The 67305-nt window shown below is 33.2% G+C and overlaps 3 protein-coding genes, 2 long non-coding RNA genes and 1 other non-coding gene across 6 annotated transcripts in view; all 6 read right to left on the reverse strand.

Annotated features, from left to right (window-relative positions):
* Positions 1 to 3234: 3234 nt before the first annotated feature.
* LOC104884387 (PRA1 family protein F3) lies at positions 3235 to 5174 on the reverse strand. The gene is made up of 2 exons (XM_010669028.3): positions 4393 to 5174; positions 3235 to 3394 (listed from the first exon to the last, which is right to left on the reverse strand). Exon 1 carries the CDS (start codon positions 5061 to 5063, stop codon positions 4434 to 4436), a length of 630 nt encoding a protein of 209 aa, XP_010667330.1. The 5' UTR covers positions 5064 to 5174; the 3' UTR covers positions 3235 to 3394; positions 4393 to 4433.
* A 17820-nt stretch (positions 5175 to 22994) lies between these two features.
* Positions 22995 to 25705, reverse strand: LOC104884386 (uncharacterized). The gene is made up of 2 exons (XM_010669027.4): positions 25025 to 25705; positions 22995 to 24193 (listed from the first exon to the last, which is right to left on the reverse strand). Exons 1-2 carry the CDS (start codon positions 25524 to 25526, stop codon positions 23244 to 23246), a joined length of 1452 nt encoding a protein of 483 aa, XP_010667329.1. The 5' UTR covers positions 25527 to 25705; the 3' UTR covers positions 22995 to 23243.
* A 6060-nt stretch (positions 25706 to 31765) lies between these two features.
* On the reverse strand, positions 31766 to 31837 carry TRNAD-GUC (transfer RNA aspartic acid (anticodon GUC)). Its single transcript has one exon. It is a non-coding gene; the product is annotated as a tRNA-Asp (tRNA).
* Positions 31838 to 35111: 3274 nt separating this feature from the next.
* Positions 35112 to 36047, reverse strand: LOC104884385 (uncharacterized). The gene is made up of 2 exons (XR_788718.4): positions 35702 to 36047; positions 35112 to 35597 (listed from the first exon to the last, which is right to left on the reverse strand). It is a non-coding gene; the product is annotated as an uncharacterized LOC104884385 (long non-coding RNA).
* A 6682-nt stretch (positions 36048 to 42729) lies between these two features.
* LOC104884384 (cytochrome P450 CYP72A219) lies at positions 42730 to 52310 on the reverse strand. The gene is made up of 5 exons (XM_010669026.4): positions 52006 to 52310; positions 47575 to 47783; positions 44862 to 45112; positions 43655 to 44036; positions 42730 to 43289 (listed from the first exon to the last, which is right to left on the reverse strand). Exons 1-5 carry the CDS (start codon positions 52277 to 52279, stop codon positions 42864 to 42866), a joined length of 1542 nt encoding a protein of 513 aa, XP_010667328.1. The 5' UTR covers positions 52280 to 52310; the 3' UTR covers positions 42730 to 42863.
* An 11802-nt stretch (positions 52311 to 64112) lies between these two features.
* Positions 64113 to 67305, reverse strand: part of LOC109133781 (uncharacterized) — a 4089-nt gene continuing 896 nt past the window's right edge. The window contains exon 2 of the long non-coding RNA XR_002038967.3: positions 64113 to 65023. This is a non-coding gene — a long non-coding RNA (uncharacterized LOC109133781). The remainder of the gene's footprint in view (positions 65024 to 67305) is intronic.

The following is a 67305-nucleotide window of genomic DNA, read 5'->3' on the forward strand; positions in this document are numbered from 1 at the left end:
AGATCAAAAACTTCTTGAAATACAATCTCTTCTAGCTATTCATCCTTTGGATGAAACCCTTCAAAAAAGCAAGATATTTTCTTAAATAAAAGGTCTAATGATGCATGTGAGAAATGACTCGTTTCCTACAAATTTTAATTCTGTTAGGATTTGCTTATTTTCTAGTTCTAGTAGCATTAGTTTTCCTAATTCTATTAGGATTAGAACTCCTAGTTTTGTTAGGAGTCTTTTTAATGTTTTAGTTTGTCTAAAATTCTAGGTGAGTTAGAAGTCCAAGTGAGTTAGAAGTCCAAGTCCTAGTTGGATTAGGATTCTAATTGGAGTAGAGTTATAATAGTATTAGAAGTCTAGTTAGTAGTAACCAAGTTGAGTTTGTTCTACTTGGATTAGGAGTGTGTTTATTTCTTTCTTATCTTGTTCTTAGTTTCCTAACCTTAGTAGGAATAGGGTTTGCTTGTTTGCCTTTGTTTTCACGCCTATATAAGGCATGCATGTTAATGAATAAAATCAGTTTCTTGAGTTTAAGAAAAGTGTTAAGGTTGTCGTGCTTGCATAGAACTGAGAGTTCATATACACAAATTGCGACTTTGTGTGATCTTGGAGCTGAGACTCACAAGAGAACCTCTAAAACTGCGATTTAAGAGCCTATCCCTTTTATTTTTATTGTTGTTCATCCATAATAAAAACACAAAAAGAGTTCGAACCGCCAATAAAAATCACATCAATGGAACATAATATTGCTTACAGGAAGCAAAAAAAGTAAAACCAATTATATGCTCCTTGGTGATACAAATTTGAAATACTTTCGCACCCATGCAACTATTAGAAGAAATCGAAACCAAATTAAAGAGTTTATTACGGTTGATTTTCAAGTTATTACCCAACCCTCTTTAATAACACGTGAAATTACTAAAGTATTCAAGGAAAGATTTGTCTCTATTTGATCCTAATGAGGATTTCCATCTCCTCTCTCCCATTATTTCGGAGGAAGATAATCAATTTCTCATCTCAAATGTATTAAGGGATGAAATTAAGGAAGCATTTTTTTTATCTTGCTCCTGATAAGTCTCCTGACCCTGATGGCTACCTCCTTTCTTTTTTCAAAAATACTGCGCGTTAGCTGGAAATTTGGTCTGTCGTGCCCCAAATTTGCAGTTTACTATATATTAATATTTTCTCTTTCTTGGCAGATAAGTTCCAATGGCCTTTGCTTCCCTATTGGATGTCGTCTATGGAGCTTTCTTCCTTTCGGTCCACCTTAGAACTGTGTCATTCTAACCTTCCCTTAACAAATCTGACCCCGTACATTTTTGTTTGGTGCCATGTTTGGTACTTTAGAAACAAAGTCATTTTTAGTAATGAAAGCATTTCTTTCACCCAAGGCCCAAATTAGATTTATTATTAACTCTTTTGTTAATAATTAGGAGAAGGCTTTTTGCTCCTAGAATGATGATCGGTCTGCCCGTCTTTATTCTCCCACCACTAACAAGCTATCTCTTCGCTCTAGCCCAAATCTCATTTGGGCTCCTCCTACTGATAGATTTTGTAAGCTCAATTTTGATGGATCCAAACTTGCTAATGGTCAAGCTTCTTACGGGTTTGTTATCAAGAACAACCTTGGTGATGTTTTGATTGCCTTTGCAAAGGCTCTTGGTGATTGTCATTCTATTCTTATGGCGCAGGCCATGGGGATGTATGAAGGCATTAAATGAGCTCTTTCCCTTCGTATTAGTAACTTAATAATAGAAGGCGATAAAGGTTATCAATACTCTTAAGCATTGTTCTAAGTCTCCTTGAATTATTGCTAATATCATTTGTGATGCAAGTGCTCTTTTGGATCATTTCGAAGTTGTGCTTGTTCAACATTATTTTAGAGAAGCTAATCATGATGCGGATTTCATGACGCATAAGGCTCATTCCTTCTCGAATGTGCTATTTTGGTCTCCACCCTATTGTATTAATTTTTTCTTTCTTATCCGAAAGAATGTTTCAGGTTAGCCTCCTCATTGAGGAGGTTAGCTTAAGGGGTTTTTTTTTTTTGCGTATCAAAAAAAATCCACAAAATTTTTTCATGGATATACAGATATTGAAAAAGGTAAATTCTTAGGACCCGTGCATCATTTTAGAAACCTGTTTGTTCAAGAACGTTTTGCAATCTATTTTTTCAATAAATATCTAATCAATAAAATAATTATGACATCAGAAAGCAGACAACAAACAATTTAACCAGCTCAAAAGATCAAAATTTTCATTATTGGCACGAGAATCAGGAAATGGAGTATTGAAAAGAAGAAAAAAGTAAAAGGAAACATACAATAGCCATTGAGTCAAGTCAAAGGGTAAAGTCCTATATTCAATTGATACAATATGTTCATGTTCAAATGTGATGCAAGATGACAAGCATATATCTCTATTATATAAGGGAAGGGGGGAGCAATGGTGTCCTTTTTTGAAATGCCAATTTTGCCCCCTTCTCTTTCTAAATTATAAAATAGTGTTTGTATTATTGACTTTGCTAAATTTAAGAGATGCCTATATTTGGCAAACTTTATTCCTCAGCCACAGTCAAGAAAAAAAAATATTTCGTGCCATATATCATACAGGTTGCGCGGATTCAATTATGGGCTTATAACTAAACAATACTACGATCTAATAAATTTTTGATAACTCAGAAGAGAAGCTCCAAACAAAAGAGGGAAAAAACTAAAATAAATTTAAAACGCTAATAACTTAATAGGTCATGATTAGATTAACAATATTTACGCATTTCCAGAATATTATTATGTTCGCAATGCCATTTTCTGAAAATTTCAATGATATATAATTTTTTTTTCTAAATATTCAAGTAAAATAATATATATATATATATATATATATATATATATATACACACACACACACATATATATATATTATATAAGCCAATGGGTGAGCTATTATATATCTATTATATAAGCCAATTTCAAACAATTAAAAAGTAAGAACTTTCAAAGTTTCTTTCTAACTAAACTTCCAATTGCAATCACAATTTCAAAGAACATACATTAACATAAACATACCCAAAAAAAGGAGGACAATCTCTTTTTTTTTTTTGATTTTTTGCCTTTTATAATTGTCTTATGTGTCGATTAGGATAATTTATCATTTTATTTATTTAAGGCTCATAGTGGTCGTTTGTGTTAGTTGGGATAATAAGACATTATTTTAAAATTAACGCATGCATCGCGTGCAATATAAGGCTAGTAACTATATACTATAAGTAATTGTAGCCACAATCAAATTGCATTCACATTTGCCGCCAATAATTTCCCTTTCAACTAACAACCTCTCAATGTAAACAAAGTGGCATCATCCCCCTTGTCTGTAGTACACCAAATGTGGTCGTCTTAACAAACTGAAAATCAATGAAAAATTAGCAGTCATCAAACATATGATTTGAAATTGAAGAAATTCCACGCTACTCCCTGTTTAAATGTGCTAAATTCATGCAGGTTTTTAACATTGTAATAACAAAATCTTGCCCCCCCAAAAAAAACAATCCCACAATTGTAAGAATTCCTAAGATATGTATGTAATTATTCTTATTTATCATCCAGTGTGTATCATACACCCAAATATACATGTGCTAAAGGGACCCATACTATGCGTGCTCGTAAACTTTTCTTCTATGTCCGACACATAGCATACACGCACTGTGCTGATACCACTCGTTGTACCGATTAGAGATAGCTATATCTACTAATAAGGTTGATTTCTCACCTCTAATAGATGATTTAAAATATATTTTCTTTATTGATGGTTTTGATTCCAATGTTTAACAAAGTGATATAGGGTAAAATTGTTTGGTTGACAAAAACAGAAAATAAATGAAGTTACTTAGAGCATTGTTAACTATGAGTCCACGAAACAAAACACAAAATGAAGGAAGTTACTTGGAGAATGTTAACCATGAACCAAATACAAAATGGATGAAATTACTTAGTGCATTGTTTTTAACCAGGGAGTTACTTAGAGCAATGTAGAACTTCCCATGAGCTATCCAATAACTTTTGCCACTTCTATGAATTGGAACTTTAAGGGAAAAACAATTTCTTATAAAATACTACTTCCAAGACCTTAAGTAGCTGAACAAGGAAATAGTGTACAAAATTCAGTAATTTAGTTTAAAAAAAAAACAGAGTTACAAACCCAAACCACTAAAATTTCCACCATCCCTCTTCATTTGAGCAGATTACTACAATGAATTAATCAATTATTCCGATCAGAAAATAAAGTAGAAAACAAAAATTGACATTTCATAATCTATTTCCCAATAAATTGCAACTATAATAACTATAAAGTAATAGTGATTTCATATTAACCAAAAAGAGCAAAAAGAGGAAATGAACTCACAAAGATTACATCATCAGATTACATGATTGAATTATCAATTTTCAATTAGATGCCGAAAACGAAGACGACGCCGTATCCTTCAAAGGAAGGCGTTCACCCAATCCACCAGTATTCCGACTATAAACAACACGCGCACCACTCTCATCCTCGAACCCGACATCCGATACCGGAAGATCATCCGTCCTTCTCACCGCCGCATGAGCTACAATCACCGCAACCGCAACAAAAAGCGCAACAACAATGTTAACAGTAACATCGGTAAGCAGCAGAAAAACAACGGTGAAAACGGTGAGAAGAAGAAGCACAGCTTTATCACCAACTTCATACCCAAAAACAACAAGTGGCGATTCGCGCAGGAAGTAGAAGAATAACCAAGCGGACATAAAAAGAGTAAAAACGATGAGAGAAAGAGGGTGCCAAAGAAGAGAGAGAAAGAGGATTATAAGTGCGATGATTGCGTAGTTCATGCGGAAGTAAGAAAGGTTTGTTTTGATTGTGAGAAAAGTGTCGTTTATGGAGGTTGGGAAAGAGAGAGAGGAGAGAGAAAATAAGAGGTTCCATGGACGACATGTTGTGAGGGTTGATTGGATCTTGTGTTTTGCGCGTGTGATGAATTGGAGATTGTCTGTGTTTGGAGATTGGGATGTTGGGATTGTGCCGTAGGTTGTCATGTTAATGGAGGAAATGTTGGATGTGAATCTGGGATTTGGAAATTGGGTATTGGAGGAGTGAGGTTGGGGAAAGGGGGAAATAGAAATATCTTTGGAGGTGCTTCTTCGAGTCTAAATGTGGGATTATTCCCATCAATTTTACCTTTTTATTATAAAAAATTAATATGAACTTGGTGCACATTAATTTAGTGTGCACTTTTTCTGTTTTTGTCGCGTTCAGTCTTTCACTCTTTCGCTCTCTTGATAACTATTTCTTTTGATAACTTCTCTCTCGATAGTGTATTTTGAAATAATATAGTGTATTTTAAAATAATAGTGTATTTTAAAATGATAAGCGTACTTTGACATAATAGTATTTTGCTGAGATTTTGGCAAGAGTGTTTTACATGATATGGTGTATATTGACATGATATAGGCCTTGTTTGGTTGACATCCAATTACCTAGGAATTGCAAGTTCCTAGGAAGTGCAAATATAAGAAGATGTTTGTTTAATTAGAGCATAGGAAGTGGAACTTCCTAGGAAGTTCTACTTCCCACACAATGGGGGAAGTTGCTTACCTAGTCTCCCCTAGGTAAGTGCCACTTCCCATGGGAATTCCATCTTAATTCCCATAGCCTACCAAACAATTTTGCTTACTTCCTAGGAAGTGAAATATCATGGAAAGTGAAATTTCATGGGAAGATCAACTTCCCAAGTGCAACCAAAGATACCATAGTGTATTTTTAAATGACATAATGTGTTTTGACATGATAGTATTTTGCTGTGTTTTTTGGCATGATAGTGTTGCATGATATAGTGTCTTTTGACATGATATATTGTAGTTTATTTGTATATTACACAAAATTATCATAATCGATCGTTATAGCGTTGACATTATAGTGTATTTTGACATGATATAGTGTGTTTTGACATGCTATAGTGTATGTTTGTTCTGAACAACTATTTTTGTTAAAATTTTAGAGTGAAAAAATCTTATTGAAGAGAGAGAAAATCGCGGATTTTAGAAAGTGGGAGTGACTAGTTTGCAGTAGGGCACGTGCCTGAACCTGATCCACGGTATTTTTAATGTGAACCGAGTCCATGCAAGACATATTGTTTTTATCATATGCAAAATTCAAGTTAAAGAACATCATGTGACATGTCATGTCTCCATCTATTTTTTGCAAATATATATTTTCATATTACTAATTTTGTAGGTCATTTTTAAAGATATCATTTCAATATTAGGCTTTAATCATACATTTTAGTATTTTCAAAATAATTTCAATATTAGGCTTTAATCTAGTATACAAAAATTGATATACTCCCTTAGTTTACAAACAATTGGTATACTTCACTTTGGAGGAGAACCAAGATAATTCTGGATTAGTAAAAAAAAAAAAGCGACAATTCTGGAAAAAAACATGAGAGAAATACAAAAAAAGCATATCTAATTTTTGGGATATGGAAAATAAGCATTAAAATATTGAAGGAGAAAAACTAGAGTCGTGGGAAGGTTTTGGATGGAATAATAGGAAATTAGCCAGGAATAATCCCACCTCTGGCCAATCTGCCAAAAATAATCCCACCTTTGGATTATTTTACCTTTTCTTACTAAATTGATTTTTTGGTCCTAAGAACTTGTAACTTGGCAAACGGGTAAACCAAGTTAATTTTTTATTCAACCTTTGCCCGACTAAATTGGACCCCGCCCCTGCCACCGGACCCCGCACCAGCCACCGGACCCCGCACCAGCCGCCAGGCCTCTCCCCAGCCACCAGGACTAACCCCTCTCTCCCCATGGTCGCTTCTATCTTCCTCCTGTCTATCTCCTCGAATCAAGTGTATATGTTGTGGTGGTTGTGCGATCTCTCTCTTCGAGCGATGGTTGTGTGTGGTAGTGGTAGTCGTCGTCAACAATGGTGGTGCCGGAAAAGCTCGGAGAGAGGAAAGGAGAGGGGGTGAAAAGATACGAAGGAAGAGGAGAAGGGAATGAGTGACGGGGTCATGGGGTGAAGGGGAGAAAGGGGGAGGGGTGGCGGGGTTGGCTACATGCGAAGGGTCGGGAGTTTGCAGGGGAACCAGGTGGGAGGGTGGGTTTGTTTTGGGATGGGGCAGCAGGGAACCGGGGTAAATGATGGGGTTTAGATTTTGTAGCGGGTTGGGGTGGGGGTGGGGGCGGGACTAGGGTGGTGTGTGGTAGCAGGCAGCAGCGAACTGGGATAGTGGGGGGGTTTAGCTTTTGCAGCGGGGTGGGTGGGGGTGGGGGCAGGGGTATGGCAGCAGGCAGGAGAGATGAAAGAGATGGACATGGTAGGGGGGATGAAAAAAACCGGATAAATGCCATACCTAACTTGTTGTTACGTGTCATTATGTTCCTAGAACAAAAAAATCGATTTAGTAAGCAAAGGTAGGATTATTCCAGAATAATCCTACCTTGGGATTATTTTTGGCAGATCGGACAAAGGTGGGATTATTCTTGTCCAATTATTCCGGAAGAATAAAATGTGGTGGGATATATGAGGTAAAAAATTGTATAAAGTTGATATATTAGCATATAAGGATAAAGTGAAATTTTAACAATTACTCCCTCCGTTTTTATTTAATTGTTACATTGTTGTATGCACAACAATTTAGACAATGTCACTTTCGAACTTTTGGGAGGGTACTTTTTTACCATTTAATGTAAAATAATTAGAAAAAGTGAAAAAAGTAATACTATTGGGTGAAAAAAGAGAAAAACAAATATAATAGTAATACTTCATGGTGGGCCAAGTACGCCAATAAGGAAAGGTTAAACAATATAGCAATTAAAAAGAAACACCTATATATGAAAGATGTAGCAATTAAATAATAACGGAGGGAGTAAGTAGAAACTATTTTAAAAGTAAAGTGTAACAATTAAGAAAAACGAAGATAGTATAATCGCAATTCACAACTAGTTTTGGCACTGAAGATGTTGTGGGTTATTTTTTATGATTGTGTTAGTAATAAGAGAAGTAATTTTTTTTTGACATCAGAGTATTTGCATTAATTAAAAATTAAAAGTACAACCTAATGCTAGTACAACTAAATAGAAGACAAAGCAAATGAAACTAGAACAGCTTCATTTGTTCTTACATACTCTACGAAATAAAAACAAACTATTACATATTCAGACCAACTTAGACTAATCTCGAGCGATGCGAGGAGGATGGGGGACAAAGGTCTTGATAAAACAGACCTGGTATGAGAGGAAACCTGTTGTAAGACGACACCAAAACGGTCTTCAAAAGTAGATTGCCGCAACTCAACTAGTAGCTCCCAAACTCTATTAGCCACGAAATCCCAAGGTCCTTTAACATAACCACCTTCCTAGGATTCCACTAATGAAAGTAACCAATAAATAACATCCTTTGGTGACTTCTGACCCTTGTACAACGGTGACCAGAGTTTAGTCTCGCAAGACTGAAACTCGAAATGCGTGGAGGACATAACTTGCTCCAAATCAAATTGGAGGGCCTCCCACAAGATGCATTTTTGAGGTGTGATGACTCCAAAGGTCATCACTTGAAATTTGGGCGATTTATATTGAAGAAAATCACCCAATCGACGAATTCGAAGATCCGTCCTTGCAATCTCAAACCTAGAAGATCTAACCACAACAGGAATAGAAAGAACATCACCTCTCATGTTACCCAATACTTCAACCCCTATATATTCATAACTAGATCTGAAACACCCTAAATTAAAACGGAAAGAAAGACCATAGGCAAGATACCTAAAACAGAATAACAACCAATACATGATACCACACCAAAACCGGCACCACAGAAACTTCAGAAACTGCAGTATATCTTCACGGGCCAACGATGGAGTCCTGAGCAAGCCCAACGAACCGACAACTTAACACTAGAGGGGAGCGAGAAGGGGACACTAACACTAACGCTCAAAACAGAGCAGGGGAAAGGGGAGGGGAACCTAGAACTAACCACTTTAAAAACGAACGGGGAATCGAGGAAGGGGAAAAACTAATCCTAACTTCAAGCACTGAGAACTTGGGGTATGGGGACGGGAAGCTAACCTTAAAATTAGGACAACGCAGGGACGACTTACGGCACTGAATGAAGCTATATGACACTTTGGTGGGCAAATCGACACGCGGAAGGGAGATCTACTTAACGACAGGGACGGGCGAGGGTAAACCGATGACGACAAATAGGGGAGGGGACGTGAAGGGGTAACGATGACGACAAATAGGGGAACACGGCGGAGGGTGAGACGGACGAACGCGACGGGGCGGTGGAAGGAACCAACGAAGGGAAAAAGACAACAAACTAAACCTATAAACTGAAAAACGAATAACTAACCGTCGGAAGCGGAGGGAAGCAGGCTCGCCGGCGGCTAAGAGAGCGGCGCGCACTCAACTAGCCACCAACGAGCATAGGTAGTGTTTTTGGTTTTTAGGGTTCGGGATATTCTAGAGAGAAAAGGTGCAACTTTTTTTTCCAATCAATAAGCAGAGAAGTAATAAGAGGACAGTAGAGCGATTTATACCTCCAGTACTTGAGATTGCGAGCTTAAAACTTTATATTAGTTATGTTTGTTTCAATTGATATGTCGTGGTCTCTCTAAAACACATATATGAAAAGCATATGTTTAGTTTCGTATCTATATAGGAATCAATCAAGCCGATTTACATGTTCAGACCAATCTAATAAGATCCCATCTAATAAGATTATTGCTTTTCATAATTAATTGGAGAATTACAATAAATATTGGTGAACATTGACCATAAAAATGTAAATGGAGTAATCAATTAGGAACGAAGAGAGTATGTATCATGTTAATCTTAATTTCTTTTAATAATTTCTTCTCTTTTAAAAGATTTATATGTTGAATATGAAAGTTGTTGGGGAAAAAGATCAAAGTACCAAAGCAAATTATGTAAGTTTTATAGAATTATGTAAGTTTCAAATGTTAATGATATATAAAATGTGATAAAAAAAAAAAATCAAACTATTTATTTATCTAAGATTGATATTATGACACTTGTTCCTTTTTCATTTCGATAAGATTCTAGATAATACCTCCTCTATAATTTCTTTTATCTTGCACATCTATAATTGTTAATATGTTTCATTAGCCATGAGTAAATTTTTTGAAGATATTTTGAAACCACATATCGAAATGAATCCAACAAGACTCACACAACTATATATTTTTCCATTATGACAACCCAAATTATTAGACTAGACTGTCTAATTATAACATTAAAATTAGGCAGCCAAGCCCAATAATTTGTTCTTCTCCAACCCATAATCAAACCATGAAAAAAATATTTGCCACGCCAGGCTATTTAACCCATTGAATTCAGCCATATTTATTATGTTCCTAAACCAGAAAACCAAATTCCAGATTCTCTCTCTAAAGAAAACGGCAAAAGTTCTTCGCTGTTAATTAATTACATGAATCTTCTTCGTCTTCTTCGCAATCTATTCTCGATCTTCTTCGTTTTCTTCTTCGCAATCAATTCTCGATGAAAACAATGAGTAATCAATTGTTCCTAAATTTTCTGGTTTTTTCACCGAATTTTTTAGCTAATAGTTGCTGCATGTAATTACGAATTTCTTCACAAATAGCTGCTGCTACAATTTTCAGCTTGATTAAGGTACTTTCTTCGTAATTTCGCTTGTATTATGTTCAATTTGGAGAAGATTTGGTTCAATTTCGTCTACACTTTGTTTTCATTTGCTCTGTAATTATTGATTGCATCAAACTTATTTATGTCCAAAATCAGTAATTTGTTTGAATTATTTGTTAGATTTGGAAATTCAGCAATCATGTTTGTTCAAATTCGAATTTAATTGCAGTTAATGAATTTTTGAATTCAATAGCTGACTTCTTGTTTTTTTGTAGAAATGATTATGAAATGTATGAAGGTTTTGAAGAACTTTTTATTGGTGGTTGCAGCACATAATGAAAATGAACCAGCAGACCAATCATTCATAATCAACTACAAGTAGTTGATGCAACACATAACAAAAATGAAGCATTAGATGCAATGATTCATAATCAACTACAAGCAGTTGATTCAATGTTGAAGAATGCACTGCTAACACAAGTTCTTATATTTGTGTTCATTTTCTAGTACATTTTGTTCGATATGTGTTGATTCAATTGTGCATAATGCACCAGTATATTTTGATTCAATTGTTATGATAGTGACTTTATGACATAAACTGGTCACTAGTTAAGCTTTTCTGGTGTTTTTTGTGTTTTGTGCAGAAAATGTTGTTGCTATATTATTTTTGAATATGACATTATGTATTTTGTTATAACAGTGACTTTATGGCCTAAAGTCAAAATATATTTTTCAAAAGAGAGAAATTTGAGGGTGTTACAAAAGTTGTCACTGATTAAGGTTTTCTGGTGTCTTTTTGTGTTTTGTGGCATAAAAAGATCTTGATGTTAGTGGTAGTCTTATCGGTGTGCAAAAGAAAACAATTGAGGAATTGTATGAATTGTATCGTTTGCATTCTCGAGCATTGGGTTTTAGCATCAGGAAATATACATCTAGGATTGGTAGGGTTGAAGGAAATGTGTATTTAACGAAGGAAAAGCATTTTGTTTGCTCGTGTCATGGAAAACCGGATGAACAAAGTGATTTTGTTTCTGTTCCAAATATTATTGTTTAATGAGGATGATAATGAGAGGAAGCAACGGAGGGTTATTGTTACAAAGGCGGGGTGTAATGCAATGATGAGGATGAAGTTAAATGATTCTGAGATGTATGAAGTGATACGTCATGTGCTTGTGCATAATCACGAGCTTACTCGTATTGAGTGGCAACAATACCACCGTTCAGAAAGGGTTATTGGGGATGGCAAAGCAAAAGAAATTACTGTAGTGACAGAAGCATCAATGCGACCTTCTATGCAATATCGATATGAATGTTACCAATATGGTGGTACAGAGGCTTTTGGTCACACTTCTGGTGACCACTACAATTTCGTGAATAGGCTAAAGATGAAGACAATTGAGGGATGTGATGCACAAGTTGTCATCGATAAGTTTAGGCAAAGGGCTGCTGATGAGGGTGACTTTTTTTATAGGGCGAAATTGGATAGCATCGGTAGCTTGTGTAATCTGTTTTGGCGTGATTTTATGATGAAGGATGATTATGAATTGTATGGAGATGTTACTATTTTTGGTACCACATATCGAATGAATAGGTATAATTTGATATGTGGTGCATTTGTGGGTATAAACAATCATTAGAAGAATGTAATGTTTGAGTGTTGCTTTTTGTCAGACAAGACAATTGATTCATTTGTTTGGCTCTTTGAGGTTTTTAAGAAATGTGTGGGTGGATTTTGTCCTGTGTCAATATTTACAGAGCAAGAGCAAGCCATCAGCAATGCTTTGTCTCAGGTATTTTTGTTGAAATTTTTGACTCTTTTTATCTTATATATAAAAGTGGTCACAGAATGAACTAAATTGGTAACTGATAAAGGTATACTGGATACTTAATAGAAAACTGACATTAATGACTTTAAATTATTATGTAATGTTTAGGGATTATGTTGGTCACTAAATGACATAAAATGGTACTTAATGTTTTTATCTGGGTACGAAATTCTTAAATGTGTTTATAACAGATTTTTAAAATTACTTATGCCTACTAGGTCGCTAATTCAGATAAACTGGTGACTAATAGAATTATAGTGGTTATAGTTAAGAATATTGGTTTTGTTTTAATTATTTAATATCCACAATAGAATACCGATGACATAAACTTGAAATCTTAGTATGTAATATAAACTGGTGAACCAAACAAACAAAATATTTCGAAACACTTCTCCATACATGGTTACTAATTAGCATAAACTGGTGACTAAAAAGGCTTATAGTGGCCACAAAAATAGAACTTTGCCTACTGTCTACTATGCCATAGTTTTCATAAATTGGAAAAATTTTGCAACAACATCTGTGCAAAAAACCATATTATCATAATGCATAATATAGCTTTCTAGGAGACATTCTTTGATTTTCTAGGCGACATTCTTCTGGTGGGAAAGCCTTTTGGTGGTACTTCAGTTGCTGATTCATGTTTTTGTGCTTCTTGGTATCTCTTTGATCTTCTAGTAAAGACTTAGGGAACAGGTTTGCTTTGATTTTCTTGTTGTTTGGGTTTTTTCGGGTTGCTTTTGTTTCTTCAATTCAGGTATACCAAAGTCAATTGATGCCATGTCTGTAATTGTTTGCCTTATTGTTGTTAGGAGCTTTTCAATGTCATCAATCTGTTGAAGAACTTCAGGGTTCTCTAATAGTTGAGTCAATATGGGTGATCCATCCTGTGGAACATCTTCCTTTCTTTGTTTAAGCTCCTCCAACCTTCGCGCGTGCATGCTATGCGAACCTTTAGGTCGCGTCCCAATTTTAGGCGAGCTTGATCAATAAGCTGTGAAATTTCCAAGTATCATCATTGCCAATAATTGAAATAATAATATATTAATGCAATCAACCTAGTAGAAGTAATGTATATTCACAACAATATTACGACAATACTTTATAATTAACCTAGTGACAAAAGTAATTAAATTGGTAACTAAAGTAATTAAAATGGTAACAAAAAAAATATACTGCATGTTAAGAGCAAATATACTTTTAGTTGTAATAATTTAAACTTACATCTTTTATCGTTTGTTCAATTTCTTCATCAGTCATCGTGCCTTTGGGAAGCTTGATTAATATTACCCTCTCTGCAGAATTTGCGATCACCATCGATTGTGGCTTTGGCACCATCATTATAGGGTTTTGATCATGATGCAATGGAGGATCTTCATTCATGTCTTCATGCTCAGTTTCATACCTGTTTCAATTGAGTCAGATTGGATACAGTAGATTATATACCTAACATGAAGCTATTCCAAACAGACATTAAGGGGATAATTGACCAATTAAGTTTAGGTTAAATGACTTAAAGTGGTCACTAATCAGGTTATAGTAGCTACTATTGTATCTAAATAATCCTCAAATGATAAAAATTAGTGAAATCAGATTTGTAGTTTGTAATTTTAATATATGAAAAAGAAATACTTAAAATGTAGTAGCTTAGTATTAAATCAGCAATGATATAATAATTTACAGTGAATAGGAATTTAAAACATAAAACCACACAAAACAGCACAAAAAACATAGTAGTTTCATACCTGTTTTTGTTGAGGCAGATTGGGAACATTGCAGTTTCTCACTCACCCATACCAAATCTGCCTCCTTTGTTGTTCGTTACTGCAATCTCTTCTAGCATACGCTCACAGACTATTTCGTATGTCCAATGCTGAATTAGTGGAAGTGATGTTGATGTTTGCATTCCCTTCTAAAGTAAACAATGGAAGTAAACAAGTTGTAGTATGATGATGCACCCACCTACATTCTTTGATCCTTCTTTGTTGCAACTTGTTATAACTTTGACCAACCTCTCCAGCACATAAGTGCACCAATTCATTCTTGGGATCTACACGGGATATAAAAGTGCTTTTGTTATATCAATCTCTATGTAGTTGTGTGGTGTAGGAGTGAGAAATGTCAAGAGTGCATACATATCTTAATAGCTTTGGAATCTGCAACCTCCATTTGGTAGCTCCAAAATCTCTTCAACCAGTTTGGATGCTTTTATTTATGCATTGCCTGTACATCCTAATTCTCCATGCCAATGATTTTGCGTCCAAAGATCTGGATTGTCTCTTTTGGCAAGAGAGGTTTAGACAACATGATCTCCTTCTTTTGGCAGTTGAAAGATGTCATAAACATCATCTTCAGTCATATTGCATCCCCTAGTTGCATCAACTGTAAACTAGTGGCTGCTCCCATTATACTATTGTATAAGCCAGTCCACCATCCCTTGATAATATGCATTCATGCTTAGCATAAGCAATTCTCCAAATCCCATAAATTCCACATGCACTCTTTGATTTGTATGAAACGGGTTAAAAACTATTCAAATACTACAACTCAGGTTTATTTTCACAAAAAGAAAAAACAATTAGCGTCCGTCGTGTGAAATTATTGTCCGCTCTGTGTAAACTCAATTCCCACCAGAAGTTGAGAATTAGCGTCCGTTCGTTGACTGTTAGCGTCCGCCTTAACGGATGTTAATTAACGTCTGCCACGTCAGCGGACGCTAAACAATGTCTGTTTTATCGGACACTATTTAGCGGCTGCAGACGTGGCAAACGTTAATTAGCATCCGACATGAGGGAGATTGTAAATCATATGAAGGCGGACGCTATTTACTGTCCACCCCTGGCAGACGCTAATTTTCAGAAATCAGACGCTAAATATTCAGGGTCCGATTATCGGACGCTAATTGAAATTTTAGCGACTAGGGGTTTTGCATCCGACTTTTAGTGTCCGTTGACGGACGCTAATTCTGTTAGCGTCCGATCCCGCGTTTTTAGCGTCTGATTTTTGCGGACGATAAGGGCTTACATTCTTGTAGTGGTAGTGAGTTGCTCATTCAACTTGAACAGTCCACTAAGGGAACAATATGTTGAAATTAGAACTTTTTTAGCCCTATAAAAGAATATGGAACAATAACAAACATCATAACCATAGTAATCATCAAACATTAAACTGGTCACTAATTGAGATAAAATGGATACAAAATGAACAATATTGACAACATAATGAGTTAAAGTAGTGATAACCCTAATTCTGTTTTGCAACTGATTTTTTCGGACGATAAGGGCTTACATTCTTGTAGTGGTAGTGAGTTGCTCATTCAACTTAAAAAGTCCACTAAGGGAACAATATGTTGAAATTAGAACTTTTTAGCCCTATAAAAGAATATGGAACAATAACAAACATCATAACCATAGTAATCATCACACATTAAACTGGTCACTAATTGAGATAAAATGGATACAAAATGAGCAATATTGACAACATAATGAGTTAATGTAGTGATAACCCTAATTCTGTTTTGCAACTGATTTTTTCTAATAAGTTGATGTTTTAGAGTTTAATAATGGACACAAAAGCATAATTTAAACATAAAAGTTGAATGAGGCATAAGTACCATTGAAATACAATTTAGTGCCATAAGTGGTGACTAATAGAATTGAACTAGTTATTAAATGACATAAAATATCAACTAATATTGTATTATAAAACATGAATGAAATATTTGTGCAAAGGGACAATAAACATGAATGTCAACCTGGTTTTATGGTTTTTTTTTCGGAAAACCATCTTGGTCAATCTCTTTCACAGGTTGTTTTCCTTTTTTTTTCTTTGCTTTTGTACGAGGTGATTATGGTGTATGAACTTTTTCAGCATTGTAGTAGGTTGTTTCTTTTTCTTGCCTCCCTTTCTTTCATGTGACTCTGCTGAACTCTTTGGAGAAATGCTTATCTCGTGTACCAGAGGAGTTTGCTCTCAAGTTTACCTCTCATCCTTTGGTGAAGTGTCCTTCTCATTCTCTAGAGGAGTCTTCATTCCCCTTGTTATGATTATTCTTTGAGGTGACTATGATGAATCCTTTGGAGTACTTTGTTTACCCCATTTCATTCTTTTTCTAGGAGGTAACTCTTTTGGATCTTTTTCTTCCTTTATAGGAGGTTGTTTGTGTCTATTCCCTTCCTATCCTTGAGGTTTTGTTGGATTTCCTTCATCTGGCCCCTTGTTTGGCTCACCTTCAGCTTGTTCTTCTTCAGTTATGGGAGAAAATGTTCTTTCCTCACTTTTCTTTGGTATTTTAGGTGGTTGGCGCCTTTTTTCCTTTGTTGTAGCTTTCCTATCATTAGCTGCATTTTCTTCATCTCAGCTAGAGTTTCTGTCACAGTCTTGTATGATTTTGCTTTTTATGTGTGTTGATTTTGTGTATATATAAAAAGTGGTGAGTAAATTACTCTCTAAATTACATAAATTGGCTACAAATACAAGTATAATGGTTACTAAATAAAACAAGGTACACTAGCTAGTAGAATAATTGCTTATTGCTGCGGTGATATTGCTGCGGTTTTACCCATACGCAGCAATATATCACGTTAAAAGAAAAAGAAAAATACTTCCTCCGTTTCAAAATAAGTGCAACATTTGCATAGTGTTTACTATTCACAGTTTAAACTTTAATTAGCTTTGGTGACTTACATTTTAGGAAAAACATAGTCATGTGGGATCTTGTTAGATTCGTCTGAATGTGAATTTTTTTAATATCAACTTTTTATAATTTTTACTTATTGATAATTGAAGATATTAACGGTTAAAATAATGCATTGGCAAACGTGAAAACAAGAAGTGTTGCAAACAGAGGAAGTATAAAATAACCATATTGTTGCGATTTACGCCGAAAACCGCAGCAATATGGTTTTAGATGAAATTTTTCAAAATTTTTTAATCATTTAACGAAACATATTGCTGCGGTTTTTGTCAAAAACTGCAGTAATATAATAAAATAATATAAAAAAATATTATTTGGACATATTGATGCGGTTCCTACCAAAAACCGCAGCAATATACTTTTAAATTAATATAAAAAGGTTCATTTAGGGTTTCAGCCTCATTTTACTCCCTCCCTCTCATCTCTTTCACGGCACTTCCCTCTCATCTCTTTCACGCCACTAACTCTCCCTCTCCTTCTCATCAATTTCTCTCACGCCACTCTCCACTCTCCCTCTCCCTCTCCCTCTCATCAATTTCTCTCACGCCACTCTCCACTCTCCCTCTCCCTCTTCCACGCGTTCGATTTGTGCCGGCGTTCGTTTTTTTGCCACCGTTCGCTCTCAATCTTTCATGCATCCTGCCGAATCACACTTCGCCTCCGCCGTTCGTCCTTTGTTCTTATCGGAATCTGAAGCGCCATCGTTTTTATCGTCAATCTGAAGCGCCATCCTTCGTTCGTCGGCCGATCGTTCGTCAGCCGTTCGTTGGTCGTTCGCTCGTCCTTCGTCGGCCGGTCGTTCGAAACCCTAAATCTTGCCTTGATTCTTATCATATCTGTTTTGTTTTTTTTCGTTTCTTTTTTTTCGTTTTTTTAACATCTGTATGTAAATTTTTTGTTTTAGGATTTTTTTTATTTTTTTTTTGTTTTTTAAATTTGTATGTAGATTTTTGTTTTAAGATTTTTTTTCAGATCAATTTCTTAGTTTTTTGTTTTTATTATATTTTTTGTAATTAGTCAGTGAGTTAACAATTGTTTTTTTCGTTTTTTCATTTTACTTTGTATTATTTATATAACTAGTTTTTTTATTTTTATATATTAATGATATTCATATTCTTTTCATATTTGTTGTTTTTTATATTGTAATTTTTATGTTTTTGAATTTTGTATAATAATATTTTGTCATTACTATCAATCAATAGTGATTTATTTTCTTTTAACTTTTTTGTCTTTCAAATTTGATGGCAAAATGCAAAAAAAAAAGAATTTTTTTTACCTGTAAAATACCTATTGCTGCGATTTTTCCAAGAAACCGCAGCAATATGTCATTTTTTATTATTAAATATAGCATATTGTTGTGGTTTTCTCCACAAACTGCAGCAATATGCTTTATAAATCTGATATAAAATAAATATATTGCTGCGGTTTTAAACCGCAACAATATAATAATTACCTATTGATGTCCCTTTAATTGTTGCGCGGCAAAAACCATCGCAATAGGCCACTTAATGACAGCAGCAATAAGCATTTATTCTACTAGTGGTATAATTTACAAGATAGACTAGACATCAATGTACCAAACTCTTGAGGTTATGTAAACAAAAGCAAAAAAGTCAAGCCTATCTGCTACTTTTTATTTCTAGAACCTTTTGTTTTAGAATCATCTGGATATAAGTGTCGTATAATTATTTTCAAATAAAAAGTAGAATTGCGGGAAAAGATAAGCTTAATTGGCAATGTCTTTTGGAGATTATAAGAAGCCTTTATAGCAAGTACAACTAAATAAGCAAGATAGTGAGTAACGAAGACGATCACACTTATCATGATACCAGTACAAGAAAGCAAAATATCCATACAAACTAACATCTTGCGTAGTAAAACCTACTTTCTCCAAACTCAAATTTCACACTTCTACGTATTAGGATCATAAACAAACAATCAAACTCCACTGTGTTATCAAAATTGTATATCTAGTTTACTTTACAATTTTGAGCACAAACACATGCCTTGCACTCAGCTACAAGAGGAGACTAACATACGAAAAACATTTAATTAACCATCAATATGTTTCAATTCAACAATAACCACCAATGACCTCACACAACAATTATAGCAAGTCAACAATCAAGCAATAAAAATCAACGGTGTATAATCAACAATAATGTTCATTACTTATTAAAACAACAAGCACCACCAATACAATACAACACAACAACATAAACGAATGTCGAAAAACACAAAATGCATCAAGAAATAGAGCTTACTCATAGAAACTATCAATCAAAAGCTCAATCGAATTACCCAAAGTCACTAAATGACATAAACTAGTTACTTATACAAGTTTATTGGTCACTAAATTCAATGATGTAGAAAATGAATGTTTAATTGTAGGACCTAAATATTATGTAGATCTACACGATTCACATCAAGAAATCATCAAATCACTGGAAAGAAGATCCACAACTCTAAACCTAAATTCAACAATGAAAAACAAACACATAATATCTAAAATCTGAAATCAAAATGCAAAATGTGAGTGCATGAGTTCATAGAATCACTGAAATTCTGAAATGAAGATCAAATAAGGACGAAATTACACAAAAATTAAAGCAAGCAAAATCTTACAGAATAAGCTATAAATTGGGGTGTTAATACTAAAATTCACGAGATTAGGTCAATTGAATGGTCTAAATTCAGGAGAAAATTAAGCAAAATTTTATTCAAAAAATTAGTTCAATTTAGTGCTCTAAATAACACATGCATAACATATTATTGAATTTTACACTGAAATTTAATCATTCTAAATACCTTCATCTGTTGGCGCTTTTGGCGAATTTTTTTTTGTCTTGCCATATTTCGCTATTGAACACCAGATCAATTCTATGAAGAAGCTTAAACAAATCGTAGTTCAAAAAAAAATTCATTAAATTAGTAGAAAAACAAACCAGAAAGTGAAGAAAATATGATTGGAAATCACATACCTAAGTTGATGTAATGATTTTTTTATATGTAAATTGATAGACTTTTCACTGAAATTTAGTAGAATCATTCGATATTTGATTTTTTTTCAATTGAAAATTGGAAGAATTTCGAGAGAGAAGTGAAGATGAAGAAAAACTGTCAGGTGAAAAGTAATTAATTCAGCACGTTTTCAAATGGAGCGCGTTCGTTTTTTTGGGTTTCAGTTTTTGAGATTTGGGTTTGTGGGGTGGGTATTATTATTTTGGGCCGAATTGGGCTCCGCCTAATTTTATTACTAAGTTTAGACAGTCTCTTGCAAAACGAGCCGTTATGACAATCACTAAGCATGAAATAAAGAACGGTCGAGGAATATCTCTAATATAGTTTTTTCCATTGGATTACAAAATCTTTGTGATCTGCCACTAATGATAGCTCTTATATATGACTAATGTAACACAATATTAACAAAAACAAAAAAACCTTCAAATTATGGGTTTTGAGCCGTTTATATAGAAAAATTAAATTATAAGGCTAATTAGACTGGTTATTACTTGAGCCAACAGAAATAAACTAGATAATCAAATCAGCAAAAAATTGGCCTTAGATTTTTGTTTGTTGTTCGATGTTCACTCCAGCAATATCTCGTCATTTTTTGTTCATTCGAGTTGCTTCTCCTTTGTAATGTGTTAAAATTATGGTGGTATTCGTTGAAATCACTACATGAAGTTGTAGCAAATTTGTTGTGAATTTGTTCTGGTGGACTTGATTGAATTCGGTGCAAGAAGTTTGATAAATATTTTTACACAAATTCTCCACCATCGACATTTCGCCGGTGATATATATCGTTGCCTTTTCTGTCATAAAAGTCTTTAAGGCTCCGTTTGGTAGGGCGTAAAACGTTTTTCTGGAAAACTGTTTTCTCCTCTTTTCAGTTTTACATTTTTGGTTAGCAAAGGAGTGTAAATTCATTTTCTGTTGGAGTAAAATTTACACTCCCAATGATGGAAAACCATTTTCCCTTCAAAATGAATGGAAAACTGTTTTCCTTACTCCCTTACACACTCCTCTCACTACCTCCTTACTTTTTCTTCATATTTCTTTCATTTTCATTATTTTTCTTACATCGAACCAAACAATTGAAAACTAATTTTAGACTTGTATTTTCTATTGTAAATTGTTTTCCCTGAAAATCATTTTACACTATAAATGTTTCACACCCTAACAAACGGAGCCTAAAAATACATTCGTCATCGCCATATATTTATCCTCCTCGATTCCATTCTCCAATCTCCATCGTATCGTCGACGATATTTCTTTCGCATCCAAACGCACCCGTATATTAATCGATCCTCTCAAATTGCAATTATCTAGAATGAAGTTGAAGTAAGCAGAAATCTCATTATGAATGATTTACGTATTTATCGAATTCTTCCAGTAAATATGCCATAATTAACATCCTAGAGTTCTGATTACAATGAAAACAAAGTGACTTTTGTCCTTTGATTCCTAGAGATGATATAATGGTATCTGAACTGAATGTGGAAGTTTTACAAACTGCCGCAGGTGATGCAGTGATGTGGTGGTGGTGGTGGTGGTGGTGGTGTTGGTGCCTCGGGAAGGGTGAGAAAGCTTAATGATATTGGGGAGGAAGGAGGAAGATATTATGAATACCAGTGAGGTTACAACATGGATGAATTTGTGACCAAAAGCAAGCTAGGAGTGGATTCTAACACTTGAACAAAAACTTGTAAAGGAAGAAAGAGAACAAGTTTGTAAACAAATTGCTCGTTTATTTAACACTACTAGTGCATGCAATTCCATTTAATGTTGTTAATAATCTTGAATATGTGATCTACACTAGTACATTATGTCAGATGGATCTACTGATAGAAAAAGACGTCAAATTTTGTAATTTATATGACTCAATTTCATCTACCAAAATCAACAAGTTTTCTCGAACGAACAGATGAATATTGTTGTTTTTTTTTTGGTGAAAGAATATTGTTGTTACCCACTTGGGAATATGCCTAGTTCGTCAGTCTCTACTAGCTAAAGTGTTGCAAAAAATAAAACACATCCGAAAGTTCACCAAAAACTAAACTGAACCCTTGAACAGAGCTAACTAACATTAGAAAAAGCATAATTAGCAAATAAAGGTCGGCTTCTATTTTTACAACCCTTTAATATGATAGGTGGGGTTCGGCCCATTTCCCCGCAACGTAAGTGAATGCATTCACTAGTTTTAAGAGTTTATTCATCATACAACCAAGACTAAGTTTTGCTCATTTGAAATTATCATTGTTAGGGTATGTTTAACGCTAGTCTGGAGCAAAATCTTACAAGAAATTTTTGATAGTCTTGGTAAAGACTCAGCGATATTCATCAAATACAATGGTGATAGTCTTGAGATGGGTTTGGATAATCAAGACTCCACCCAAGACTATTGATATGGGACCCATACTTTCTAGGCCACCAAAAACTTGCCACGTGTCTTTTATTTTTTTTCTTTGTAAAAATCTGCCATATGTTAAATTTTTGGTAGAGAGTATGGATGGAGTCTGAGAGATAATGTATAAAACTGGAATGAGTCTAGAGTGAGTCTGAAGAGTAAAAAGTGGGTAAAAATTAGTGGAAAGCTGATGTGGCACAGTCTGAAGTTTGGATTTGAATCTGAGGGATAAACACACCCTTAGTACATTTTGCTTATTTGGATGATTTCAAAATAAACAATGAGCAAAAAATAGTCTTGGGTATACCATGCTCACAATACACCATGGTGGATGATAAATTTTTTTTCAACCTCTCTATTAAGAATAGCATTTGTCACCAAATAGCCAAAAAAACAAAACTGAAAATTTCTATCAGCTTTTATTGCCTGAACCAATAAAAGACAGTAACATCGAACTAGGTAAAAGTTCGTAAGAATTACATGCTCCAACTCACTTTTTGACCAAAATCACATAATATGCAACATCTCTGTCACAATCAAACAGACCTATGTAGCAATTAGGAAGAGTTATTTACATGAAATGATCATAGTATCCATTACATAGCAATAAATACTCACTCCATTTATGCCTTAACATCAGAATTTTATGCATCAGGCAAAAGAACAGAGTTAGAAAATGAATCAGTCCCATTATTTGGTGCTCCTTCAATGTTAAGTATTGAAGTAATCAAGTTATATATTTGAACATTTTCGAAAGACGGTACCTTCCTTCCTTCAGCAAATTGAGGGCCATGACCAATGAAAATGGTCCTCATAGAGAAGAATGCGTTATCATATCCATGAGCTCCACCACATTCCATCTTGTTAGACTTCTTTTGCTCTACTTTAAAACTCTCTTCAAGAAGGCCAATTATAGGCGGAATCCGATAACTATCAACATAATGAAGCCTACTAGGAAGATCTTCCTTTAGATACATCTTCAAATTATTCCCATTCTCGACTTTCCCTGATTGCAACCCCTCATTCATCTTCGCCACAATGTCCGCTGCAGAAATCTCTGGTGGAGGGCGAATTGCGAGCAATGGAGTATAGTTTTGTACCCAATCTGAAGGAATTTCAACCCAAGGAGCCAAATCATCCAAATATATCAATTTCTTATCACAAGTACCCACCATACCATGATCACCCACCATAATAATATTAACATCCTCAAACACCCCTCTTTCCTCCAACCCTTTAATCAATTTCCCAATCATCTCATCAATCCTAACAACCGCCTTCGTAATCTCCGGATCATCAGGCCCAACCTGGTGACCCTGATGATCCGGGTCCTCGAAATACAATGTCATAAACACAGGAATTTCATCACTAGGCAAATCAAAGTAATTCAGAACTGTATTAACCCTATCCTCAAAAGGCACAGAACCATTATAAAGCATACAATAATCAACAGGGCAATCCCAAAACTTTCTTTTTACCTCAGAACCAGGCCAAAAATATGTGGCAGCTTTTTTACCATGTTTTGTCACCGTTTCCCACAAGGGCTCACCAAGCCACCATTTGGGTTCATGGCTAGACATGGTAAATTTATCACCTGTAATCGGGTCAACAAATCTGTTATTAATAATCCGTATATAATATTACGAGTATTTTATATACTATTATGACTCATGAGTCATGAGTATTTATACTCCTCTATTTTTATTTACTTGCTACATTTTTTTTTACTAGTTCTCATCTTCTCAAGACATTTCTTTGATGATGAATATGTAACTAAAAATTATACAAATCTGACATTATAAATCTCCCCATTGAGCCATACATAACTATATCTTTACCCATAAAAAATCAGCCAAAGTTCATAGTTTGATTTCTCAAAAAGGAAAGGTAACAAGTAAATACAAACGGAGGGAGTATACTAATATACTATTATAAATAATACACAAAGTCTTATAAAAGACGGTCTCACGTTAGTCTTAACGTGAGACCTGTCAAAATAAGCATGTATTGGCGTCTAGCCTAAGCGCTTTACAAGTCTAAGTATTTTTCTGATATAACTAATATACTTCAGCGCTTAACTAATATACCTCAGAGCTTAACAAATTCATCAAGAGGCAATTTAAGGCTAGCATAACTAATAGGTGCAAGCGCTTAACTAATTCTATTGCTGGTTTGATGCACGTGCGTGATGTCAACCTGACATCAGCGGTCTCACGTTAAAAACATGACTAAATGTAGTAAAAATGTATACTTTGTCCATTTTTTTTTTGGTGAAATACTTTGTCCATTTATTATTGCTAAAAATAGAAATTATGCAAATAATAGAGAATTGCTACACAGAGGTAGTGATTAAAAGTAAACTTGTATAAAAAGAAAATGCAGTAATTATAAAGAAAGTGATGAAGTACATGCTTGCTCGCAATACCTGTAATCGGGTCAACGAATCGGTTATTGATGATCCCATGATAAGGCGGGTATAAACCAGTAGCAATGGAATAATGATTGGGGAAAGTTAAGGTTGGGAAAACTGAGATCAAACCCAATTCAGCTTCAGTGCCATTATTGATAAGACGATGAATATTGGGTGTCGGAGCTTTGAATTGGTACCCAAATCGAAACCCATCAGATGAAATTAAAAGCACAATGGGGTGGGGGAGTTTGGTTAGTGTTCGGGCGGTTGTGCGGATGATGGGTTCGTGTCCGGGTTTAACGGTGGAGGAGAAGAATAGGACGGCGAAAGAGATGGCGGCGATGACGGCTGTGAAGGTGGTGAAGAGGAGAGAGAAAAAGATGGTTTTGTTGGTTTTGAAAGTGGGTTTATGTGTGGAGGGTGGATCTGTGTTGAAGGAGAGGAGTGCTGTTTTGGAGTTTGGAAGGTCTTGTTCTTCTTGTGGGATTGGAGTTGGTGGGTTTTGATTGGACGCCATTGTTGAGGTGAAGTTGAGAATTTTGATGGGGGATAAGACTTAAGAGGAGCAAGATCGTTGAGTTTGGACTCAGAAGTGACTCGGAAACGTGGAATACTGGATTTGGGACTTGAGAGGTTAATGGTTGTTGACTTTTCTATTTCTTGTTGGGTGACAAATTTGGAGGATGAGTTTAGACAAATTTGGAGTAAAGGTGATCATGGCCGGATGGAATCGGGCTTTGGCTAAATGGAGTGGCTCATTTTGAGCAAGTCTCGACACAAAATTTTGGCACCAACTCCGTTACTTCGGGCTGGACCAAGCAGGTTTTTTGAGCCATTTTAAATATCGCCAAAATTTAGTCTAATTTTCCATATTTAGTTTGCTCGTGGCTTGACGGGCAAAGTTTTTTTGTTCAAATTCCATCCATTTTTGGGTGGCCCCCATGTTGATCATCTCTAGTTTAGAGGTTAGGTTCTTTTTTACCATGTTCTTTTATATTTAGTTTAGTCTGGTCGATGTGATCTAGTCTGCTCTTGTAGTTTAACTAAAGATTAACTGTAATTTTAAATTAATATGTAAGAAGAAACATGTTCATGTAAATTCTTGTTGCATGAGTATCAACATATAGTTTCAAAAAATCTATTGTTTTAGTTTTTACAATTACAAAATTAAATGTATTTTGTAATTTGTAAGGAAATTAAAAAGCTATGAACTAGTTAGGTCTAGTTTTTTCTGGTTTGCTTTATTATGATTTTGATATGATTATAACAATACCAAGTAATGAGTAGTGATGTAAACTGGATGGGACGAGTGAAGAATATAGTCCCTCCAAACCCGCACTACTTGCCTAAAAATCTCATCCCTAACCCTGCCCCACCACACATTGCAAGGGAATTTTCAGACTCATCAAGGCCTCAACGGGTAAGTATCTAATACCACCCTCGCTCAACCACCCGCTTGGATACTTACATGGACACACCTACTTCATACCCACCTGAACTATCCTCCCAAAGACATTTTGCCATTACTACCATGAGATAATATAGTAAAAGAAAAAATTATATATAATTAGAACTAAATCTTATATTAAAGAAGAAAATAGTTAACAATTGGGTAATTATGAAAATGCAAGGAAAAATAGGATTTAAGATCAAAACTACCTTCAATATACCATATTTAAGATGCAAATTAAGGGTATATCATGAAACAACTCTCTTCAACGAGAAGTCAATGGAGGAGAAGTAGGATGGGCAACGATGGGGCAGGTATAACATATAATCCACACCAGCTCCACCATCCATTGCGAGTATGATTTTCATCCATCCGTACCCCACCCTCAACCAAGTCTGGACCCATCCCTACCCTAGTAAGGCGGGGATGGAAAGTGTCTCCTACTTGACCTGTCTCGCTGACATCTCTAGTAATAAGTTCCTAAAATAAGGTGAAGAGAACATAGCTTCAGGAGCTTTGTTGGGCTCACACCAAAAATAAAAACCTATGGGTTGCACTTTGTCATCAAGCTTTGATAATACCTTTCTTTTTACGGTTTTTCATCAACTACCCCCGAGTTTTTAAAAAATTCACCAGACACCTCTCGCACTTTTCAAAATTCACCAGTTATCCCCAAGTTTCATAGTAATACATCAAAATGTCTTTAATGACTAACAATGTTTAACTCAGTTTTAGTCATTTTCTCTAATTAAACACTAAATAACCTACCTAGACCCTAACCCCCTTAACCCACCATCACCCAACCCCCACCACCTTCCCCACCCCGACCCTGCAACAATTGAAGGGAGGGTTGGGCATTTTAATGTATTACCATGAAACTCTGGGTACTCGGTGAATTTTGAAAAGTGTGGAGGTACCTGCTGAATTTTTTGAAAACTCAAGGGTAATTGGTGAAAAAATCATTTTCATTGAGGGGTAAGCCTTATATCCTCTCATTTGAAATACAAACTTACTAACCAACTAATCTACAACCTCATGTTGGTCTTTGTGGAAAAAAAAAGTACTTAAGGAAACGATAACATACACCTCACAATTAGTGAATTCAATAACTAGTAAACAAATAGAAAACTTAAAATTACATATCATATCCCAAAATGCCAAATAATTTGAATACAATAAATTAAAGAAAGAACAGTCCCAACTATTGTCCCCTGACAATAACAGTCGCAACTCCAATTTTGTATTGACGAGCCCCAACTTTGAAGGGGTATTTTACGAAAACGATCCAGGTTAACCACCCGCCACATCTCTTGCCAAATAAGAGATGTTTTTTTTGCTGTTTTAATTATATATCCTACCTCCTTCCTCCCTTTCCCCCTCCTCCTCTTCCTTCTCCCTTGCCACCTCCCTTCCCCCTCTTCTGCCAACACCATGGCACATATACCTTGCCACCCCCATTCCCTCCCCTCCCCTCCCCTCCCCTACCGACCACCCGCCACATATCTTGCCACCCCACAACTCCCTCCGCTTCCACTTCCCTCCCCTACTACACATCTCCTTCCCCTCCGACCTCCCTTCCCCTGCTACTCCACAAATCCCTTCATGTAGCTTTGTTCATGTCATCATGTGGGGGTAGAGGGTGAATACTTGAAATTAGTATGATGTGAACTCATTCTCATGTTCATTTGAGCGATTGTTCATGTGGGTTAGTGGATTATCACTGAAAATTTCTACCTTTGTGGATGATCATGGTCTCATATGCATTTGTGGATACTCGTGGTCTCGTCTGCATTTGTAAATTCATGTTGTTGTGTTCAAAAGTGTAATTGTGAATATATATATATCAATTCCATTTTCCTAGAATGACTAAAGTAAGAAGCTAGAGTTTAGTTTATTGCATTTGTATTGTCCTGATTTATGATACTTGGTTTCAAAATTAATTGAGTGAACTAGTACTTGATGATGATTATTATAGACACTGAAATGTGAAAGGATGTAGAAGTAGGAGACCCGAAGGATAGGGGGTTTTAGATGGTGGGGTGGGAAGGGAGGGTGGCGGGGGAGTGGTTGTAGTAAAGGGAGGTGAGGAGGGGGGAGGAGGAGGGAGGAAGGAGGAAGGATAGAGGAGGAAGAAGATAGAAAAGAAAATTTGTTTTAAATAAGTCAACCTTTGTAAGGTCTTCCTATTTTAAATCTACCTTTTGATTATTCTTATGATTGAGTTAAGCTTGTAGGACATTCTTTTAATGAGGCAAAATACTTACAACCTGAACAACATATTTTTCTGTTTTATTATACATTATAATTTTTTTACTTCTATTTTTTTTTATAATTCTCACCACCACATCCCTCCAACAACCACTACCCAACCTACTAGCATTACCACCCATAAACCACCAATAGAAACCCCCACCAATCGAAAAAAAGCTAAATTTCAGAAGTCCTAGTTCCCTTGATCCCTTCTCACTTCCCACTTCCTTCCTCCTCATCCCTCACTATCTCTCCTCGAGAGAATAGAGGAATAAAAAATCACACCTTCAAAGAGAGGAGATATAGAGAGAGAAAGAAAGCGATGAAATCTTTCCAAAATTTAATTATCTTTTTAAGTTTCTGTCACCAAAAAAATCAGTACAAAAAATAGATGAGGGGAGAAATAGCCTAGAGGTTTTTGTAAATTAGGATTTTTTTTTGAGGTTTTTGTAAATTTACAATAGATGAGGGGAGAAATAGCCTAGAGGGGGAGGAAAGAGAAAGATTATTTAATAATGTTATAAAAGCTAATCTCACACATTAGTAAATAAAATAATTTGGGGCATTATCGAGGCCAACAACTAAATTTATTTCAAAAATTAACCCAAATATAATCTAAATTAATATGAGTGGGTATGACTCGACTTATCTTGTTTGCCAGTATCAACTATGGATCTCGATAATTTTTTTAGGCTAGGGGTGTGAATAACTTAAATAAAAGTCCAAGTGATGTATTTTTCTTACAACTTTCTGTATGAATTGTAGTTTTTATATTAAAAATATTATTTCTTTTCAATTATAATATTTTTTTCTTGAATTGCATATTTGAATTGATTAATTATAATAAAATACTTCCTCCGTTTCCTAACGATCTTCCCTCTCTTTGTTTAAATGTGTTTCCAAAAGATCTTCCCTCTTTTACTTTATTCCTTATTTGGAATTTTATTTTTCCTTTTTACCCTCTCATGTCTCTATCATATGGTCCACCATTACATTATTAATTCAATTTTACTCCATTTCTCTCTCCTACTTTAACCCCTTTTTATTTGTTTATTTATCTTAACCTTTTTCTCTCTCCTACTTTACCCACCCCGCAACCCACACAAATGGATCCTCCTTGGTATCTGTAGGAACAGTAACAAGGAAGATCTTTCGGAAACGGAGGGAGTATGTAATAAGCTTTTACTAGATTCGTCGAATATTGAGAGTATCATTTACTATCTTGTGATGTTTGGATAAAGATGTCAATATACATTTTTGAAGTGATAACTTTGATTAAATTTACTGATATGTGATGAGTGATATTTATATCACACTAAACCCCTTATTTATCCCTATTGTTAACCTTCCTTTTCTATTTTACCCTCTTTTATTTGTTTGTTTTGCTTAAAATGCACCTTTTTTTGTTTTACTAGTTCTTTTTAGATATGTCTTTGTTTTACTTTTCAAGTTACTTTTTACATTATTTTCTTGGTTCTTTATAGGTCCAATTGAAATATACTTTTAATTTCGTCTATAAAAGCCAAAGGAATGCACAAATGTGGAGTAAACCATGAATGATAAAGGGAAGGAGGCAAATGAAAGTTGAAGAAGCAAGATTCACAAGATGGTCCACTTTGAACGACCATATCTTCCATACTACAAATCATTTTTCAGTGATTCAAATTGGAGATTAAAATTTGGCTCGTTATCTTTCCAACGATAGGTCACATGCTTGATTTGCATTAAAAACGAGAAAGTTATGGTCATTTGAAGTTGAGCTATTTGCCCAGTTTTCAGAGGAGCGCCCGCTCCCTTTTTCACCGCTCCTTGTTTTTTTGGAGCTCCCGCTCCCTGGTAGCTCCAACCTTCTGTCTTGCACAGTTACCATAGGAGCGCCCGCTCCTATTTATAAAGGAGCGCCGCTCCTATTTATAAAGGAGCGCCCGCTCATATTTATAAAGGAGCGCCCGCTCCTTTCAAATTTTCCGGACAGCTCTGTTTTTTTCGCGACTCTTTAATGATGTAATAGTTGTACCTATAAATAGGACTCATCCCTATTTATGAGCGGAGTGTTTCTTTTTAGTCTAGTTTTATCATTCACCACTCTTAGTTTTAGACTTTTTAGGGTTTTAAGGAGGATTAGCCTCCATAGTTTAGTTTAGGGAGAAAAGGGAGAAAACTCAAAGAAATGTGGAAGATTGTAGATTGAAGGGTGACACTTGTATTGTAACTTTCAACCATTAATCAATGAGCATTTCTTACTCTATGTCCTCTTTTATTGTTTTATTTTAATTGTTTTTCTTAGATTAGTTGTTCATGATTAGTTTAATTATTTATGATTTATTTTATTTAGTTTAATGTTAGATTAATAATTATTATCATGTTATTCAAGTTTAATTTCTCTAAAGTCCTCATTTTTGTATTTATGGAGTAGTTTGTTGGTTAGGGTTTGGGTGAAAACCCAACCATGATTGAATTGGGCATTTGAGATTGGATTTAGAGATTTGCGTGATTAAATTATTGCTTGTTTAGCTCTTCTAATCTATGTTGCATTCTCTTTGATCACTTGAATGTCGTATTAGATGGAGTTGATTGATTTAGGTTGGCATGAGAGTGTGACCTATTGATTTCTATTATTGACTTCGGTTACTTTGAACCTCGGGATATGTTAGTAATAATTGAGAGTCCTTATTTGATGTCTTTGAGGATTTCTCCGCCTATGAGAGTAGGATGAGAGTTGTGTGTTGGGTCAATACCTAATTCAAGTAGTGTTCATGTATTATCTCTATGTTTGATATTCTTATGCCTATTTCATGATTAGTTGGTGTTTAATCCCATCTCCTAACTTTAGTTATCTTTGATATTTAGCTTTTTCGTAGTTCTTAATTAGTTGGTTATTGACAATTTCCGACTTGATTCCGGCCTAGCTTATTGTTTTATCAATACATTTTGGTGTTCCTTAGTCCCTGTGGATTTCGACCCTTACTTATCACTTTACCTAGTTTAGTGATTTAGTTAGGTTTGTTTGATTTTAGGAGACTAGTGACGACCTAGTTTTTCCTATGTCAAAATGGCGCCGTTGCCGGGGATCGAACCCGGGTCACCCGCGTGACAGGCGGGAATACTTATCACTATACTACAACGACATTCTTGAGTTTAATGATGATGATCTAGTTTTTCCTATGTCAAAATTTGATTCTCAAAATACTCCCCCAACTATTGTTGATCCCCTTTTGCGATTAGAAATTGATTTGAAATTGCTTAGGAAAAAATTGGGTCGCAATGATGACATTCTTGAGTTTAATGTTGTTGATTCGAGGGATGTTATAAATGAAAATCAATTGGGAAAGAGTAGCCTAGATCTTGATGATGGTTTTTGGAGTAGTGATGATAAGGAGTATGCTCTTGGGGACAAAAGACCTATTATTGAGGATATTGTGGAAATTGAGGATGCTTATGAGTCTATTCATTCTCTTTTTGAATCTAATGTGTCTACCTCTAATGAATTGGACCTTACTCTTCCTCCTTGCTTGTACTTTAGAGTGCCTACCCTCTCCTACTACCCCTTCTTGCTCGAGTGAAGATCTTGGTCAATTTGAGAGTGAGATACATTATTTGGTGGTTGGTAATGTTTTTGAGGATTTAGAGGATGGAAAAGATGTTTGTAGGGAGTCATTGGTCGAAAAAGCTTGTGATTTGACGACTTATGATATAGGAGAAGTCATTTGTGAAACCTTAGTTTCTATTCCTTCACCTTATATCCCATTTTCAAGAAAGCTTGACCTGCTTCTGTCCTTTCCCATCTCTTTCCCTTATTTATCCAAAATACCTCCATTAAATGAGCCACCTTCATCCATTCCCTTTGAAGTGCCCAATTTGATTAATTTTGAGGAAGAGAGTGAGATTGCCACAAAAAAAGAGTTTGTTGAGGAAACTTTGCCATTTTATAATTCTTCTTTTTATTTTGATTCTTCTTTGTCTTATTTCTTTGTTTTTCCTTTTGATCCTTCTTGTTTTCGGCATACCTTTCCTCTTTTGCATGAAGTTGCACTATATCTTGTGCATGTTTTTTATTTAACTATTGCATATGCTATGTTAATGGAAATGTGTGCTAGTGTATTTGACAAACTCTTGCGATCTTTGAATTGCTATTTACTAGAAAGGTCAAGCTTAGGACCTTAAATAAGCCTTTCTCGGGAAGTAACCCGTGGTTTATTGCTTTATTTTTATTATTTTTCTATCCTTTTTTTTTATTTAGGTACATAAATGGAATAACATCATTCTCGGTAGCACATGGAAAGCAAATCATGGTGTTGAAAAGTTGATTATAAGTGGGGAAATTGGGTCATTTGTGGGTATTACACCCACATACTATTCGGTAGCTTCATTCCTTTTCTCTTTCTCTTATGCTTTATGATTTGTGGACGATATGCTTGTTGGGTTAGATGTTTGTTCCCTCCCTCCCTCCCTTTGATCGTCTTGTTCAAGCATTGAGGATAATGCTTTATTCTAGCTTGGGAGAGTAGCTATTCGCTAGCTTGGGGAGGTGTATATATTTTATTTCTTTATTTTTCTCATTTTCAAAAATTTCAAAATTTTAAAAAAAATATTTTTTCCTTTCTTTTTCTTTTTCTTTTTCCTTCAAGTTTTGAGTTCTTCTTAATAAAGAAAAAAATTGAAAAAAAAAATGAAAAAAAGGATGTTTGGCAAAATGAAAAAAAATTGAGTAATAAGAAAGGTACAAAGCATTTCATGCCCAAGGAAGATGCTAGTTGATGATATATGTGGATTCCTTGCTTTGATTTTGAGTAAATGTTTAGAGCTCCTTTTGTAAGAGTGTGAGCTTGGGTTGTGATGTTTTAGAAGGTGATTAATCTTGATTGCATTAGAGTCTACCAAAATGAAACTAATGAATGCTCAATTGGATGTCTAGTCTTGAATCTTGACTAAGTTGCTCATGCTTGGGTATTCTTGCTTCTACTTTGCGGTCCCATGTGTCCTTAAATGCACTCCTTGTGTCCCGAAATAAAACTCTACAAGAAACTTAAGCTTTAATTTTTGTTATATGTAATAAGTGGCACAAAAGCCACAAGTGCTTGTAGTCTTCTATGCAAAGTTAATCTCATATTTGTGTAATGAAGTCCCATAATAAGGGAACAAAAAAAAAAACCAAAAACAGTTAAAAAATGCGTGAAAAATGAAAAGCACAAAAAGAATAGAAAAGTTCAATAAAGGAGGTCAATTTGTGGATGCCTCCCACACTTAGTTCCATTTTCTTAAGTTTTGAGTAGAGTGGAGTCTAAGGCTTAGCATTTGGAATAATTATACCTTTGAAGAGCCTTTGTCTTTTGGATAGCTAGGTGCTCTCCAATGAGCGAGTAAAAAGTCTAATTAGGTGTCCTATTGCAATCTTGATTAGTCTCTTTCTCTACCCATAACCTTTGAGTACATTTGAAGATTAGTTGTCTTTAAAGTTGCTCTTTATCATTGCTTGTGAACCATTTCATTGATAGTTGACTTGGGCATAAATCTTGAGTTTGTTGAATAAACGATTGATGAAAAGCTAAGAGTTGTGGGTTTAAACTCTTGGAAAACCCTCGCGAGATCTCACTCGCCCTCTAGAGCGATTTAGGGGTTTAAAGAGCTTGTTGCATATGCTAAATGCAACCGTGATTCCTACGGAAGTGAGTTAGGATTTATTGCCTTTTTAGCATAGTTTTTCATTCTTTTTATTTTGTTAGCTCGAGGACGAGCAAAGGTATGAGTGATATTTATATCACTCTAAACCCCTTATTTATCCCTATTTTTAACCTTCTTTTTCTATTTTACCCTCTTTTATTTGTTTATTTTGCTTAAAATGCACCTTTTTTTATTTTACTAGTTCTTTTAGATATGTCTTTGTTTTACTTTTCAAGTTACTTTTCACATTATTTTCTTGGTTCTTTATAGGTCCAATTGAAATATACTTTTAATTTCATCTATAAAAGCCAAAGAAATGCACTACAGGAATCCGTGTTTTTAACGACCGCACAAAACAGTAGGTAAAGAACGGAAATCGGTCGGTAATTATAATACCGACCGCTAAACAGTCGGTATTGATCGGTCGGTAAACCGTTGGTTGGTAATTTGGAAATACCGACTGCTTAGCGGTCGGTAAAATTACCTACCGCCTAGCAGTAGGTAAAATTCAATTTACCTACCGCCTAGCAGTAGGTGAAATTCAATTTACCTACCACTAGTCGGTCGGTAATTACATTATGAATAATTAAAAAAAAAAGTTGAAACCAGTGAATGGAATAACCATCACAGATTTCAAACGTAGAAATATATGATTTTGAGTTTCAAATCCAACTCAAACTACAAATTAGCAAAATCGGTGCATTTCAAGTAGGAAAAGGAACATATGTGCAGTTGCTCAAGTAATACAAATTAAATATGTTCATTGCTACAAAAATATACAGATCTATATTTATAATTACTTCTATATCACCACAAACTTGTTACAAGCAGTTATAAAACAAAAAAAATGAAGACGGAGGAAAACCTAAACCTGATGAAACTCGAAAAAAAGTATTGAGAATTATAATACAAAATGAACTAATACAACAAAATACAGAAATCAACAACCACAAAGATCCCAATCACTTAAACTTGATAAAAACAATTAATTTGGAGTAATCTTAAAATCTAGATCTAAACCTAATACATAAAATCAAATATGAACACCTTGTTGCTTGAAAATTTTTGGCAACAGCCCATCACACTCATTCCGATGCTTCACCATTAGAGTCTTCTTGTATCTTCTATAATTTCGATGCTTCTTTTATCTTCTATAATCGCGCTGCTGCTCAAATCACCCAAACGAAGAACAATAAATTGATAATGTGAATAACTCCTCCCACATAACTGAATAAAGAGAGAAGAAGAAAAACTCAAAAATTTGGAAACTTAATCAATCGTGGTAAAAAAAAAGCAAAGGAATTAAAATAAAAAGAGAAGAGAAAACATACAACACAAAAACGGTGGAGTGATGAAGAGAACAGTAAGATGTAGAAATGAGATCCCCTAAAAAAAAAGATGGAGAAATGAGATAAACAAAGAGATAAGAAGAGCAGTAAAGAGGCGGGTGAAAAGAAAGTAAATAGGGTTTTGCTTTTTATATGGGTTGGGCTTCTTGGAGTGACAAAGTTAGTCGGTTTGTTTTGAAACAATTACCTACCGCTAGACGGTCGGTATTTTCTATGAGCGGTAGGTAAATACTGATCGTCATTTAAGCGGTCGGTAATTTTTACAATACCTACAGATATTAATGCGGTCGGTAAATTGCCGTTGGTAAAATGACGGATTCTTGTAGTGATGCACAAATGTGGAGTAAACCATGAATGATAAAGGGAAGGAGGCAAATGAAAGTTGAAGAAGCAAGATTCACAAGATGGTACACTTTGAACGACCATATCTTCCATACTACAAATCATTTTTCAGTGATTCAAATTGAAGATTAAAATTTGGCTCGTTATCTTTCAAACGGTAGGTCACATGCTTGATTTGCATTAAAAATGAGAAAGTTATGGTCATTTGAAGTTTAGCTGTTTGCCCAGTTTTCAGAGGAGCGCCCGCTCCCTTTTCCACCGCTCCTTGTTTTTTGGAGCTCCCGCTCCCTGGTCGCTCTCTGGTCGCTCAACCTTCTGTGTTGCCCAGTTATCATAGGAGCGCCCGCTCCTATTTATAAAGGAGCGTCCGCTCCTTTCAAATTTTCCGGACAGTTCTGTTTTTTTCGCGACTCTTTAATGATGTAATAGTTGGACCTATAAATAGGACTCATCCCTATTTATGAACGGAGGGTTTCTTTTTAGTCTAGTTTTATTATTCACCACTCTTAGTTTTAGACTTTTTAGGGTTTTAAGGAGGATTAGCCTCCATAGTTTAGTTTAGGGAGAAAAGGGAGAAAACTCAAAGAAATGTGGAAGATTGTAGATTGAAAGGTGACACTTGTATTGGAACTTTCAACCATTAATCAATGAGCATTTCTTACTCTATCTCTTTTATTGTTTTATTTTAATTGTTTTTCTTAGATTAGTTGTTCATGATTAGTTTAATTATTTATGATTTATTTTATTTATTTTAATGTTAGATTAATGATTATTATCATGTTATTAAAGTTTAATTTCTCTAAAGTCCTCATTTTTGTATTTATGGCGTAGTTTGTTGGTTAGGGTTTGGGTGAAAACCCAACCATGATTGAATTGGGAATTTGAGATTGGATTTAGAGATTTGCGTGATTAAATTATTGCTTGTTGAGCTCTTCTAATCTATGTTGTATTCTCTTTGATCACTTGAATGTTGTATTAGATGGAGTTGATTGATTTAGGTTGGCACATGAGAGTGTGACCTATTGATTTCTATTATTGACTTCGGTTACTTTGAACCTCGGGATATGTTAGTAATAATTGCGAGTCCTTATTTGATGTCTTTGAGGATTTCTCCACCTATGAGAGTAGGATGGGAGTTGTGTGTTGGGTCAATAGCTAATTCAAGTAGTGTTCATGTATTATCTCTATGTTTGATATTCTTATGCCTATTTCATGATTAGTTGGTGTTTAATCCCATCTGCTAACTTTAGTTATCTTTGATATTTAGCTTTTTCGTAGTTCTTAGTCTGTTATTGACAATTTCCGACTTGATTCCGGCCTAGCTTATTGTTTTATCAATACATTTTGGTGTTCCTTAGTCCCTGTGGATTTCGACCCTTACTTATCACTTTACCTAGTTTAGTGATTTAGTTAGGTTTGTTTGATTTTAGGAGACTAGTGACGACCTAGTTTTTCCTATGTCAATATGATATTTTTTTATGATATATATATATATATTTAAATTAAATACTTAAAATATGTAAGCATGGTAATGATATATTGCAATGTTACTTCGAATTTACTTTAAGTTACAACAATAAAACTTAAGTGTAATATTTTGCTCAAGCATACAATTCTAACTCTTTCACACACAAGAATGTATATAAAAGAATGCGCTAAATGAATGATTGCTCTCAAATAATTTACAATAACTTATATGTAAGAATATTATTTGTACTCCTTCCATCCTCTAATGTCTAATGACCTTCCTATTTATAGTGACAATATAAAGCATGAAAAAAAGGAGAGAGTTTGTGAAAATGGATCTTTGTTATTTATTTAGTAGGAGAGACTATAGATGGGAAATTATCTTGGATAGCTTAACATATAAGCTTTTTTTGTCAAATAAACCCCATATTTTCACCCTATTGTGGATAACCCTAAACTTGTAATTTATCATTGAACATGATACAATTACACACAGTGTTAACTGGATTTGACTATGATGGGTTTAGCACTTAAAAGTTAGTTCATAAATACCCCCAATCGATTTTTCCTTGCCACAACATTCAAATAATTTCTTTTACCTCTGTCCCCTAACTTTCCAGATTTGTGCCCTACTTCAAACATGAACAGAAAAGTTAATGTTGCTAAACAAAGTACGAGAAAAGAGATGCAGGTGTAGAAACGCAAGGAAGGTTGGGTTGAGAATTTTGGAATATATGGATAACCCTTATAAGTTGTATTAACGTTACAGAGACTGCAATTTTCTCGAGTGGTGTCTGCCACAAATAAGGGAGGATGCTGTGAATTTCAATGGCATCAAGGAGCAATTGAGGACTGATTATGCTAAGATACGAAATGAAATATCTTGATTAGTTAATAATCAAGAAAGTTGAAGAAATCACATTCCATCTGGGTTTTTGGTGAAATTTCTGGGAGTGGGTTTTGTGTTTTTATGGTTCTAATTCTTAATTATCAATGGAATTTACGTATTTCTTGCTAAAATTTGTCATTTGAATACATATAATTTCATCATATTAGCACAAATGCAAATTGAAATAAATACAACTCCAAATTAGTTGTGATTAAAACATAATTATATGAATATTTAGGTCAAAAAACATGTGTTAGTTGTTTAAAAACAAGAACTAAAGTTCCAGAATTCATTACATCACAACATAATTCAGTAAAGAGTCACACAACTCTTGTTCCACCTTAACTTCAATCAATACTTTGGCATAGTTCTCCCTCTTAGCCGTAGCTTGATCAACTTTCAAAAATTTATCAATTAGTGCCACCAACTTCCTTAAGCAGTTCTCACCCAAATATTTGAAATTAACACGCTGTTGAATCCAAGTAGGCAAAACATCAAATCTCTCCTTAGTAACATCCATATCCTGTTCCCAAACGCGCATAATTAACCACTTATTATCAAAGAAAATCCTAGTTCCAACCAAAATCAAATCACGTTTCTCCATTGAACGAAATCTCAATATATAAACACTCCATTCCTCAACATTGCCACCTTATCAACCCCCTGATTCCTCCAAACACGACGAACAAAACCTTCAATAACATGAGCAGGGGGATCTCCTTCCTATTATCAGAGAAACATAAATTGCAAAAGACCTATTTGAAAATTTTGAATTTGATAATCAATGGACGATAATTTTGAACCAAACAAACTTCAATTTGATATAAGTAAAAAAAATTTCTCTCAAAACTACTAAATTTCGTGCAATTTCTATGATACAGCTATCACTATTTCGTGCAATACACAAGAAATATAGTACTTTATTTCGTGCAAATTGAACTAAACAGGTTAAACTGTTTTTTGGTGACTCTATGAAACATATACATATGCTTCTTCCCACTTGTATGAAACAGTGCAAAGTAATATGTTTCCTAGCGCCAGAAAGTTCCTTAGATTTCTCGGATTCTTCCTAAAATTTGTAAAGTTCAGTGTTGAGTTATAAATTGAAGAAGCTCCAACACCTTCAATGGCTTTGTCTTTTTTGGGTTCCGTCAACCATCCTAAAGATTCTACCACCACCCTTTTCCTCTTCTAGTCTTCTTGTACATTGATAATGCTATGTTTCAGAGGAATTTTCTGTACGAAATCATAGACATTGAGTCATCTTTTTTAGATAACGGTCGTCTGAATTTTTCATTTTAACTGTTTGAGAAACCAAGGGTGCGATTGGTTTTATTTGTTTGCCATTGGGTCCAACTTATAAATTATATAATTTCACCATTGCATTTTTGGGCTGACATTGCAGAAATTGGGTAAGAATATGGAGGTATTAGCCCTAATTTTGGTTGACATAGGAGGGAGAAATGGGTAGAGAGAGAAAGGAGTTATGAACAAGAGAGGTATTTTAGGTATTCTGTAGGGTTGTGTTTAGTAAAATTAGGTTGCATTTAGCCATTTTTTTTACCCCTATTCCTTAATTTTTTTTTAAAGGGACCCCTTTCCTTATTACTCCTTCTTTTACCTTTTCTTTTTCCTTCATTTTAACTTCTTTAGGAGTAGTTTCTTATCCTATCTTTTATTTTCCTCCTTAATTTGGGTTGTATAAATATCCTAACTCATATCTTAAGAAAGATAAGTAGAAAAGAGGGGTAGTATGAAGTAGGAAAGTATCAATCTATCACCCATTTGTATTTAGCTTAGATTAGTTTAGGGTTTTAAGAAGGATTAACCTACATAGTTTAGGTTAGAGAGATAAAGTGAGAAAGCTCAAAGAGAGATTGAATGTTTTGAAATCCAAGCAGTAACAACTTGTATTCAAGTTTCAACAATTAATCAATGAGCATTTTATACTTTTTGTCCTCTTTTTTATTGCTTTTTTTATTTTTGTTTTCTCTAATTAGTAGCTTATTCTGTGATTTGTTTGTTTACTTGATTTTATTTGCTTTGATTAGGATAGATTTTCCTTTTTCTGATTGTTAATTATGGATTTAGATTTATATTTCTTTTCATATGCTATTTTAAATAGCTTAATTATGATTACTGAGTATATTTTCATGCTAGGATTATGGTGATACTTCTAAGTTGGTTGATTAGAGAAATTAAAATTGTATTAATGTCGATCTTGTGATTAGAATGATTAAATAATAGATTTTTCATGATTGTGAATGCTTTAGGAGTGATCAAACTAGTGATTGCATAGTACTGATCATGGTGCGTAGATTATGTATGGCATGAGAATTAGGGGTGTAAGCGGATTACGAAAAGTCCAGAGTCCAATCCAGTCCAGTCCAAACTTGTCGGACTGGACTGAAAATTTTTCGGACTGGACTCGGACTTAAATTTTCGAGTCCAAATATTTTTGGACTGGATTTGGACTCATCCCTTTGGAGTCCAATAAGTCCAGTCCAGTCCAAAAATATTTTTATATATAATATATATTTAATACATATATAATGTATATATTAAAAAAAATTGATACTATTTTTAAAATTTTGGAGTTTTCAACCTTCCCTCTCTAAATATTTCAACAGGCGCCAGACAATTTTACTTGGCGCCAGACTATTGCACTTAGCTCCATTTGTTAAATAAGTAAATTATACTAGCGGTACTGCAGTAGTAGGCTAGTAGTCGACTAATTTTATCTCACGTCACTCCTCAATCCTTACTACTCACTTCCTCTTACTCTTCCTTTTCTTTCTACCTTGCTGTCTCGACTCTCGCATTCTCTATTTCTCCCTCTGATTAATTCTCAGTCTCTCTGCTTCCTCTCAACTTTTATCAAGATAAGCATCTAATTCAACTTTTTATTCATAGTATTTTACTTTAATTTAAGATTTCAATCTAATTTGTGGATATTGATAATTGAATCAGATGTCAAATGCTCAAGCAATCAAAAAACGCTGTGAATCATTGAATCTAAATCGGGAAAAAAGATATAATAATTGGACTGGACTAGACTGGATTCGGACTCAAGAAAAAAATTTCGGACTGGATTGGACTGGACTCAAAAAATATTTGGATCGGACTTGGACTCAATTTCTCGAGTCCAAAAAACTTTGGACTGGATTTGGATTTGGCGAAGTCCAATCCAGTCCAATCCACTTACACCCCTAATGAGAATATGTGCTCAATTTGCATCACTAGTACTTTATTTGGGATTCATACTCATGATTGCTAGATTGTAGTGAGAACTAGGTCTAGGAATTAGGAGTGTGTTCATGATTTGTTGAAATTCTATTACAATTAGTTGTTGCTTGTTATATGTTTGTGCAATCCCGATTATCCAATCGCTTAACTTAGGAGTGCATCTGATTCCCCTAGCACCTTCTTATTGCATAGCTTTTCTTGCTTTAGTTTGTTATCGCTCAATGTAGTCATAGAGTATAATTCAAATGCAAAAGTTGTTTTCGAATTAGATTATGTGAGTAAATACTAGATATTCGAAACATCATTCATTATTGATCGATCTACCAAGCCACTACACTAGTTTTGGTGAATTAGGTGTTATAAATAGTTTGATAGTTCAGGGGATTGCTTGATTACAAACGATCTTACTTTTTCCTTTTTCAAACAGTTGTTGATCTGAGCAGTTCCAATCATAGGTCTAGGTGCATGAAGTTGGAGATCTTTGTGTTAACTTTAGGTCGAGGGACGAAACAATTTGTTCTTATCATTTCATGTTTATTCTTTTAATTTTCTACAATACTATTTCATACTGCCGAAATAAATTTTCCTATTGCATCATCATTCCAAAGCGATTATTGTTATACCCTTGCATTTTTGGGTTTACATAAGGTATCTAAAACAACATAGCTTAATATATTATTATTATTATTATTATATGCTTCCTGCCACAACATGTTGGCCTTAGGCAGGAGAAAAATATTTTCTTAATAAATGAAGATTGCAACTTCTTTTTCTTTTTTTTGAGGGGAAGAAGATTTCAACTTTTGTTAGAAGAAAACAAGGTAAAACCTTAGCGTAAGAATTGCAAGGGTTTCAAAATGGGGAAAATGATTTTGTATTTTAAAGAGTTAAGTATGTTGATAATCATCCAACCAAAATATTTTTAAAGGATTATAAATCCAAATTCTATTTCTATACCTCAATTTTTGCAAAGCAAACACCCTCTTTAATGTTTAAGTGTCATAATATTCTGATATATCAACAAAAATTTAAATAAAGGCTTCTTCTTTCAAACAATGAATCAAAATTCGGATAAATGACTTTATTCAAATGTGGCCGTTGTAACGGCATGTCTTTCCCAATAGAAACATTGACTTGGAAAGAAAGGCTAAAATTCAAAATAGTACAATTAAAAAATTACGTCAAGATTCATGGAAGTACTTAGATCTTGTTTAGAATAAGAGGAGTCCCAAATTGAGGTTCTAAGCTCACTAGACATCTAGGAGCATGAACATAAGAAGGGGAGAGTTGAAATGAGAAGCGTTGAAGAATCTTTGCCAAAACTAGCTTCGCCTCTACTAATGCGAAATTTTGGCCAATACACACTCGAGGTCCACCACCAAAGGGGAAGAAGGAACCTGGGACTTTAGCTGCATTTGATACTCCTTGTGCAAATCGACCTGGATTAAACTCGTTTGCATCACTACCCCATAGATCTGGATCTCGATGTACAAGAATAGTTGGCAAACTGAATTCTTTCCCTTTTAGTAGAGGTAACTTATCTAGTTTGGTATTTTGGTGGATCATCCGAGAAAGAGATGTCACGGGAGGATAAAATCTCAGAGTTTCATTTATAATCATAGCTACCTGCCATAGAAAATTAACAATGTCTTAGAAATTCAACATTATGAGATATACTCCATCAGTCTTCTTTTAGTTGCTACATTTTACTATTTAGACATGTCTCTTTTTAATGTTATATTTGTCAAATATTTTTACTTTTAGTATGTGGTACCCACATATTATTTACCTTTATATCCTTATTTTTGTTTTTATTAGACAAAAAAACAACTATTTTATACTTTATTGTTCTACTTTTCAATGTTCCACACATGTTTCCTTGGCCTATGTGTTAAAGTAAATATAGCAACTAAAAAAAGACGAAAGTAATAGTACTTATTAATTTTTGAATAATAAAAGTAGGAAGTAGGTAAATAATAAAGTTAGCTTACTATTTTAAGATGATTGATGCTTTCAAAATCGGGAGACTTATCCTTTCCAAAGTGCTTAAAAACCTCCTCTCTTGCTTTAGTTTGCCAATCTTGGTATTGACTTAACAACAACATTGTCCATGTAAGCAAAGCTGCAGTGGTGTCCTCTCCAGCCAAATGAAACAATTTGCACTCTTCAATTATGTCATCCATTGTCATCCCACTTCCATGCTCTTCAATCTCTTTTTCATTTGACTCCAACATTATTCCTAGTAAGTCATCTTTGTGCTCGTACTTACCTTTTTTTAGTGATTCTTTCCTTTTGCATATCAAATTCTTTACTATTTCTCGGATTTCACGCTCAACCTTGATCTTCTTTCGATTCATCTTTGTTGGAATGTACCTGCAAATTATTACGACATCCATTTTCAGCTTGACATATTTTACTAGCTACTTGTTTGATTTCGGATAATCACGCTAATTAACGCTCTAAATACCCTATCATACAAAAAGATAAAACAACAAAAGGCCATCTGATTCTTCGTATAGGTAAGCGTAAGGACATTTATTTAGCAATAATTATTATTTCTCAAAAAACTATCATCGCCATATTAGAATTTAATTAAGGGTTTCGTACTCTAAATCATTTTTGCACACCCTATTTAACAATACTAAATCCCTAATGGTTATAACAGATAATCGTACCGTTTATTAAATAAAGGGTTTGAATCAAACAATGATGAACACCCCTCAACATTATCATATATTCCTTCCGGTCTTTATTAGTTTACCCGTATTCTTTTTTGGGATGTCTCTTATTAGTTTATTCCTTTCTTTTTTTTCTATTTTTGGAATGAGACCACTAACTTTTCATCACACATACATTCAACTTTAATATAAAATAATAGTTTCTCTTTCTTTCTATGACCCACAACACTATTTCTCCTAAAACTCTGTGTAATAAAAAAGGGGTAAACTAATAAAGATCAGATGGAGTATTTTCAATCACACTTTTTCCTTGCCTCAAACTTTTATCGTTCCAACCATTTTTATTATTCCCAATCATTTGTATTATTTGCATCTTTTTCAATATAAAATTACTCTTTTAGATACTGTGCTCAAAACTTAAAAGAAATGAATGAATTTTTGATCTTTTGGGGGGCGGGGGTACCACGACTCCATGAATACTAAAGAAGGGGCATAATAATGCGAGTATTGTTGATCATACCTCCATCCTGGAATGTAATTAGTAACAGAACGTAGCACTTGAAAGGTGATTATTACATGTTGATCTTGGAGCTTAAATAGTCGTTTTCCCTCTTCGTAAGAAGTTCCAAACGCTGCTCTAGCAATTACATCAGCTGACATACTACTTAATGAAGACCACACATCAATTTCGGACGATCCTTTTTCTGCTACCATTTCTTCCCATTTTTTTAACATTGTCTCGCAACTTAATTGCATTGTTGGCACCATGTTCTACAAAAATCAAAAAGCATGAAATGTGGTGAGAGAAAAAGGGCAATGCTACATCTATCCGGTGGGTAGTTAACTTACTAGAAATAGAACAATAAGAAACTAGAATAGTATTAGAACTGATGAGTTGGATTCCACTATTTATTTATTTCTATTAATAGTTGGTTGTTGACCCACTGGGTAGATAAAGTTTTTTTCCAGAAAAAAGCATTGAATTAATACATCAATTGTTGGAGTATAATGAAACAATCTAAAATATCTTCATTGGAACTTGGACTTGGATTTAAGTGCGGAGAAGTAATCAAAATCACTAAAGCATCATTTCGAATGTAAAAGATTCACAAAGAAAATGTACGATTTTATAAATTAAAATGAATAAGAAATAAGTACTCCCTCTGTTTCAAAATATAAGTCATTTGTATTTTACGAAAATTTGCTTTGACCACAAATATCTCTCAAATATGTTAAATAAAAATTATAAAAATTATACCGTTGGATTCGTCTTGAAAAATATTATAATAATATTATTTTTAAAATTTTTTTATCAACATAAATTGAGAGTAATTAACGGTCAAAGTTCGACCTCGAATATCGTGCGTGCCTTATATTGTGAAACGGAGGGAGTATATTATAAAACGGAGGAGTTCTATATTTATAAGACTAAATAGACAAATTTATACTTCCTCCGTTGCTTAATAAGTGCAACATAGAGAAAGTGGGGGAATACCAAGGAATGTAGAGAGAGAAAGTTGGGACCACAATAAAGTAGAGTAATTCATTATTCAAGTGATGAAACAAAAAAGTTATAGTCCCATCTTGCTTTTGGTGGCATATTTGTAATAATATTGAACTTTTTTTTTTACCATTTTGAGCTTGGTTGCACTTATTGTGACTATTCCAAATAAGGAAAATGTTGCACTTATTAAGAAAAGGGGTAGTATCTTCTAGTATGGAATAAAATATTCTCTACTATAAATTGGGAGCCGGAATTCGTATAAAATGCACTGTAACTTTAAGAAATTGTACGTTCTATGAGTTAGGATATTAAACAACATCAGAGATTGTTTCAAAACTAAGACTTAGACAATCTGATTAAATATTGTTTAATTATTCCTTAAGAAATCCTAATTTTAATAATATAAAAGTTTACAATTGTTATTAAGTAAGAGAACAAGATCCTATTCAATTAAATATTGTTTAATTAATTGATAAAAAAATATTGTCCTAGTATAATGTTTATGACCGTACTTTAAAATTATTAATTTATTATAAATGGATCCCACTTATAATTACTTCTCAAACTAACAATAATAGTACACGAATTAGAATTTTTGAATTGTAAAGCTTTTATCACTTAAGTTAATCATTTCCTTGGTTTAGTGTAGAGCAAACTCTAAAGTTTGTTTTTTCTAAAATCAAACTTTAATTATGACATCCTGCTTATTTGCATGCTCTACAAAGAGTTCTCCTTTCTATAGATGTATAAATAGATTCTAGTTCCATTAGAATATATAATTTTTTAAAAAAATCTAAATTGCAACCAACACCTCTATCATCAAAAGGCCAATCAATGACATAAAATACAAGGAAAATGTTAAAACACAAATTATTATAATAAACAGTCTAATTTTAACATAAAATTAAAGAACCTAAACCTACATTCTCCTAACAAGTCCATTTCATTTCTCTCTAACCCAACACTATTTCTAGGTATCTTGCACCACCTAGTCGCCTCCTCTCTTCTCTTCTCTCCTTCCTTTATTTCCCTTTGAATTTTTAATTACAACAAACAATTTCTAAAAATAGCCTAACAATCTTACGGAATGGATTAAACTAGTCATTAAATGGATTAAACCACTCATTAAATGAATTAAATAATATGATTAATGAATAGATTAAATAGGTCACTATATAGATTAAAATGATTACTAAATAGATTAAACTAGTCACTATGTTTAAAAAGGTGGTCCGTTCTCTTCTTAATATAGGACTTGGACCCCCCTACTTTTAAATTAAAAGTACACGTTCTATTAGAAGACTAACTGATGTGAAAAAGTGGTAAGCCCCCCAATTTCAGGGTATAGATTTGTTGAACTATGCTTTAAATTAATTATATGATGCTTGGATTAACCAAGCACAAGATCCATGGGTGAAACGCCTTGGTAGGGGTAAGGGGGAAACGCCCCCGAACTTTTCGATATATGCCATTTAATATATCTAGTCTGTTTAGGCTTATTTGTTTTAGATTAATTAGTAGGATACTATATAGATCCTATAATTAATTTATACCTACATATTCTATAACATGTTCTCTCTCCTAAATCTAATAAAATTGTTTCTCCTGTGCCTGTAAATGTTAGAACCACATTAATTTCTTATGTTAATTGTTTATTGTTTTCACTTCATTAGTTGCATCTTTCACAATATGATTAAAGCCTTTACAATACCAATAAAATAATGTTTACCTTTAACTTCTCGACATGAAAAGCAGGATTAAGAATTCGTCTAATTTTGACCCAATTTTGACCCTCTCGCATTACTAGGCCAAAAGTTCCACTCCCCGTCGGGCACTCCTTGTGGTACACCTCATATTTGGTGAATATTTCCCTTATGTGTTCTGGCTTGGTGATGTTGACTCTTGGCCTTCTACCGTACCATATAAAAGACTTCAAGCCTGCACGTATGTAACAATTTTTGTTTAATTGATTTTTCTACATTATAGTCACTATTCATTTTACTTTTACTAAGAATTTTGATCACCATTTGTACATAATATTTATTGTATATAACTATCAACAAAACAGGATCGCTTATATTTCGGAACCAATAATAACTTTTACTTAACTTATTTGACTTCTCCACTAATTTCAGTGGATATATTCTAGTTACCATCTTATGTGTTACCTACTATAACATTCAATCAATGAGAACCATCTTTTTTTTTTCTTTACCAGTTACATTGTGTTTTATCTTCTCTTTGATAGATTTAGTTCTAGTGATTTGATTAAGTAATTCTTGTTGCTCTTAGATACAAAGATTAGAGATGGATCTTTGATAAAACTCAATGGTTTTACAGTTTTTTAGTGCATCTGAACTTAAAATATTAAATTACAATGAATTAGTGTTCTTTCTTTAGGTTGCACATTTAAAATTTATTTTTGGATGAAAAAAGTTGGCTTTTAGCTTATAAAAAGTCCATTGCCAAACGACTGTCTAAAACAAATTCCAGATAACTGATAATTGATTGTGTAAAGAAATCCAATAAGGAATTGACACAAATTATATACTTCCTCCGTTTTTTTTTAGATGTTACACTTTTCAAATCACGGACTCCTAGGTAATTTTTGGAGAGGAGAGAGATAGAGAGAATGAAAAACAAAAGGGTCCCATGTGAACATGTGATAGGTGAGAGATAGAGAGAAATTATTACCCAAAATAAAAGTGTAACATCTAATTTAAAATTTCCTAAAATAGAAAGTGTAACATTTAAAAAAAAACGGAGGAAGTATATTGTTGTGCATCCTTGTTGGTGGGGTTATTAGTTTTAGGCAAAATTTTGGCATATTGTCATTATATCTGCTCTGCCCTTCCCCAAATTTATCAAAATTACAGTTTTGCATCCAAACTACTTTTCTTATTTCTTGTTTAACAATGTACCAACATTAGAGGGTTTGTTAATTTTAAAAGTTGTCATTTTTTTAATATATACTTCATCCGTATTATATTTATGATTACACTCAAAATATGAAAGATTAATGGCATGTTCTCTTCGGCATAAAACAATTAATTTGAACTGAATTGAATTGAACTGAACTGAATTGAACTGAACTGAATTGAACTGAACTGAATTGAACTGAACTGATCTGAACTAAACTGAATTGAACTGAACTGAACTGAACTGAAATGAATAGTGATATGTGAGAGTAAAAGTATTGTCAAGAGCTGAACTGAACTGAAATGAACTGGTATGAACTGAACTGATCTGAACTGAACTGAATTGAATTGAACTGAATTGAACTGAACTGAATTGAACTGAACTGAAAACAAGCTGGGGAGAACAGACCCTTGACTTAGATGAATTTACATATATTAATTCGTTGATGTAAAAATAACAAATGTTACGTTGTGAGTGATTTATAATACTTCTTCCATTCCGAATAAAATGCAACAAATGTACCTTTTCATTTTTCACCCTTTTCACTTTGACTAAGATTTGTGATTTATACATAATGAAAAACATAGTCGAGGGATATCTTATAGATTCGTCTCTTGGCGTACTTTCATAAAATGTAATTTTTGTAATTCATACTTATATGTAATTATAGATATATGTGGTCAAAATAATGCCTTAAGATATGAAAAGGTGCATTGGTTGCATTTAAATTGGAACGAATGAAGTATTAATTTTTATTGAATGAATTTTGTGCAAAAATAATAGACATAATGAGTTGGTTTGACTGAATGAAAAAGTATTCAAAAAAAAAAAAAAGAATGCTAACCATTTTCATGTGCACGTCAAGACGTCATGTATATCATATTTCTCTTATAAAAAAAAAGGGTCAAAATATTTTGTTCCATTTATTTTTTTATTGAAATATTTGATGCATAGAACATTTTTAACTTGTTTAGAATGACAAGTAAATGTCAAAATATACCCATTTAATTTTTTGATTGGAATATTCAATGCATATATCATTTTTAACTTGTTTAGAATGACAAATTGTTCTTAAATTTTTTTTATAACATTTTTTATCTTAGTAGATCATTAAGGGTAATTTACCATTTTTAAAATGGGATACCATCGTCCTCCCCTTCCCCTTTTATAATAGATTAATAATTCATATCCACCACTCTATTTAAAGGGCGATAAACAGTAACCATAATTTGATCTTACACATAGGCCCTGTTTGGCAAACAGAGTTTAGAGTTTAACTGTTACAGTTTAGAGTTTGCTGTTAGAGTTTTAACTTTTTGGGTTTTTCTACGTTATACCCTTGTGTTTCTTCAATTTCTACGTTTTACCCCAACTTTTTAAAAATTCCACTCGGTACCCTCAAGGTTACCTTTTTTAATGCACGATGCACAAATTGCTTCTTAAATGTCATTAATTTCATTAATTTTTTTAAATTTATTGGAACTAATTTGACTTATACATAGTTTAACCCTTAGAAGGTTATTCACTAATTAGATTCGTTCCACCGGAATATCAAAAATAGACGAAATTAATGATGTATAATCAGCGATAGGGGCATTGTCCGTTAAAAAAAGTAAGTTTAAGGGTACTATGTAGAATTTTGAAAAGTTTGGGGTACAACGTAAAAATTGAAAAAATACAAAGGTATAACGTAGAAAACCCTAACTTTTTTATTTAGCGGATTTGACTACGGATTTCACTTCTGTTTATATAAATGTTTTTGGTAAAACTTAGTTGTTTGATAAAAGCTGATAAGTATATTAAGGTATAAAATGACAATTATAGACATGAGTCATTATTATTATTATTATTGTTATTGTTATTGTTATTATTATTATTATTTTATTCCTTTTTCTAATCCACCACAAGCCACTACCCATCAAATGCCACAACTCCATTCTCTCTCCTCTTTCTCTTTCACTTCCAAGTTCCAACCCAGTATCCCCACTGATTTCATTTAAAAAAAATAATCTAAAACAACTCTTTGTGCAAAAACCATCACGTCATCATCATCAATCCTTCATCAAGAATCATCATCATCCTCAAGTATCATCAAGAATCATCATCAATTCATCAATCACAAGTTGCAGACTTTCATCATGTAAAAAAGAAAGTGTATTATGCCTTAATCCGAAATTCCCAATTTCCCATAGTTGATCTTCCTCAAGACCGTGTGCGAATAATTTTGTCAATATTCATTTGGCTTTACCTTACTCCTTTAGAATTATTGTAGGGGATATTTTCTGCTTTCGGTGTGACTGTTGATATTTTTGGTATTTAGGCTATGTTCAGTTCACCTTATTTTTGCTTATTTCAGATCTAATCAGATTAGATCAGATAGAAAAAATAAGTTCCGATCAGATCAGTTCAGATCATGCTTATATTTAAAAATCATTATATCTCTCATTATATATTTGTAAAAATTATAATAATTGAATATTAATAAAGTATTCATTGAGACGAATCAAACAAGACCCCACATGACTATATTTTTCCTTATATATTGAGAGAAATCTAAAAGATAAGATCTTGTAATCAGATCAGTTCAGATTAGAAAAAATAAGTTCAGATCAGATAAGTTCAGATCAGAAAATTTCAGGTGAACTAAACATAGCCTTAATCATTTGTGAAAATTATTACTCCCTCCGTCTTTTTTTATTTGCTACATTTTGCCATTTAGGGGTGTTTCAATTTATTTGCTACATTTTGCCATTTAGGGGTGTCTCAATTTATTTGCTACATTTGCAAATATTTCCATATATAGTACATAGGTCCCACACTTTATTTACAAATTTGCCATCACTCCCTTCTTGATTTTGTAAATGTTTCCATATATAATACATAGGTCCCACAATTTACCTATTTGCTTTTTTGTTAATTCCATTTATGTCAATGGTCCCCACTCCCTCCTTGGTCTTTGTGAAAAAGTACTTGTAGCAAATAAAAAAAGACGGGAGGGAATATTTACTTTTTGTTTGGACGCAATGGAATATCTTGCTCTCTGCATAATAACTACTGTGATTTTCGAATGAACTCTATTTAAATAAAGATCAATAAAATCTGATTGTATAAACTATGAGGTCAAGAAAATACACACAGATGTTTTAATATAAAGAAGCTACATGTCTACATGCATATAAAAAGAACAAAATTTGGACAACAAAAGATTAAGACCGGTAAATATGATGAGGTGAAAAAATACCATATTGTTGGATGGTTTCATTAACAAAAGGCATGATGCGAGGAATAATATCATGAGAGAGGGATGATATGGGCTTGGAAAGTGCAGATCGTGTGAGGCGAGTGATCTCCGAGAGATCTCCGTGAATTGAACGGTATGGATTGCCCTGAAATCCATGTTTTCTTAAGAAATTTTCCAGCCTCTTGGGCCTTAACCAAAGTTTGTTGATGAAATAAAATGCTATGTGTGTAAAGACTATAAAAAAAGCAGCACAAATAATATGGATTCTTTCCATGGTTCTTACTGCTTATTAGTTAGTACTATATGCAAACAAAGTGAGTATGTAGTTTATATAGACAACAATGCATTTGGGGTGGGACTACGCATTGTGCTTATGTCAAAACTAGGGCATGTTCTCTACATTTTATTTTCTATTCAGTTCAGTTCAGTTCAGTTCAATCAGTTCAGTTCAGTTCAATTCAGTTCAGCTCTATTCTTTTATAACCATTTTGTTAAATATTATTATTATGTTGGTATAATTTATTTACTAATTATTGTTATTATTACTATTATTATTATTGTTATTATTATTATTATTTATTTTTATATCATTACTATTAAGTAGTAAGTTTTATTATTATTATTACTATTATTATTATCATTATTATTGTTGTTGTTTCTATATATTATTTTGTTTATTATAGCTTTACTCATTATTATTACTATTATTATTAGGAGGAACATGATTTAGGTCAAAGCATAAATAAACCCACATTTTTTAGCCCATAAACCAATCAAATCGCGTCAAGATGGTTTATGATGAAATTTTTGCGGTCCAACCCAATCATTATTTTTATTACTAAAATTATATTATTAAATCTAATTATTAAAATAGTAATATTAATTTACTTCTTAGATATTATTGTTATTATACATCATCATCAAGTATTAATATATTAATACAAATAATATAAAATAATTATTATTAAATTATCATTATTATTGTTAATTATTATTATTATTATTAATTTATGATTATTAATATTATTTATTTATAACTATTTAAAAATATTCAAAATACTATTATTATTACTTATCATTATAATTATTATTTAATATTCATATTATTATTGTTTATATATTATTTATACATTCATTACATTCAATTTAATTTAATTTAATTCATTTCAATTAAATTCAGTTCATTCAGTTCGGTTAAGTTCGGTTCAGTTCAGTTTAGTTCAGCTCCGATCAATTCAGTTCAGTTCAGTTCAGCTGTTTTATGACGAAGAGAACATGCCCTAGGTATGTGGGTGTGGACTGTGGGACCGTCACGAAGTATGCAAAATATCTCAAAATATGATTTCTTACTAAAACACACAGAACACGAGGTCATTTAGCTAGGTCAAAACTTACCTTTTAGATTTTTCTCAATATATAAGAAAAAATATAATCATGCGAGGTCTTGTTTGATTCGTCTCAATGAGTATTTTATTAATATTCAATTATTCTATTTTTACTACTATGTAATGAAAGATATTTAATAATAATAATGAGTTTTTAACTACAAACTAACATGAGCTGAACTTATTGTTTCTGATCTGATAAACAAAAATAAGTGAACTAAACATAGCCTTAATCTAAACACAAGACCGCAACAGTGTGGGAATAATTTTGTCAATGTTCAATTGGCTTTACCTTACTCCTTTTCAATTATTGTAGAGGGATATTTTCGGCTTTAATCTTGCAGACTTTACTGTTGATATTTTTGGTTTTTGTTATAAACTCTATAAGCCTTACTATGTGATGAATATTTCATGGAGTTTGTTTTGTAGAAAGAAATAAGAGAAGAAGATGGTTGGTAATGGGGCTTTCATTTTGTTTCTTTTTTCCTATTAGGATTTCTCTTTCTAAAAATCTTAGGCATCTTTTGGCTCCAACTTCTCTCTAGCATTTCCCTATTCTACTATCTAGTGCTAAATGTTTGGTTTCATGACTTCAAGGTCATGAAAATCAAACCCCACTAGATGCTTTTTGGGGGTGAGGTTTCCCTTACCATACCCCTCCCTCTCGAGTAGGGATGGGCATGGATAGGGCAACCCTAAACCGGAACCCTAAATTTTTGTTGGACCTGTACCCTACGGGTCTAGAAAAGTTGGACCCAAACCCTTAGGGTCTACAAGGTCTAGGGTCTGCTAGAGGGTCTATAAGGTCTTGGGTCCAGGTATAGGGTCTATCCTATTTCCTTTATTTTTATCCAATTTTCAATATTTTTTATATTTCATAACTTACGATAGAGCCCATGATGTGTATGGTATAGGATTTGAGTCTAGCATTTAGGGTCTAAATGACAAAAGTTGAGTCTAAGGTTTACGGTCTACATGGTCTAGAGTTGAAAAAACACTTTAAGGAGGCTAACCTACAAACTTGTCTGGTTAAACCTTAAAAAAGTAACAGATCACTAGGATCTTTTAGACAATGTAATAGTCATTGGATATGACAATCAATGATTTTAAACTAAACTTACTCTTGGTACAATATGATAAAACAGATCATTTTTTTACATCGATAACAAATCATGATTATCAACTACACTTACTAACACATTGCTAATTCAACTAAACTTTACTAATAAAAGTTTGATAATACAATATATCGACCAATAACAACAATTATAAGATTAAGAAGACAACATCTAATATATAACATCTCCAAATGAATGTATAATCAAACCACTTTGTTGAGTCAGTTGGTCTTGTAAGAAACTGCTTACTTTTAATCTAAAAATAGGCAACAGCCCAAGCCCAATGTTAAGAATAGAATGAACCATTTTTTCGAATATAGTAACTAGTTTAATTTATTTAGTGACCAGCTTAAATTACATGCTTGAATCTGTTTAATGATTAGTTTAATCTATTCGTGACTTATTTAATCCATTTGGTAAAACCATCGGGTTATTTATTAAAACTATCTTAAGTAGTTCGAAATTCAAATGGAAACAAAAAATGGAGAAAGAACAACTAGGTTGATGTCAAATGTCTATAAATAGTGTTGGGGCTTGTTGGCATGTGGATAAGTTACCTCGTGCGAGATTAGTCCGAAGAGAATTTATCTTAAACAAGATTCTCAAAAGGGAATTTTTTTAAAAAATCTAATAATTTGTATGATTGAATATGAAATACAAATAAACCAATAACATATGGTGCCATATTTCGCAACTAATCCACTGGAAAACAAAAACCTATACAAAAAGATTAGTGCCGGTAATGGGCATTAAGCAATATTGATCACCAAACACGGATCTGTATTAATAGATTCCCCACTTTGACGTCGTCAGTACTACTCCCTCCGTCCCATAATATAGTGCCTATTTCATTTTTGGTGGTCAAACTTTAAAATCTTTGACCGAATATTCTCATTTGTATATATAAAAAAACATATTCATGTAGGATCTTGTTAGATTCGTCTCAATGTGTAGTTTCATAATATCAACTTTTTATATTTTTTATCAATAAGGAATTGAAGATATTAAAGGTCAAAGTTACGTTTTGGAGACCGTGAAAAAAGAAACAAGCACTATATTATGGGACGGAGGGAGTAGTTTAATATATACACGTGAAATAAGCTTTACGCCTTTAACTCCTGTAGGGGGCAGATATTATAAAGGCCTGGGTGGCCCAGTCCCCAAAATAATTTAAAAAACTGTTTTTGGGTTTTCGTGAAAACAGTACTTTAAAATAAAATAGTAGGCTTGCACATGTATTGGCAGATATTATAAAGGCATGGGTGGCCCAGTCCCCAAAAAATTTTAAAAAATGGGTTTTCGTGAAAACAGTTTTTTAAAATAAAATATTACGCTTGCACATGTACTATTACATATTCGATTATTTATTTCATTCGTTCTTTGCCCGTAGTATAGATCGGGGGAGATGGGGGATCAAATCTCCTTGTTTACCTTTTGATTAAAACATAATTTCCTTCCAAATCTTCATAGCTATAGACTTCCACAACTTTCTTTCTGTCATTGTTTCCTTAAATTCTTTCATTGTTACCTTAATCCTTTCTTTCGTCGTGTTCTATCAATTCTCTATTTATTCTTTTATTTATTGGCTATTTCTTTTGCTTGCATGATTTTTTAATATTGAAAAGATAATTTTAATATAATTATTTAGCTCTTAAGCACTAAAAAGGAATAGCTTATTTTAAAAGGACTAAGGGTCTGTTCTCCCTTGTTTATTTTCAGTTCAGCTCAGTTCAGTTCAGCTCAGCTCCATTCTTTTATAACCATTTTGTTAAATATTATTATTATGTTGGTCTAGTTTATTTTACTTATTCTTCTTCTTCTTCTTCTTCTTCTTATCATTATTATTATTATTATTATTATTATTATTATTATTATTATTATTATCATTATTATTTACTTTTATATCATTATTATTAAGTATTATTATTATTTCTATATATTATTTTGTTTATTATAGCTTTCCTCATTATTATTACTATTATTATTAGAAGGAACATAGTTTAGGTCAAAAACACAAATAAACCCACGTTTGTTTAGCCCATAAACCAATAAAATAGTGTCAAAACAGTTTATGAGGAAATTTTAGGCGGTACAACCCAATCATTATTTTTATTACTAAATATTATTATATTATTAAATCTAATTATTAAAATAGTAATATTAATTTAACTCTTGTATATTACTCTTATTATATAATCAACATCAAGTATTAATATATTAATACAAATAATATAAAATAATAATTATTAATTATCATTATTATCATTAATTATTATTATTAATTTATGATTATTAATATTATTTATTCATAACTATCATTTAAAAATATGCAAAATACTATTATTATTCATTATTATTACTTATCATTATAAGTATTTACTCAATATTCATATTATTATTGTTTAAATATTATTTATATATTTATTACATTTAATTTAATTCAATTAAATTCAGTTCAGTTCAGTTCAGTCCAATTCAGTTTAGTTTAGTTTAGTTTAGTTCAGTTCAATTCAATTCAGTTCAGATCAATTCAATTGTTTTATGCCGAAGAGAACAAGCCCTAAGTCCGAATTGGTTGAGAATTTCAAGATCTTTTTCAAAATTTGTAGCGGGACTGAAAACATAGGTGTGGACTATGTTGTTTGCAAATATTCCTAACAACTTTGTATAAGAACAATTTTTTTTTTGAAAATATTAATATACGAAATATTAATATCAAATTTATTCACGTCAAATCTAAATTTCTCATTATCCATTTTTGCGATAAAATGACTAGGGAGTCGATGTACCAGGCATAGTAAATACTCCCTATATGATTTGGTTACTAATCCATAATATTGGTGGTTCTCCAAGTCTAAATTCCTAAACCTTCCCCTGTAAGCAAATGGATCCTAGCATGAAGCCATTGGACAAATCCCCCCATATAAAGGTGTCTTTAATAGTTTGATGATCAACGATACAATGTCATAATTTTTCTTGCAAGAAGAAACTCATTCTCACTTTTTGGTGTGTTTTTCTCAATTTTAACGTTGACTCTTCTATCTTTCTTTAACCCCATATTTTCATTAACTACAGTTTTACCCCTATGCATCTCAAAAACTACACCGAAAAAGGAAAATAGGTTTCATCTTGCAAGAAAAATTAAGGGCTCGTTCGATATTACTGTGATTTTCTATTTTTTGGCTTTTTATTTTCAAAGTCATATGATATTTGTCCTATAGTAAATAAAAAAATTAGTCAAATTTACTGAGAAAATAATGATTTTGAAAACTGGCAACTAAAAAGTGAAAACCACTTTTTCTGATTTCCTCTTTATGGGTTTTAGTTTTCAAAAAAACTAAAAACTGAAAACAAAGAACGATAACGAACGGGCCATAAGTCAGTGTTTTTATTTTTTTTCGCAAAAAATACATTATAAGTTTGTTTCTCGTAAAATTGAACTTTTTAAAAGGTTTTTTTTGACAAATTTTCCTATAAATTATAAAGGTTTATATGTTTCTTTAACAGTTATGATGAACAACATCATAATACTATATTATAACACTTGCATATAAATTATAAAGGTTTCTTTGACATTGATGATCAACATTCAACAATTATGATATCATAATTCATTATTCATAATAATGCTTTAGTTCATACAAATGGACGGGAAATTTTAGTCACACTCATGAGTACGATTTTCCTCGAGGCCCTTGCTTTAAGCAATTCTACAAACCCCACATGGCCTCAGAGGCCAATATAAAGGAAACGTAAGCGTGGCAGATCAACAATTATTCTAGCTGATTGTCCTTGGTTCCCTCTAGGGTTTCTCTTTGGAAGAGTTTTTCTCTTTAGGGTTTCTCCTTGGGAGGATTTTTTCTTAGCCTCCGTCGCTAGGTTTTTCTTCTTTTTTGAAGGTTTTCCTTCATTCTTTCTTCTTTCTCTTTGTTTTTTCATCACTTTTCTTCTTAGTCTCAATTGTGAATCTTTGTAGGGGCTTCCACTGGTGTTCGTACCGGTGGGAAGCCTCAAAAACCTTTTTAATTGCTTCCAATAAGTATATCCCATCATTAAGATGGTATTCATTTTAGGATGTTCCATTTCTTTTTTTGTTCGTCTAATGAATAAGGAAGATCTAACAATCACTATTCTCTGTAAGAATCTAGAAGACCACAGAAGTATTTTCACCCAAACGACTATGCATCAGTGGAAGTTAAGCCGAATCAGGGCGAACTCACAGATTGTATTGCTTCAGATGAAGGTTTTTATTAAGGCTATTTTTTTATCAAATCTGCGATGTATCTAGTTCTAAGGTGTTATATACCTATGTTGGAATTTTCGATTTTTCAGGATTTTATTGTAAGTATCGTTTGGCTATCCCTTATCAATGAAATTATGTTTTTTCCTGTCAAAAAAAAAAAAAAACAATTATTCTAGCTGTGTTTAGTTGACCTAAAATTTTCTGATCTGAACTTATTTGATCTGATTTTATTTAATCTAACTTATTTTTTTCTGATTTGGTCTGATCTGATATGATTTGAACTGATCTGATTTGAACTGATCTAATTTGATTTACAAGATCTTATCTTTTATAAAATATATTAATATTATTATATTATTACTTTGTAATTTATTATTATGCAATACATTATAAGATCTTATTTATAGTATTACGATTATTATCATTTTATTTCTAAACGTTTACACAACTTTTATTAATAATAATTATTATTGTTATCGTTATTATAATAACAACAACAATAATAGTTATATTCATAATAATAATAATAATTACTAAAAATAATAATATAACCCAAGTCATTAATTTATAAGAGCACTTATACAGTGTTTCACACTTTTCCTTAAAAAAAATATTTCACACTTGAGAAGTGAGCAAACTCAACTCTTTTGTTTCATATAAAATAAAATAAGATATACAAATAATTATGCTTGCAAGAAATAAATAGATAGCGTGCAACTTCAATAGCTAGATAGATTTGAAATTCGGTAGGAAGAGGTATACTGAATCTAAATTTATAATTTGTATCTCGCACTTAGGGCCTGTTCTCTTCGGCATAAAACAACTGAACTGAACTGATCTGATCTGATATGAACTGAACTGAACTGAACTGAATAATGATATGTGATAGTAAAAGTATTGTCAAGAGCTGAACTGAACTGAATTGAACTGGTCTGAACTGAACCGAATTGAAGTGAACTGAATTGAACTGAAAATAAGTTGGGGAGAACATGCCCTTAGCTTATTTTGAAATGTAATCCGAACTTAGTAGTTTCATTATCATGAATTTGAGCTATCATATTTTATATATTTCTTATTTTTGCGTCAATCTTATGTTCTTAACACGAATTTTCTATTATTTAATAACAACAAAATAACTTAAAATAATGACAACAATGACATTTACAATGATAACAACAAGATTAATAATTAATAAGTACAACGACAACAATAATAATTCTTTTGAATAAATGTACTAGTAAATAATAATATGAATAGTAATAATGAGTTTTTAAATATAAGCATATTCTGATCTGAAATAAACAAAAATAAGGTGAACTGAACATAGCCTTAGTAAGAGCATGAGTAGTGGGTTGGTTGGTCTTGGTTGGTTTTTGAGTTTTTTTTTTTCTTTCTTTCTCCTTTTCTCCTTCTTACACCTCACATCCCGCTAACTTCCCACCAACTTATCTTTTTTTTTTCTCACAATGGGTAGACTATTCTTACTTGGCTTTTCTAATTATCTCTCTTACTTTTGGTATACTCCATCATATACTCTCTTTCCTATCCATAATGTTCTAATACTTATATAGAATAGATAATTTTTATTCATGTTTTAATTAGTGATATATTAATTAATTTATATACATTTTGAATAATTTTAGGTATGAGAAAGTTATTAGAAAGAAAAGTAGGTTGTGAAAAAATATGGTAAAATACATCAAATTTAGGCTCAATTTATAGATAATTTTTTTATAGCTGTAATGTAATTTTAAAAAAAATAAATTATAAGCTGATTTTATTCACTTTAAAACAAATTACAATCTTGTAAAAAAACACACCAAGAATCACCCAATTTGTTGCTACGGACACCATCCAAGGCAATTGGTCTAACATTCCAGACCATCAAAGGCATAGTTATTGGGCTAGCTTTACTTTTTGCTAGACCAACCAAAACCAAACCCATTGCTCATGCTCTAAGAAGTAAAATACCATAGACCGGTTGCGGATGTAGAAACAATGTTAGTGGGTTTAAATTGAAAATTATCGATTTTAGTGGGTTCAAACAGTACATGTTTAAACAATATTTGAAAATTTCTTAAATTTTATAAAGAGAATTTTCAAAATATTCATAATTCAAGTGGGGCCAATTGATCCAATTATTTTTTCATACTACCTCCTCCACTGCTATTGGATTATACTTTCACTTAGATCTATCTATCTATTTGATTTACCTACATTTATAAGGTCCCTTAAAAATAGGAGACAATATAAGATCTTTTATATCCCGAAGTAAAGTCGTAATTATATTCGTGTTTTTATTGCCTACGTGGGATTAACGCGTATTTGACTACTACTTCATTGTAAAGGTTTTAATTTTGAAAATGTTTTGAAAAAAAAGTCGTCAACAAGTCTTCAAAAGGAAGACTAATAAACCGAATAGATTTTGGGAAACCATAAAGACAACTTAGGGACTTACCTAATGTAAATTTATTCATCACGAGTTCATGATGGGTCAATGAACCAAAGATAGAGTTTGAGAATGAGGGTTAAAACATGACAATAAATCAAATTTCCAATGTTATCTTCTGCTTAATATGATTCATGTCCAGGTTTATGCAAATAATTAAGCAATAAACATGTACATGTAATATAAAAAATTAAACTACGTTGGTTCATAAAACAGAAAGACTAATTTTTGGTGATATGTTAGTTAAGGAATCAAAATCACTAAAAACCTATCAGGTTGTCAAAATTATCTGAATTTAATATTGTAACATTTATTACGTCTTTGATTAGAAATAATAAACTTGTCTGGTAATGAAAACGATAAACATATAGCATGCATGCACATGAACAATATATTATGTATAGAAGGCACCGGATTGGATAGCTAATGTTTGGCCACTTAGTAGATAGTCATTTCACTATTGTAGATTGTACTTCTTCTGCTCTCTATAATATCCTTGTAACTAATAAGGTAGGAGCTCCCCTCGAGTGGAGGGTCTCCTAACCTTTTTTCATAGAAAATAGAAATATTAAAGGTTAGAATGTACAAAACAACATGAATTCTTTTGGTATTTACATCGTGAAAAGTAGATTGTTAGTGAAATAAGAATTAAATTGAAGTTGATCCTCATAAATCATACTGTTAGTCGAGTACGAACACTTAAACAACTACAAGAGGGGGGGGGTGAATTGTAGTTGGGGATATTTTCAAACTTTTTGCGGAAATAAAAGAATGATTGAATAAGAAAGAAGTAATTGCATAAACAAGAAAGAAATAGGAACACGGGATTTTTACAAGGAAAACTTCTTAGGCCCAATAGGAAGAAAAACCTTGACCACGAGGGATTTTAACTCAATTCTCTTTAATAACTTTAGGCCAAAAGACTCACTTTTGTACAACCTAAACTCGGACCTACTCTGTTCCTCAAGGAACTAGTTCCCAGTCAAATTGTTCCCCCTGAACAGTTGACTTTCTCTCTTGACTTCACTCGAAGTCTTTTCTCCTTCTCTCTTCTCTTTCTCTTTCTCTTTCTCTTTTAATGATAAAGATTTAGATTCACTCAACCCAATCTATAATGCTCTAAGTAATAATGAAAGAAGAGTAAAACCAAATACACTTTCACTAAGATATTACACTTAAAATTCTGAAAGCATACATTAAAATATTGTTACAAACAACTTATTTGTAGAGGCCAATCTTTTCCACGATCTTCTCCACGATCATATGAAGCTTGTATTCAGCCACTCTTCCATGATCTATTCCGTTGCATATGTCCGTTGGAGTTAGTTGGTTATTTCCTAACTTCAGCCACTAACACACGCGTTCTCATTTTCCCACGCCTTGCAAGTAGGTGGATTGTTGTGGTTCCTAAAATCTAGGAACTACCACAACTCATCCTTCTTAGGCGCTGTTTTTAGGTTAGTTTTGGTGGCTCCTTTTTACAGATTTTATCCAAAAGCGCTGCACATAAACTAACTTCACAGAATATTATGGAATCACAAAATATCATAATTTTTACCTCCATAATATAAACAATTTTGTCACAAATAAAGTTTAACAACTTAATTTTTGATTAATCTCCTAATCAATTCTCCATAAGTTATTTAACATATTATTTGTGATATCTAAAATAAATACATTAATTTAAACTAAAAGAATAAATCTAAACTATAAACTAAGTTAAAACACAAGTGATTAAATCTAACAAAATAAACTAGGAACATACGAATAAAACTGAAACTAATATTAAACAAAGTTAATTATTTGTCATTATCAAAATATTGAAACAACAATATTCCCCCTTTTTGATTATGACAAATAATTGGAAATTTTTTTTTTATGTTTTTATGTTTAAAAAAAATATATAAACTAAAAAATAACACACACAAAAAAATAACACACAAACTAGACTCAAGTAAACTCAACTAAAACTGAGAACAGGATCAGGCTTGACTGGGAACAGGGATGAGAAAAACGTGCATAGGAACTAAGAATTTTTTTTTATATACAACAATAGATCTTCCCCCTTTTTCATTATCAAAACCAAGTAATGAACCTGCAGCACTAGAGAGTCAACAGTCTAGGCATCAAGCAAGTTGCTCAAACATAGATCTTATAATATTAGCCATCCAAACAAAAAAAAAAGCATGCAGAAAGCAACAATACCGACAACAGATTTTAAGCAATATGCAGAGCAAAGCAGAGAAAGTGAAGAAAATAAAAAGAAATTAAAAGTGCTTCATGTGTCTCAGACACAAGAAGAGAGATCCAAAAGAAATTGTTTAATAATTACAGCCACAAAAAAAACTTGTTCAATTGTTTCAAAGTTAAAGGAAGTTAGGGCTTGGAGCATTTGAAGAGAGAGGAGAGCACTAAGTCAATTTTGGAGAGCACACCATCCACCTTCAGGGGCAGATCCAGCATTTTTAATTTGGTGGGGCACTGTTTTTGAAAACCATCTAAAATTTTGTTATTTTGACGCTCCTTTCATTTTTAACCAATAAAAGTAACATTCATGTTTTCACATCTCCAACCTACAGCTTTAACCATTAATATTAATTATTTGTACAAAAATTTATACAAAGTGATATATATATCTAATGTCATATATTGAGACAAATCCGACGCATCTCAGATAACCGTATTTGTTTCTATATAGAGTACTACTATTATTTCAAAAATCTTTACTAAGAGCAAATACTCCATATAAAAAGCTTACAAAACCAAATATTACAATTTTTTGTAAAATAAGCGAGACTTTTTTTAAAAAAAATCATAGTTACAAATTTTGAATTTGATATAAAATTATAAGAGATGACAACTTTGACAATTGTGAAGTGAAAGAAAATAACTAAAACTAAAAAAAGGAAGAGTAACAAAAGGAAAAAGAGAAAAATTTATGATGCAACATCTAAAAAATGAAAAGACAAACAATTAAAGAAGTTGCTGCTAGAATACAAATTCGAACACAGGACTTGAGTAACATAATTACTTTACCCCAAACGCATCAACCACTGGCACAGAGCTCAATTTGTAATAAAAAAGGACGCTAAATTTACTTTACCCAGAAATACAGTCAGACTTAAAAAACAGAATTTTGATATTTTTGGTGGGGCACGTGCCACTCAAGTCCTCACATAGATCCGCCTCTGTCCACCTTGTTCCTGATCCCCGTATCAGCATTCTTGATATCGATCATTTGTTGTTGCCGCTGAGAATCCAGTACAGAGACAGTGGTCTCTATGACATTGATCCTGGCGTGCAGAAGGGTCAATGAGTCTTGAATTTCCCGAAGTAACTTGTTGAGCCCAGTAGTAGACAGCAACGGAAAATCCACAGCAGTAGAAGGAACTGGATCCGAGTCTAGGTGAATAAACACTGTTTCACCTTGATCCTGCTCCTTCAGAGACTTGGACCCAGCTAACCTCTGACTCTTCCTCACAGACCCACTTGGAACTCCCTCTTCACCCATCTTCCTCTTACTACCCACCTTAACCTTGAAAGGTGTTTCTTCCCTCTCAAAATCTATCTTCCCATTGACCAACTGTAACGCCCCGAAAATTCATAACCTTAACTAAACACAATTTCTTATACTTAGCAGCGGAAAGGGAATTTAAGCCTGTGGGACATGGCACACTGATACAATGCAACCCTAAATAGTCCTTGATAATTATACATAAATACTTGACTCAAATAATAATAATTTCTCTAATACAAGATATTGCACAATTTCCCTTGAACACGTTCCTTATTAACAACGCTCTTGCAATGGCTATGCTCATACCTAAAACATAAAACAAAACATCATGAGCCGAAGCTCAGTAACATACTACCCTAAAACGTAGAATTCATTTCAATTCATTTTATTTGCAAACAGGGAGAAGAGAATATAGTAAAACATATTTATAATTCGTAATGAAATAATAGCAAAGTAAACAATTATAAATAGCATATTGATACTTTATAAGTTCCCATTATCTTTTCATCTTTTAGCATGGTAACTGGCGAATATAGACATGTGGGACGTCTCCCACCATGTGATGACCCTCAAGGAGCCCAACTCCCTTTTTGGGTACACCACCATGTGATGATCCTCAAGGAGCCCATGATACACCACCATGCGATGATCCTCAAGGAGCCCGCTCCCTTTTTGGATACACCGCTCGCACCAAAATAGCATGCGGTACCCCTCAAGGAGCCCAGCTCCCTTTTCGGGTGTACGGCGGGTGCGAAGGTACGTGCACGACCATAATAGATAAGCGTAACATTATACTGCCAGATGCTCTTTCACTTTTATTTATCATGTTTTGTTTGTTTTGCATTCATCAGCATAAGCCATATATCTTTCATGAATCATACTTGAGCATTAATAACTCATAAGATCATCATTTACAAAAATCATTCAAAAACAATTTAATCCCACAATCCATATAAGAATCACATTGCAAAATCCTTAACATAATTATAAACATCATTTCATAACACATTTCGAAGGGGATTGGGTGTTAGCAATAGATGTTCCCTCGATTCCTGCTTAATAACCTTGAAAGCCGGGGGAGGCTTGTAATATCTCTTCCTTTTTAATCTAATCAATTCAGGGATTAATAAAAAGATTGTTAATACTTTATTCTAAAATTTGAGTTTCTTGATCCGTTTCCATCATGTGCCCATTGTAGGAGGTACTTAGGAGTTCAATATATTGAGATCTTTAGTGGTTGATAAAAGCCAAAGGAATTCTTTCTACTTAACAACTTAGCGCTTAAGCTGTAGTTCATGATTTGTGAGTATGAACGTCTTGTTATAGCCGTTTTCATATTTTATAAATTGAACATTAAGATCATGTTATACTTTTGTAAACCTTTAGTTTGAAACTTCGTTCCACTAGTCATAGGGGCCTTTAAACATATTTGTCATTTTATAAATTAAAACAATGGTCTTTGGTGTCATGGTTCGTGACTCAAGTTTAATAACTTGTACTTATGGACCTTGTAATATGACACTTTAATTCTTGAAATCTGAACTCTATACATAAGTGTCTGCTACTTTATTATATATATAAATTTAACAAGTAAACTATACTTAATTAATATTAATCTAAAGTCGATATATTAGAGTTATATGAAATACACTATTAAGCTATGTTACTCCGACACCCTCTCCAGGCCGGAGTATCGCGTATCGACTCGACACGACACGCGACACGACGCGCGACACGCCTGGAAAAGGTGTCGAGTCCCGTGTCAGAGTAAGTGTCGAATATACTCTTCAAGGGTCGACACTAGAGGAACCGAGAGAGAGAGGAGGAAAGAAAAGAAGATGAAAAATCACAGATCTAGGGTTGATTCGAAAACCTAGATCTGGAAATTGAAGAGGAAAATGCATATACTAGGACAAATTACCATGGGGCTTTGGTTCTAGCAAGAATTCCGAGCCAGATGGTGTTGTCAGATCTCCGGCAACGGCAGTCGGCGGCGGTCGGCGGCGGTCGGCAGTTTCTCTTTCTTTCCCTAGCCCCCGACATTTTCTTTCTCTGTCTTCCTCTCTTTTTTTTCATTTAATCCAGTCAGTTTACGTGGGTGTGCCCCTCCCCCTTTTCTTTATTTATTTTTTCTTTTTTATTTTTTCTTAAAGTTTTACCAACTAGGGTTTTAAAGAAAGCATTAAAGTGGGCTAGGTATAGTTAGGCCTTTAAAAAAAAAGCTGTCATAACTAATAAGTAACATTATATATTTTTTTTTACTGGCATAAGTAACATTATATTAGAGATACGCTAATTGAACACAAGTTTATATAACTAAAGTATTTTTTTTATGCTATCTCGTACTAAAAAACTTGTTACTCTTTATTATTTATTTTAATTTTCAATTTCAAAATAAATGTATTTTTTGAAAAACATCTCAAGTATCAAATTTTCTCCGACACTTTTCAGATACCCGTGTCTAGAAAATTGGTCAAGACACTCTTTTGACCGTATCGCCGTATCCCTCAAATTTTGGGACTAGAGTGTCGGATCCTCCGATCCCTACCTGGACACGACACCCGTATCCGTGTCTGAGCAACATAGCT

The sequence above is a fragment of the Beta vulgaris genome, chromosome 8 (genome assembly GCF_026745355.1).
Source record: "Beta vulgaris subsp. vulgaris cultivar EL10 chromosome 8, EL10.2, whole genome shotgun sequence".
In the NCBI taxonomy this organism is placed as follows: domain Eukaryota; kingdom Viridiplantae; phylum Streptophyta; class Magnoliopsida; order Caryophyllales; family Amaranthaceae; genus Beta; species Beta vulgaris.

Coding starts and splice junctions, on each gene's coding strand:
- LOC104884384 (XM_010669026.4), bottom strand. CDS start 52,279: ATGGAAAGAATCCATATTATTTGTGCTGCTTTTTTTATAGTCTTTACA. Junction 44,037..44,861: donor AATTACATTCCAGGATGGAG/GTATGATCAACA, acceptor AATAATTTGCAG/GTACATTCCAACAAAGATGA. Junction 43,290..43,654: donor GCATCAATCATCTTAAAATA/GTAAGCTAACTT, acceptor TTTCTATGGCAG/GTAGCTATGATTATAAATGA.
- LOC104884386 (XM_010669027.4), bottom strand. CDS start 25,526: ATGGCGTCCAATCAAAACCCACCAACTCCAATCCCACAAGAAGAACAA. Junction 24,194..25,024: donor ATTCGTTGACCCGATTACAG/GTATTGCGAGCA, acceptor ACCCGATTACAG/GTGATAAATTTACCATGTCT.
- LOC104884387 (XM_010669028.3), bottom strand. CDS start 5,063: ATGACAACCTACGGCACAATCCCAACATCCCAATCTCCAAACACAGAC.